Genomic DNA, 64,067 nt, shown 5'->3' on the forward strand with positions numbered 1-64,067 from the left:
CTGCCTCCTCCATCCTTTGGGAATGCTCCCGGTCTCAGGACTACCCCCTATGGGCCTCGCTCCGCAAGCAACAGCGGCAGCAACCAGCCTGCGAGTGGGTTCTGCAAATGCCAAGCGGAAGTGCCCTAGACTGCTACTAGCTTTGGGTTTGCACTGCCAGGCTCGGCTGCAGCATGACAAGGATGCTCTAGGTTACTGCTCATCTTAGGTGCATCAACAGCCCTTGGTGGTGGGGCTCAGCGTAGTGCTCCAATTCCAGAGGTAGGGAAGAAGCAAGATAAATGATGCAACCCCCAGGCAGACCATCTGGTCGTAGCTATTAAAGGGAAGGTTTGCAGTAGCTAAAGCAGAGAAGAGGAGTGAGGAGGGCCTAGTGCCAGCCCTGTTGCTGACTCACCATGTTAGCATTTGGCAGAGTGCAGCCAGGGTAACTCGGTTTCCCCATCTGCAGGAGGATAGTACTTACCTACCCGCAAGGTGGTGGGATGGCTACTTATAAGCGCTGCTTTGAGGTCTTTGACTGGAAGCTTCTAGAGAAGAGGGTGGAAGGGTCCAAGGTCAATGAAAACCACTAAAAATTAACATTAATTTATTAGAATAGTCATGAAAAAAGATCTTCTTTACAGGTGTTTTATACAAGAGAGAATTTTCATTGCTTAATTATTCCTTCCGGAGGCAGAGCACTGCACATGCCCCCAGAGACAGGCACATTCCTGTGGACTCCCTGCCTCTGGGCGCTCCGAAGCCATGAGCTGCAGAGACCCCTGCGTCAGAGAGATATTGCACGTCAGAGGAAAACCGCGCCGCCCGCCCGCCCCCTAACCCCGGCCCTGCGAACGGGCTGGGTGAGCAGGCGTGCGGGAGGCTCGCTCTTTGGATGGCGGAATGGATTCACAGATGGAGCAGGCTGGGTTGAGGCATGCGCCCCAGCCAGGCCCACCAAGTCACTGGACACACACACAGCATTTACTAAAGGCAGACAGGCTAGGAGGATGCTGTTTGCGCAGGCAGACACCGTGTGACTAAAAGGCACGGCGCAGGGCACAGAGCAGAGCGCTCCAACTGGGCTGTCTAAGTGCTGCTGGAGGAAGACAGGCACCAGAAGGGCTCGCTAGGTGGCAGGTGCCCTTAAAGCCAAACTTGCGGCACGCCCTGGAGTGCCCTCGACAGGAGGGGAAGCACCCACGGGGTCTCAAGAACTGAAGACTTTCTGCCTGCTCCAGAATGGACAGCCTGGGCCCTCGTCCCCTCCCCCATGCCTGCCTCCCCCTGGCCCCAGTTTTACATACACGGCCCCAAAGCAGTAGCTGTTCTATGTGACAGCCCCTTGACGGGCAGCCCCAAGGATACCTCCGGCCACTAACAACCTAGGAGCCCCTCTCTGAATACAAAGGAGGGGAGCAAAGCTTTGCAGCCCAGGAAAACTAGACCCAGACTCCCAGGACAGGGGGAGCGTCGCAATAGCCAGTTCCAGATTCTCCCACCCAGCATGGGAGGAAAGCGGCCCACCAGCAGCACAGGGGTGGGGATGGCACCGTCCAGGGGGTAGTTTGGAGCAGGAAGCTGTACTACATGCCAGGAAGCAATCAGAGATGCCCATGAACAAGTCCATCAGTGTGGGAGGAGGACTACCAGCTCTGGGAACACTCTACAGACCCCAACCCCTGGAGCCTGTTCGGTTGTGAGGCCATGGCCCCGTTTCCCTGGACTTTCCCCTTTGGCGGAGAGACTTCCCTGCCTGTCAGAGGCCATTAAAGCTTTACATTAAAAAAAGTGCAGTGTGAGGCCAAGGAGGAAGCATCCCCAGCCAGGCAGGGGGAGTGGCTTGGACGTCCCAAGGCCCAAACCAGATTCATTAAGTCACCAGGTAAGAAAATATCCGCAGCAAAAAAAAGAAAAAAAGCGCATTCTCTATGTACAATAAACCCATCCAACCATCTTTGGTTCAGAAACGCTCCTTGCTTTTATACAGAGGGGTGTGTGTGTGGGTGGGTGGACTCCTAGATCATCAGATCAGAAAGTCCCCAACCAAGTGGGGTGGGGGTCAGGGCATTCTACACAGTGACTGTGCCCCGAATAGGGAGGGAGTGCGCAGCACAACGGACTGACCCTGGAGGGGACGATGGATGGGCTGGGGCTCAAGCTCCCCAGCAGTAGATTACTAGCGACAGCTTTTAAGTGAGAGAGAGAACGCAGAGCAAAAGGAGACTTTCAGGGCATGGAACCACAGTGACCCCCTCTAGCTATATGGGGGTTTTACCCACCCCCCATTGAAGAACCTAAAATGCTGCATTCACCCCAACCCTGAACAAATACATTTAAAAATCTGGCTGCCGGGGGGGGAGGGCGACAGCCTGGCAGATGGAGGCACCAGCCAATGCAAGGCGACAGCGGCCACAGCACCGACTGCAGTTCTAAGCCAAGCTGGGCCCCTGCTGAGCTGGGGGAGAGGGTGAGCCGCGCACCCTTGAGGCTGCTGGAAGGAGATGGGCTGTGTGTTAGCACCTGCAGCAGAACAGCAAGGGGTTTCCAGCTCCTCTGCTAAGGGTCACCCTCTGGTTACAACAGCCTCAGCAGCAAGGCAGGCTGCTGCGCTGGCTCTGGGACAGGGACGTGAACTTACAGCGGGTAACCAAGCTGGGCAGAGGCTAAGCCCAGAGTCCTGCTTCCCTCATGCAGACTGTCCGGGGAGTAACCCACAGCCACACATGTTGCAACAATCCCTGAGTTGGTAAAGATTAGGGTTGCATCTGGGGCAGGGTAAACAGCACAGATCTGCCCTTGGGGGAAGTTTCTCCAACAGCTGCGAAGCGCCTGGGTAAGCCAACTCTGCTGGTAAACAGGCTCCTGTCGAGCAGGGCTCCTTTGGGATTCCCCCGCATTCAGCGAGCATCGCGGCACTACCAAGGGAAAGCGGGCCAGGGCAGCGCATGAAAGCTGAAGAACCAGGCTGGAATGCATGGGCTCCCCTCCTCGCTGAAAGTCACTGGGGTCTTCTCCTCCGCTTGGGCAAGGGATTCCTCACCTGCCACAGCCAACGCTCACTCGGCAGCGCTGCCCGGGCAGCAGCCCCATTCCACCCTCCCAAACCCAGAGAGTCGCGCCGGGGAACCAATGGGAAATAAAAATCCGTGTGTGTGCAAGCAGCTCCCCCTGCAGGCCAGATCTGGCAATGCACCCACTGCTACTGCCCTTTGCGGATGAACGGCTCGCCCTCCTCAGGTTCGGGCTGAGGCCCAGGGTCACTCAGGCACCGCATCATTCGCTGGTTGCTGGGGCTGTCGCCGGCCCCTGGGGTGAAGACGTCGTCAGTGCCCGGGGAGGAAGACTCCTTCACGTGCATCACGAGCCCTTCCTCGTCCTCCTCGGGCGAGGGTGGGAGGCGGCTCAGGCCCTTCAGCTCCTCGTTCACCAGGTCGACGGACTCCGGAGACTGGGGTGAGGCCGGGTCGATCGTGATGATAGGTAGGTTCCCCGAGTCCGACTTGGGCTCATACGCCAGCGGGTCTGGAGAGAGGGAGCGGGGCGAACACCGTCACCATCTCAGCACCACACACAGCTGCCCTCAATTCACTCAGAGGGCCAGGTGGAGTTTTCTTAGACCACTCATTAAAAAACAGTGTGAGGGAAGTGGAGTCTAGTGGTTAGGGCAGGGGGGATGAGAGTCAGGACTCCTGGGTTCTATTCCCAGCTCTTGAAGAGAATATGATCTAGTAATCGGGGCTGGGGGGGGACTCAGAGTACAGACTCTTGGGATCTGTTTCTACTGCTGGGAGCGTGAGCAACTGGTTGGTGGGTGGGGTGGAGGGCTGGGGAAATGGGAGTTAGGACTTCTGGGTTCATTCCTGGCGTTTTGAGACTCTGGGCAAGTCACTTGGCCCATTCCTAGCCTCGGTTAACTTGTACGTAAAAAGAGTTCACGATACTACTGACTGACCACACAGGCAAGTCTGAGGCTTCAGTCAAGGTCTGTAAAACGCTTTGAGATGACAGTTTTATACATGGCAATAAATCGTCACAAACCTCATGCCCAGAGCGAGGGCAGAGTTTACTTTCTAAAGAGCGAACACTCAAGGCTTAAAAAAACCAAACGCCGAGGAGACGGGACCCTTTAAGGCAGCCCCACTCACCCGGCTGGCTAGGAAGCCCAGGAGAGAGGACACTGCTAGCTCAGCACAGATGCCGGCTATGTAAAAACAGGGCTTGAGCTGCATGCACCTTTTTGAGTGTCCCAAGAATATTTGCTTTGCCTGGGGCTCGGGACAGCGTATGGGAATCTACAGCGTATGGTCCCTGCCTACAGGGCCCAGTTTGAGCTGCATGCATGACACCTTCCCCGAGCAGGAGGCTCAGCGGCAGACTCAGAGCCTCATCTTCAGGGTGCTGAGCACGCCCGACTCTAACAGAAGTCAGTGGGAGCTCAGCACCCCGGGAACTGGGCCCCGAACAGCTGTGGGTCACCTATGCGGCAGCAACTGGACCTTGCCAGGAACAGCTCGCTCCAGACAGCTGGAAAGGCTGCCCCCTGGTGGCCATGGGTGGGAACGGTCAGCATTTCTGACCATTTCCTCTATACTTAACGTTCTCACTCCAAACGGCAATGTGGGTTTCTTTTCTATTCCCTGGGTGTTTGATTCAGACCTTGCCAATACAGTGTTCCTCAAAGTGTTGGACATGCTTTGGGGGGGAGGAGAAGGGGATGGGGAGGAAGAGGGGGAAACGACACATAGGACTAGCGGGGGGGGGGGGGGCCTGGACTGGTGGGCGTGGCAGTTTCCCCCTGCGCTGTCCTGCTAATGTGGCTAGGCCAAAGCGAGGGGCAGCAGGAGTTCAGCTAGATTTTAGGGGGAGTTTGTCACACTGGGAACTGAGCAAGGCTGGTCTGGAAGCAAGAGGAACAGGAAACTGCAGGGGACTGTGTCATCATGACCAGAGCTGGCCTTTAAAAGGGAAGTGTGAAGAGCAGAAGGGGTCACTATCAGCACAAGTGCAGCAGAACAGTTGCTGTAAGCAACACCCCATCACCAAGTCTCCCGTGTCATCCCAAGCCACCTTTTACCCTCCCCCTCCAGAAGCCCCCACATACCTGAGCCGATGCGTGCCCTGGACATTGTGGGAGAGTCGAGCTTGTGTGCTGGGACTGTCAAGTAATTGTTTATCTGAAATCAGAAGGCAAAGCGGGCATGAGCTCACATTTCTAAAGGGCCAGGACAGGGGTCTTGCTGTGGGCAGCACCCCACTGGGGATGGGGCGAAGAGAAGCAGTGAGGCTCCCAGTGGATCCACAGGAAACAGATGCACCATTCCCAGCTGCAGAGATAGCAGCAGGAGCTCTGGGCCGGCTCAGCTGCTCTGGTGAGGGATGCACCTTAGGAACAGCTGGCGGGGTTACTTAAATGCCCTAAACCCCACCGTTGTCAGGAAGGAGAGCCACGGAGGGTCGCCACATTTCACTGGCTGCCACTTGGGCCCAGCCTGTAACGTCTCCTTCAGCGGTAGTGAGAAATGCTCTGTGCAAATGCCCCCCTGACCCGCCCCAGCAGCCAGCTGTCAGCTCCCGCCTCTCCAGCGCACCTTCTGCTCCAGCTGCCGAGCCTTTTGCCTCCTCAGCAGCATCTGGTTCCAAGCTTCCTCGTAAGGGTCGGCCACCAGCGTGTGCCGGTTGTATGATCGCAACTGAGGAGGAACCCAAAAGGGATCAGGGTAAGAAACATGCAACGCACCCACTCTCGGTCGCAGAGCCCTGGATCCTGCCGTGTGAGAAGCTGAGCATGTTCCCCAGCACAGGGACAGAGCTGTCGGCAGGTTTCCAAGGAACTCCCAGCATGGTATTTCCACACGTCTCTTGAGCTGGCCGCAAAAGTCCACAGATTTCATCACAAAAACCAATGAGACTGGTGCTCCTAGCTCACCGAGGAGCCCCCAAGGAATGACCCCCACTCACCCTCCTGGCTGGCTACAATAGCCCAGCCATGATCAGAGTTCAGCAATGCCTCTCCTACAGCAGCTTCCCTCCTCCACTCCCCTCTGGCTGTGCAAGGCAGCACAGGTGACATTTGCCCCCTACTCCACAGCCGAGAGGCTCTCTCTGGAAGCCCCTGACCCTTCCCACCTGGAGGCCCCAGCTGAGATCAGGTCCCCCTGTGCTGCACCAAAACACAGTTCCTGCCCCCAAGAGCTTACAAGCCAAGGGCAGGATTATTTTCCCTGTTCTACAGCTGGGGAACCAAAGCACAGTGAAATGCCATGACTTGGCCCACATCACAGACGGTGGCAGAGCTGGAGAATTGAACCCAGATCTCCTGGGTCCCAAACCAGGGCCTTAACCACAAGGCCAGCTTTCCTCCCCACACCAAGTCAACCTCCAGCCCAGCTGTGTGGTTCTTCAGGTCAGTGGGGGTCCCACTTCAGCCTCGGTACAGCCTAACTAGGGAAGGGGAGGAAAGGACTGGGAATTGCGAAGGTAGACAATGGGGACGAGGCAGGTAAGTACACTAACGGGTGGGTAGGAAATGCAACACGGGCTCCAGCTGCCCAAGGGGATGGGCTGAGCCGCAAGGGGGCAGCCTGGGGCTAGATTCGGGTCATTACCCTCTGCCTGGTTTTCTGGAGGTTGTTGCGCAGGATTTTCCGGATCTCCTCCTCTTTGTCCTTGGACAGCGCTGGCAGGATGCGCTTCACGGGCAGGGCTTTGGGATTGATGTTCCTGAACAGACAGACAGCAAAGATAAGGGAGGAAGCGAGCCTCAAAGCCGGGCTTTATGGCAGCCGTGCGGGGAGGCACTGGGAAGAGGAGGCTGAGCAGAACGGCGGGAAGGAGGGATTTAGAGCCAGTGGGAGCCGCTGACAGAAGTTAGCTACCCCTGTAAAGCAAACAGCAGGGTGTACTCACTGCATGGAGACCGTGGAGATGGCAGAGGGGATCTTGCCCAACCCTCCACTCTCCACCAGCTCGATGGCTTGTTTCATCTCCATCTTGTGATAGAAGGCAATCAGCTGTGGCTCCTTGGACCGCTCGCCCGCGATCAGGCACTTCTTCATGTACTTCTTGTTGAAGCGATTCAGCCTACCCAGGGTGCGGGGATGGGGAGAGAGAAGGAGATGTGTCAGGAAGTGACTCTAAAGTCCCCCACCCCATTTGATTAGTGTCATGCCCAGCGTCCTTGTGTCTTCCCATAGAACCAGCGAGCCCAGCAGATCAAAAGGGTTCGGTGCTTCTGGGTGCGGAGGAGTCTGGGCCCAGGCGTCAGACACGCTCCCCCCGTGCCCAGGGCCCCAGTATGCCTCAGAGACTGAAGAGCTGCACATGCCCATCAGCTACAGGTGACACCAAGGCCAGAGGGCTACCCAGGACCGGCCAGCGCAGCTCCTGCAGCATTGGCATCGGATCCACTGAGCACAGCAGAGGGTTGCTGGGTCACGCGGCGAAAAAAACAAAGGCACAGATGCACCCTGCTGCCAGTGCTGACCCTCCCGTGCCTGGCAAATCCTTCCCTCACTCGGTAGCGAGTCCCCCATGCTCTCTGGCAACCCCACTACACAGAGCAGGCAGCCAGGAGGTAGAGCCAAAGCTGAATTTCCCATGCAGTTTGGGAACGTGCTCTGGGCTGCAATTGGCTGGGTGGAATCAGAGGGCATCCTGGCTGGTGCGGGGAAGAGGACAAGGGAATACAGGCCTCTGGCACAGCATAGCTCCGTGCGGCTGCACCACCTCCCTGTGCTTCTCACCATGGGTTCCTGGAATGAGGCGGAGCGGGATTTCAGGGCATTGCGGGAACTGGGGGACCTGAGCTTGCTAGGCCGCATCTAAAAAACTCTGGCTTCTTTCCCCAGCTTCCCCCCACCGCCCGCACGCCTGCCGGCGTCGGAAAGCCTGCACACACGGGAGCCGCACTCACTTGTCTTTCCAGTGGTGGTGGCCGTAGTGACCACATATATCCTCGATGCCAGTCAAGAGATGATCCAAGAACTGGAGAGGGCGCAAAGCAAAAGCGTGTGTTCAGCCTCGGGAGTGTGCACCGGCCAGACCTCTCTCCCCACCCCTCCCAGTTAACCCAGGGCTGGTGGGCTGCCATGCTGAACCTTGCTCAACTGAGGCACAGCTCCAGGAGGATCGGCCTCTGGGTGGCAGCACAGACCTATCCTGACTGGCTGCTCGGTTAGAGAATGTGCACTAAAAACCGACAGTCCTTTAACAGCCCCCCTTACTTTGGATACCAGCTCACAGGCAGCGCCTGCTCTGCATGCCAACCTGGGTTACAGCCTCTGGGGCAGGGTAGCAGAAACAGAAGAGGACTAAGGCAGAGAAGCGCAGGAAAGCAGCGCCAGGGAGGGACCCCGGGTTGGGAGAGCCATTACCTGGGTGTGAATCTCTTCATTGATGGAGCGTTTCGTCTCTTGCTTCTTCTTCACAGCCAGCAGATCCACCAGGGGGCGAATGGTCATCCCCTAGGGAGGAGATTATACCCCCGTGAGAACCCTCACCCAGCTGAGAGCGTGAAGCACTGGCATCAACCCTGGTGGTGGCACCATCCTTACCCTGGAGCAAACCCTGCCCTCTGGAGTCAGTCCTGTTACATGACACTATGGACCCAGGCACTCCAGGTCCCTTCTACCTCCTCCAAGGCCTAGGACTGTCACTACTGGAGATAAGAATCAGGCCGTATATTTTCTAGCTGGGTCGTACCCCTCTGTCTGTGAGGTGCAAGCCACCCTCCTGTCCCTTTGTGCCATGGGAATCCCACGGTTGGTCCCCAGGAGGCTGACATTATAGGGGGACCTTTCCTTATAATAGACACCGAAGCACAGAGGTGATGCCAGGCAGCGGCTGGAGTCACTCGGGACTTATCATGACCTTTGAAAGCTGCTGAGAATCACGAAGCTCACAAAGGGACAAATCTTCAGCACACGTGGCGTTTCGCAGCCAGCGATCACGAAGAGCTGGACAAAGGCAGACAAGTGTCACTACCCCATTCTACAGACAGGGCAGCGGAGGCACAGAGAGTGGGAGGGATCTGCCCACAGTCATGGAGTGAGTCAACAGCAGAGTGAGGAACGTCCAGAGTTCCTTGCCAGGGTGGGTCGCTGGGCTGTCCCACAGCTCATCCTTGACAGCAGCCATGGACCCCAACATCTGCTCCTCAGCCAGAAGTGCCAGGGAAACAACATTCCTGACTGACTCCTATCATCACATTGTCAGGGTACCTGGCTATGCACCAAGGCCAGGAAGGGGAGTTCCACCTACCTGCACGAAGACCGTGAAGAAGATGACCGTGATGATGGCTGTGAGGAACATGTCTCTCATGTCAAAGTGCTTGTAATCCAGGAGGTAACCCAGCGAGAAAGCAATGGCCCCTCTCAGGCCACCGTAGGCAATGATGAACTGGTCCTTTGGGGTCAGTTTTACAATGCGGAATTTATTGATGAACCAGGTGAGGCCCAGGACACCTAGAGAGCAAGCAGGGAGGACAGAACAGACCTCCTCCAGGTTACACAAGCAGAGTCACATTCACACACACACGTCCCACCCCGCCGGTCAGCCCCTGACAGATACCAGCCATGTTATTCCATCAGCAGAACCGGTCACATGCAGCACAAACCATTTCCATTGGGGGAAGGGGTGAAACACAGAGCGCTCCAGTGAAAGCAAAAGGCTGACACTGCTAGAACCCCCATGCTCTGTGAGGGTCCCTCTCCCCCATCCCAAATCTTGGCTTGCAACCCCCAAGCTCTAACCATCTTAGTCCCCGGCCTCTAGACGCAGCATATTGTCTGGTACAGCCTGTGCTAGAACCTGTCACGGGTCTGAGCCCAGCCCAGGCTGGCAGTAGCCAGATACCCCCACTTGGAGGCTGCTCAGGGCTTGGGCAGGGCAGGTCTCAGTCCAGTTCCCCATGGACAAGTGTCTACAAAGGAAAATCCCAACTGTCCCTTGCCTGAGGGCTGGAAGGGGCCACGCAGGCTAAGCAGCCTCCCCCAGGGGGGCTCTGTAGCCCAGGTCAGAGGCAGTGTCAGAGAAGGGAATGGCGATGGGGCGTGCGCTCCTGTTCTGTGGATATGCACAGGCCCCTTTGGGCTCCAGGGGAGTCAATCCAGTGCTCAGTTCACCCAAGGGAGAACACTGGGTGGGATCTTCCTAACAGGGGGAAAGTGGCGTCTAGGGACCAGTCTGGCCCCTAGCCTGGTTCAGCCTGTGACCCGAGGCAGGCTGGAACCCAGCCCTCCAGAGGCGAAGTGCTGGGGCGCGAATGCAGCCTGGCACTGCCAGAAGCCCCAATAAAGGCTCCTCCCAGCCCCCCTCCGCAGTGCTGCATGCTCCCTAGAAACCAGACAACTGCAGCCTTCCAGCAACGTGCTCTACCTAGCGAGGACAAGAATAGCAACAGCCCCTATCTAGGGCTCCGAGAGGAGCCAGCTTCACATGGCAGTACCGCTGCTCTCCAGCTCTGGGGGTTTTGCGTGAGAGCGACCCCACCAGAAGGGGCAGTCCCCAAGGCCCCAGCACCTCACCTAACACCCTGGCGATGAGGCAGAAGATCAGCGTGCTGATGATGAAGGTCCAGTTCCAGTAGTGGTTGCCGGCCACGGTGGAGACCCCCAGGAAGATGAAGATCAGGGTCTCACTGACGCTGCTCCACATCTTCAGGAAGTACTTGATGGTGGTGTGGGACTTGTGGGAGATGTTCGCCTCCACGTAAGGGCGCATGACCACGCCGGAGGCAATGAGCCTGCAGGGAGGAGGAGGAGGAGGGGAGAGGACTTAATACACCCATGGAAACCAGCACCCAGCAGGATTGTCCATCAGCTCCTTGCCCTGGGAGCAGCACTGGCCTCAGCGGCACCTTAGGGCTTCTCTGGCTTATCACAGCTCAGCCAGTCAGCAGAGACCCGATAAGAGAAAGGCAGCGCTGCACAGCCTGAAGGACAAACACCAGTGCAGGTGGGGCCGGAGTCCGGGACCCACCTGCAGCTACTTGGAGCCACCAAGGAAAGCAGGAGAGGAGTTCCCGGGCAGGGCACGGCTCAGGAACTTGACTGGACACAGGCTGGTGCTGGAATTCAGCCCTGCCAGGCAGAGGTGCTTTGTTAGCAGAGTGCCCAGCATGCTGCATCTGGCATGCTGGCCTCTCTGGCAACAAAGCACTGCAGTGACTCACCAGGCCCACAATGCAGCTGATAAGGCTCCATTCACAGCAGGAGTGACAGGCAGGGGAAGGAGGCGGCAAGGCCTCTCTCTAGCCCCAAGGGCAGGGCAGGAGAGGTTGCAGAAGCAGCCTTAGTGTGTGTAACACAACGAGAGCTCAAGCCACCTGCAGTAAAAGCAAACTCTTCAGGTTCTCCAGGATCACTAAAGGTACGGGCTAAGCTGCAATAAAAGACTCACAGCACGGCCACAGCTAGCCCGAGTCAGCTGACTCTCGGGGCACAAGGCTTGGGCTGCAGGGCTATAAAACTGCACCATAGACTTTCAGGCTGCAGCCTGGGCTCTGAGACCCTCCCCGCTGGCAGGATGTCAGGGTCTGGGCTCCAGCCCCAGCTCAAAGGTCTACACTGCTATTTTTAGCCCTACATTCCCAGTCAATTGACCTGGGCTCTGAGATTCGCTGCCGCGGGTTCGCAGTGTAGATGTACTCTAAGGGGCTCAGCATCCGTCCACGGGTAGGAATGGAGCAGCAAAACTGACCATGCCTATTGTTACAGGCCTGCCACAGAGCTAGAGTCGCTGGAGCAAGAGGCTGGGTTCTATTGCTAGCTTTGATTGGTGTGAGCTTGAGAAAGACTTCTCTTATGCCTCAGTTTCCCCATCTAACATGCCTGGAGGCCTTCTGATGACAGTGCTACCTGAGTGCAGAACAAGATTACTGCTGAGAAGGAATTAAGTGGTCCGTCCTCAAGTTCACTCTCCAGGACAGTTTCCACTTCTGGAACTAACATGATGGACATTTGAATTCCTGTCCCCATGCAATTTAAAACCCTGAAAAAGCCTCTGATCCTCTGCAGGGTTTGGCTCTTGCTGGTGACCACCGTAGGCCCGACTGACGAACAGGAAATTCGCACTCGGTTAATCATGGTGATACAGTTCGTAGCAGTCCCTTCCGGCCTTGGAATCGATGGTCACTAGTCTGAGACTTCCCAGAATTACTTCCTGTTTGAACTACAGCAGGCCTTAGAGAAATCCCCAATCTTGAATTAAGAATTGCCAGGAAGGGAGGATCCGTAAATTGCTCTAATGGTTAACCACCCTCACCCTATTTCCAGTTCAGTTCCTCTAGGTCAGGGGCTCTCAAACTTCATTGTACTGCGATCCCCTTTGGACAATAAAAATTACTATCTGACTCCAGGAGGGGAGAGTGAAGCCCAAGTCTGCCTGATTTCCACTGCCCGGGTTGGGGAGCCAAAGCCAGAGCCCCACTGCCCTGGGTGGGGAAGGGGTCAAAGCTGAAGCCCAAGGGCTTTGGCCCAAGCCAGGGGGTCTGTAACCTGAGCCCCATCGCCCAGGGCCGAATCCCTCAGCTTCAGCCCCGAGCCCCAGTAAGTCTAAGTGAGACCTGGCAACCCCATTAAAATGAAGTCCCGATCGCAGTTTGAGGATCGCTGCTGTAGTGCAAACCCCTGATGTAGGTGCATTGCACTGAAATAACACAGGCTTTCCCCAGCTCAGCAAGTCTATGCTAGGGCCCTGCACTAGCAGAATCAACTGGGGCAAGCGCATAGCAGGTATCACTGGGGCCAAGAACATGGCCTGATTCAAAGAGGGACTGGAGGTTTCTGCAGAGAACAAGACGATCTGGAGCTATTGCAGGAAACCCTAGAGCACGCTGTGAGGGATCATAACCTGCTGTGTCAGGTTAACACAAGCTCTAACAGGGGTCAGGAGGAGATTTCCCCAAGGGCAGATTATCCCTTAGCTGCCTACTGCAGGATTTCTTCCACCCTCCTGTGAAGCCGCCATCAGAGAATGGATGCTGGCTTAGATGGATCAGGGGTCTGATCCAGCGTGACCACTGTTACATCCCTAGTTATGTCACTAGGGTGCGTATACACTTAAAACACTCCAGTGGCCCAGCTGCACTGCTCTAGTATTAGACACTACCTACCCCGGCATAGGTCTCTCCCAGCACTGTAAATAACCCACCTCTCTGAGAGGTGGTAGCCTGGTCAAAGGAAGAACCCCACTGTTGACCCAGGGACTTACGGTTGTTGCTCGGGGGGGTGGGGTGGATTTTTCACACCCAAGTGACTTCGTTATGCTGACCTAGTTTTCTAGTGCAGGCCAGGCCAAACGCAGCTCAACCCAGATAACTAAGCCCGGGCAGAGAGCAGATCAGCGCGCTGACCGTGACGGTCCTGCCCAGCCCGTACTCACGCCATGATGCCGGAGAGGTGGAAGAGCTCGGCCGACAGGTACGCCATGTAGCTGTAGAGGAAGACGAAGAGGGGCTCAATGACGCGGATGTGGGAGGTGAAGCGGGAGGTGAAGGCGGCAATGACTCCATAGATCACGCCGACGAAGATGCCGCCCAGGGACACCACAAAGAAGCTGAGGAAGCCCAGGATGATGTCAAGAACGGTCACCTGCTCGAAGTTGGCATACTCTTCGAAGAGGTGGTAGAGCACCTGGAAAGGGAGGGGAGGGCGAGAGAGTTGGGGCGATTTCAAGCAGCCAGCCATGCTCCTGTGAAGCGCAGGGAGGGTGGGCTCTCCCCCTGGGGGGAGCTCTGATCAGAGGCTGCCAACACAAGTTCTGCATCAAAGGGACTAAGCATTAGTCTCTGACATGGCAAGGAAACATAGCGAAGCCCCTGGTTCCATAGCCAGCACCCGCCCTGCTGTGCGCAAACCCTTTGGTAACTGCTGTCCTGGAATATTTGTTCAATCAAATCAAATGCAAAAGCAAGTGGCGCTCGGCTGCGTGCGACACACCAACACCCCTAGGGATGCAGCAGCTGGGAAAGGGTAGGGGGGAAACCAGCCCTACGGGCTCCCTTCCCTTCTGATTCGCTGGTGCTTCCCTTGATCTCAGCACCCTGCCTGCAGGGAGCATGGCTCTCCAAAGCAAGCCTCGTAGCTCTTATTGTTTAAAGAAAAGGAGGACTTGTGGCACCTTAGAGACTAACCAATTTATTTGAGCATAAGCTACAGCTCACTTCATTGTATCCCAGGAGGGCCCAGAGGCGCCAACTGCAACACAGGCCTCCTTGTGTCTGTACAGCTCCTAGCACAGTGAGACAGAGGCCCTGCTCGCAGTCTAAAACGGACAAGACAGATTAAGGGTGGGGTCCCCCCGGGCTATGGAGATTGAAAAGTCAGAAGCTCCTGTGGGCTGCACACTGTAACAGCAAGTGGAAGACCATCAAAATCCAAGAATCCCTGCTCAAGTTCGGCTATCTGGCTGCAGGCACAAGGTTGCCTGGTTAGTTCATTGCACACTGTGGCTGATCCATGAGCCAAACCCAGCATAGCCGAGATGACTTTCAGGGCTACAGGATTCAGCTCCAAGTACTGTGTCAGCCGCAGCAGAGCAATGGGCTAAGCACCGTCAGCTGCAGCATTCGCCCTGGAACAGCACTTTACCACCAGGCCGCCATGCATGCAAAGAGCTGGTGCCTTCCCCACGACCTAGCAAGAGCAGTTAAGAGCCTGTGGGGCAGAGAGTCTTGGGCAGACAGCGGGACAGGCACGACTCCTCTCTCTTTGCTTGCCCATCAGTTTCCTCATCACCCTTGGTAGGCTGTTGAGCAGCCCACGCTCTGAAGCGGACAGAAGGGACATACAGTAAGAGCCATTGTACCCAAAAGGAGCACAGAAGATTACAAGGAAGGGGGAGGCGTTCTGCTGTCTGTAGCACTAACCTCTAGACACCGAGGCAAGCCAACGCCTGCACTCTCACAGCCAGCCCTTGGACTGGGATTTCCCTTGGAAACACCCAGGCCCAGAGCCCTACTTCATTCCTGGGACGCTGCTTTTGCTTCCCTGCCGCAGGCTTGTGGGGAAGCGTCCGCATCTCGCCAGAAGAGACTATTGCCCCGAAGATTACAGTAAAGGCCAGTCTCTTCCTCTTCAGGGCTCTATCTACACAACCCCCTCAGGGCCAGGGTGTAGCTTAGCCCCACGGGACCTTAACCCTGCCCCCAAGAGCCTTCCATCACAGTCACCCATCTATAGCCAACCTCCTTGCTCAGTGCTCTAGAGCAGCCCAGGGGCCAGGCTAACGCAGATCCCTTTTCTTTCATTTCACACCTGGGACACAGGTGTGGGGCAATCATGCTGATAGCCAGGGTGGGTACAGCATCAGTCAGGATGTAGACCCCAGCTTCCACTTAGCTAGAGCATCCTGATAATTCTTTCCTTTCTATTGCTCGGCGACGCTCCTCCGCCAGTTTCCATGGCACTGGGCTGCAGTTTTACAGCCTCTTCTCCTGAAAGGTCGAGCTGTTTATTCAGAACTGGGCTCTTAAAACAACTTTCTGGAGGGAAGGCTTCTTAAGCGCAATGATTGCAGCAGCCGAACAGGTCCCCCTGGGAGGGACTGGTTCTGCCCTGCATAAACTGGGGATGGAAGAGAGCCATGATCCCGCCCTCCAGTCAGTCAGCCGCACCTGGGCACCCAACAAAGGGATAAACCTGTTAGACAAGTTGCTATCTGCAGAGCTGGAGGCCCTTCCCCAATACAGGAAGGGCCAGAAATCTCATACGCCCAGCCTAGCCCAGGGTGGGTCAGCAAACCCCACTCCTTTCCCGCGCCTGCCCACCTGCTGCAGGGCCGGCTGCAAGAGAACAAAGGCAATGACCAGCACTGCAAAAACACAGCAACCCAGGCCCAGCAGACAGTTGGCCCGTGATCCCTTTACTGCCCCAGGTCCAGACTTTGCCCAGGCTGCAGGGAAGGGCAGGGCAGATAGGCTCCCTGGGTGTGTGCACATGGCAAGCGGCAGGCAGGCAGAGCTATGGAAGCTCGTAAGGGGCCATGCACACGGTTCTGTATAAAACTAAATGTTGAAAGTGAAAGTGAAGCCTCCTTTAACAGGCCTAACCGCTGGCTCATCCTGAGAGACCCCCAGAAAGGATGCAAATGCAGTCTCTTGCAAATGCAGAGTTAAGCGGTTGCTAGAATGCTCTTGCAATCGGAAGGCAAGAGTCTCCCCAGACTCACATCCCTGGTCCAGAGGCCACGGCAGACCTCACGTTCTGACGGATGCACAGGCCATGACTGGTGCCACGCTTCCTCCACACAACCGAAGGCCCCTGAAATGTTCTTTGCACGCCACACCTAACGCAAGGCGGGAGCGTGCGTGGGTGGTGCATCGAGGGCTTTCTGTTGCCAAGAGCAAGAGCAGACCCAGATTTCTAGGGCTCAGCAATGCAGCACATTCTCAGCTTATTTACAGAACCATGTCCCATGCCCAAGCAGCAGCTGAGCCCAGCTTATCCCCTGGAACTGAACAACTCAGAGACACTGATTTCGCTCCAGGATTAGCACCCATGTTGCCACAGACATGGGTATGCTGACCGGAGGCAGATCTCCACAGCCAGGAGCTCTGACACCGGTTCTCTAGTGATGGCAGGTGTCAGAACTGGCTCCGACCCTGGTTTCAGAATATCCTGTTTGAAGGGACTCGGAGATACCTTAGTTCTCCAGCCTGGCCAGTCCCCTGAATGATCCTCGCAGACCACTTTTTATGGCTAGCCCCCAAGGACGGACGGTCTGGTCCCAGAAACGCTTCGGAGCCGAATGCCAAGTCCCAGGTGAGCTTTGATGCCTATACATGTAGCAAACTGCTGAATGGTTTCCAAATATTTACCCCCTTCGGTCAGTGTTAAACATCCCCACACCCTTCCCTTCTCTCCCATGATCAACCGGCACTAAGATCTTCTGCCGCTCGACTCCTGTTCCCACCAGCAAGCCCAGCCTATCCCCTGGGGCAAGGAGTACACAGGCAATCTGCTGGGGAGCTCGGGCTAGATGGGTGAGACCCGAGCACATAGAATAAACCTGCACCAGCTAAGCTGGGCCTCTGAGCCCACGCACAGCCCAGCCCTGGGAGAGGTTTTCCCAGGGCTGCCTATCCAGGCAGCAGCACACAGCAAAGCAGGTCACCCCTTGACCTTGTGGGAGAGTTTAGCCAGGCTTGCAGTTTGGCCCTTATCAGCAGAGTTTTCTAGAGACATTAAAATAAATCTTCCAGCACTGTGTGGGAGGGAGGAATTTGAGGCTTGGCTGAGTGCTCTAAACCAGGCATGTCCTCTCTCAAGTTTAAACCAATACAAAAAGCCCACCAATCCCAGGCAGTGTGGACCTATCCAGATGAAGAGGTCAGAGCAGGCTACAGGATGGGGATAGGAAAGGAGAGAAGACGCTGCTGCCCTGGGCAGTGAAAGGCTCACATCAGGCCCTGCTCAGACTGGGGTCCAGGGAGGAACTGTACAACTTTATGCAAAGAAACAGGAGTTAAAAATAGTCAAGCAAACTCCAGCTTGAGGAACCTTTGGGGTAGGGTGGGAGACAGTGTAGCTGGGTTGCTTCATTACCAAGTGACAGCGTGTGTATCAGAGGTGGTTTCCGGTCTGGCTCCTCTCCAGCCCAGCTGCAGCCCGCAGAGAGGGATAGATGCATCACTTCCACCATACAGCGGAAGATCCCAGCAACCCAGCTGCCCCCATCCGCTGCCCACTCACCCCGACCAGAGCGCATCAGCGCTGCCAGGAATCAGTGCAGAGGTGTGTGTAATGGGAGCGGAAGTTGTGGGGGACACTACTATTAATGATTGCTATTATCACAGCACCAAGGAGCCCCAGCTGTGGGTCAGGGCCATGCTGGGTTAGGCACTTTATGCATACAGCCCTACCAGTGGAGACCCGAATTCTACTCCTGCCCCGACACTGACCTCAGGCAACTCACTTACCCAGTCCCCTCCGCACCCGACATGCTTTACCCGAGATCTCCAGATAAGCCCTATGGATGGGCTAATAGTATCATCACCCACATGTAACTCAGGCTATGTCTACACCAGATTTGCAGCACACAGCAGTGAGGACCTGGTGGCACAGACTGCACAAGCTCACTTGACACCCTCCCCTCCCCGTATGCACTCACTTGTGCAGCCTGCACAGAAGTTTGCACCACCACATCCTCACTGCTCACTAGCTAGCTAGAGCACAGCAAGCTTCAGCACCTCTACACAAGCTGCAAGACACACCCCAGGCTAACCCCCCCCCCATCCACTTCCAAGCCAGAGTCTAAGGGGAGATCTAAGTTAGTGCAAGTCATATGCCAGGGTTTAGCAAGCAAAGCATCTAATCCAGTGGTTCCCAAACTTTAACAACCTGTGAACCCCTTTCACTAAAATGTCAAGTCTCACGAATCCTCTCCTAAAAATGAGTATTTCCAGGGATTTTCTCCTTTACCAGAGTATAAATTATAAAAAACAGTGATCTTGGAAATATAAAATTTGTTTTTATGACATGCTTATTACACACTATTTATTATTATCATTACAGTATTTTTATTACATTATGAAAATGGCAAAACTCTTCCACAATCTCACTTTCATAGCTTGTATGACTTGGAATAAGCCTGTTAGAAGACAAGGCTCTTATGTTTCATCCAGGAATATCAGATGTGAAACAGCATGAAGGTATTTAAGAAGCCAAATCAAAGAGTTCCTCCAACAGAAGCATTCGGGTCTTGAGCAGTCCGACGCACATTAAAACAAAGCTTAAACTTGTTCTTCATAATAATTTTAAAAATACCACCAGCTGCCTATTTAATTTTAAAAACAGCAAAAAATATCCCCCTCCCTTTCCATTTCTTATAAGGAGTCTTGAAATTTAAAATCTCCTCAGTGTGATAGATATGCTTGCTTTGATCTGCTTAGCTCTTGGAAGTCCAGGGGCCCTGGGCTGCTGGCCCCAGGCTGTCCAGGGTCCCTAGGGACAGCTCTGTTTGCCATTCCCCCCCCCCAGAACCCCCTGTAACATTTTGCGAACCCCAGTTTAGAAACCACTGATCTAATCCAATCATATCCACGCTGCCCTCCAGTCTAGACTCTGCTGCCCTCGAGGGAGCTCTGCCACCAGAGCAAACCCAGGGCCTTACAAGCAGCTTGACACGTGCTTCACTCACCACAGTGACGGCGTCATTCAGCAAGGATTCCCCAAACACCAGGATGTGCAGGAGCTCATTGATGTGGATCTCCTCAAAGACAGCCAGCACCGCCACCGGGTCCACTGCCGAGATGATGCTGCCGAAGAGCAGGTTGGCCAGCAGGCCGATGTGACCCAGGCCAGTGCCGCTGATCTGGCACACAGCATACATCAGCCCGCCCAGGAAAAAGGCGTTCCAGAGCGTCCCCACCACTGCAAAGATCAAGATGGTCCCCAGGTTCTCCGTGAACTGGCGCAGGGGCAGGAAGTAGCCGGCATCCAAGATGATGGGCGGGAGGAGGAAGAGGAAGAAGATGTCCGACTTCAGGATTGGGGGACTCTCCCCGACCCCCTTGATGAGTCCCCCAACCAGCAGCCCCACCACGATGAGGAGGCAGCTCTCCGGCACGATGCTGGACACAGAGGGAATCACATGGAAACCTAGGTGAGAGAAGACAGTTGCAGCCATGTTACAACAGGCAGCCCGCCCCTATGGCAGTGAGCATCAAACAATTGAGACATGTGTTTGCTGATTAAAGGAAGGGTGGTCTTGTGGCTAAGGCACTGGCTTGGGACCCAGGAGACCTGAAGTCTATTCCCTACTCTGCCACCGATTCAGACACCTCGGGCATGTCACTTCATCTCTGTGCCTCAGCTGTAAAATGGGGATATTAGCACTGCCGTACCTTAGAGCTGCAGACAAATGTACGTGAGCGGCTCAGATAGGAGGGTGATGGACTAAGATGACCCGGCAGATCTTTGTTGTTCATTTCCAGGCCAGGGAACAGAAGAAGCTATGAACTTCCACGGGCAGTAGCAGCTGTTAATGGCGTGGCTTTACGGCCACCCCAGCGCTGCCCCACACTCCACCACTGCTAGTCTGAAGGGCTCAAGCTGCTGACTGCTACAGCTCTGCTCATCAGACCTACAAAGCTTATACCCAAATATGCCCCTGGTGGAGAGTACGCTGCCCACACAATGCTGCTACGAAGGACACTAGGCCAGCACAAGTTGGCTTTTGCAACACACCCTTAATACCCCTGGCTGCCAGTCTCCTACTCAAGGAGCCCAGCACCTCTAGCACGGACACTGGCCACTGACTCAGAGGCAGATCCACCGCTCTTTTGAGGCCAGTCAGAGCAGCTCCTTAGCCTTCCCTCTGCAGCAGAAACTAGCTGAAACAGCCAGCTCCTTCCACCATAGAGATGGGAAGGTCGCTCGACATGAAGAACTTGGCAACACATCCTCATGGACCAGGGTTACTCCTTTGTTTTGGGAGCTGAGTCGGGGACTTGTTTTTAACTTGCGAACTCATCCTCACCTTGGGGCATAGGGGAAGAAGGGCAGGATGCGAGCTCACTATATGCCTAGACCCAGCACACCCTTCTGCGGGTGTAGGAATCATTACACCAGATCCAACCAGTGCTCCAGAGACGGTGTTTTATAATCCTATTTTAAACCATCATTTCAACCAAGTTTCCAGATACTGATGCAATTCCCTAGGTTTTACCCAGTGCTTTATTTTTAAGACGCGAGGCACATATGCTACCCTCCAGTTTCCTGGAACAGGGGCGGATTTTAAATGAGAAATCCCATCCTTTTGTTAGCAGCTTGGCCATTTCATTCTTCCGAGCTCGTGGCTGTACCATCTGTTCTTGGTGACGTGGCAAACAGGAAGCTTTCCCCAGTGAAGGAAGGGGTCTAAGTTATCAATCGTTGAACCTAGATTTTCTACATGGATTGAAAGCTCTTTGGGACAGGGGACATCTTTTTGTTGTATGTTTGTACAGAGCCTAGCACAATGGGGTCCTGGCCCATGCACTACAAATAAATATATAAGAAGTTGCAGCTCTTACACGGCTGCAAAGATAACTTTCCAAATGAGAACCAGCATAATGCTTTCCTCTTGAATCTGCAGAGACACAGCCCCAGTGCTTCTGGTACTGCCCATGGTTTCACCTTGCGGTTGCTTGAGGAAAGCTAACAAGGCTCTGGTCAGTTCTGTTATATTCAGAGGGCTTATCATGGGGGGAGGATGACCCCCCTTCACCCCCTTTCTTCTCCCCACACCTCATCACCTAAAGTTTCAAGAAAAAAAAATAGCACGCCCTGCAGGATGCAGGAGCCTTTCGGGCTAAAGGGCCCCAGAGGGGTGGGGGAGAAAAAGAGGACACATTGTCCCCTCTGGGGGCCAAAATGGGGAACCTACAGGTGGCTACAGAGAGGGACTTGAAATTTATCCACCCCCTACCTGTCAGAGACAGATATGAGAGCCGGAGCCTTGGGACAGACTCCTGTCATGGATCTCAGGACCCTTCTCCTCTCCAGGAGCAGGTTTAGTTCTCTGGCTAGCAGACATCTGATAGGCTTTTCAAAGTAATAATTAAGGTAGCAGAGAGAGACTAGTAACATTTTTAACACCTGCCTAAGGGAGGGAAACAAAACCCAACCCAGCTTCATCTCTGCAGGTGCCCTAGCTGCAAGGTGAACTAGCAAGCCAGGCACAGGGAAGAGGACATCTGCAGCTTGTGGATCAGGCAGACGGGGCTTCCTGCCTTCCAAGCCAACCGTGCAACGCAAGCATCTTGCGGCGTGCGCAAACGCAGATCTGGATGGCAAGTGCCTAGTTCACCTGGGAATGCGGAGCTGACACAGCCTCTGCTCCGCAGTAACATCCCGCTGCTGTCACCCGATTTTGGTGCTGGGACGGCTAAGGCACAAATTCGAACACACGGCTGACGGTCAAGCAGTGAGTCAGCAGTTTGCTCTGATCACTAGACTGAATCATGTACCCCCAGGTTAATAGGATTTACAATGAACAGGCCTAAAGGACGGAAATAGATTTAGAATCATGTTGGCTTCCACCACCTCCAAACTGCTACCTCTGCACAGCGAGGGAGTGGCTGCAGAGCTCCGACATGGGGCAGGGGTTATTTCCATACCCACGACGTGAAACTAGCCAGCCTGGGGTTGGGCTCTGGGCTGAACGAGGGGGTTTGTGATGCTGCAAAGCTCTAACAGCAGAAGGGGCATTTGCAGACAGACAGAGTTACGGCTCAGACAGAGTTACGGCTCAACGAAGGAGGGAAGGAAAAATGCGTAACACTCCGGCTTCCTTTCTCAGGGGGCTCGGCCCAGAACGACCATCGCACCAGTGCCAACTGGCTGCTCCTCGGGGAGGGGCTCCTGCACACCCCCACCTGTTAGAGTGCCTTAGTCGGAGGAAGCAGCCCCAGCGCATTGGCGATATTTTTGGGGGGGTGGGAGGGCGGGGGATGTGAGAGACAGGCATTAGCACCAAGGGACGTTTTTTAAATGGGGGAATTTTCGCGCTGGGAGAAAACGTAGGGTTGACAGCCCCAGAGAACAGAATAGTGAAGGCAAAGGTTGCGGCCGCGCAAACTTCCTGCCCTGCCCATGAGCCTCAAATCTGAAGCACATGCAAGTGTGGAACTGTCCATCCGTGAGGGGGAAGTTCGGTCTATGCAGCCCATTCAGTCCATGGCCTCTGCTGAAGCCAGTGAGGGGACCCAGGGGTGCCAGTTACAGTAAATCTGCGTGAGGTGGATATTTGGCCATTGTCTCATTCATGTCACACAGGCCAGACAGTCATCTGGTCACTACAGCCCTGGCTTTTAACCAGAGACCTGGAGGACAGAGGCTCTTAACCCCATTGCTAGTCCCCTGATCCATGCGGTTACCTCTGGCACCAGCTGCCAAGAAGGCACATCCAGTGGAATTACTGTTAGCCAGCTGCAATTAATCACCATGCACCAGGCCTGCCATTGTCACATACAATCTAAGAGTCTGAAGGGGACGGAAGGTGGTGGAGGATCTGGAGAGGAGGAAAAAGCATCCCCTGCCTTTCGCGTCTGCTAGCGGGCAACCGAGGGAGGAGTGGGGGGAATCATTCAGCTCTTATATTAGGCACACTGAGGCAGTAAAATATGGCAGAAATGCAACCATGAAGACTAAACTGGCTTCAGCCTCCCACCCTAGGAAACAGGCCCCTCCCAAGGTGATGCGCTATTGGAATTTGTCTACACAGTAGTAAAAGACCCACAAAATTGCGGTGCAAACATTTGGGCTCAGGCTGGAGCTGGGGCTCCGAGACCCCATAAGGGGTGAAGGGTCTCAGAGCCTGGGCTCCAGCAGAAGCCCACATGTCTGCACTGCTATTTTTAAAGCTGCAGCCTGAGTCCCCCAAGCCCAAGTTAGCTGACCCAGGCTCTGAGACTTGCAGCCCAGACACACCCTCAGGAACTGACTGGAGCTGCGGATGATCGGACCTTTGCAAACCAGGCTCTGGGGCTTGAAGGCTAAAATCCCAACCTGGTTTCTGCCTTGCACAAAAAGCAGGGGTAGCAGTGGAGTATAGCCGGGTCCCTGACCCGGCTAGTTACAGGACACACGGCTTTTGGCGCTTCCGTTGCCACTACCAGACACAGCCACATCTCTCACTTACCCGAAGTCGTGTCGCTCTTTAATACACGTGTCTGTTTCCCAGGAGAGGCGTTAAAGCAGAGGATTGAAAAGGTTTGTATTTCCACTGCATAGGATATTAGTGTTCCTCAACCTTTTTGATACCAGGGACCAGCTTGCTGCCTTCCTAAACCGTGTCAGGAAAATCTCAGGGAGCAGCAAGGAGGCTCCCATGGACTGGCACCGGTCCACAGACCTTCGTTGAGAAACTCTGATCCAATGCACATCAGCCCTAGCCAGATCATGGCTTAAGCTACAGGCATTGCAAGAAATCCACAGTGAGTCAGTCAGGTGTCACTTGCTAAATATGTTCAAGGATTGAATAATATCCTCTCCCCCCAGCAATTCAGTGTCTCTCACTTTGTCCCTTTCGCTCTCAGGATTCCATTAATCTGGAGCATCCATGTGCCAGTGCCAATTAAACATCTACAGCCTTTCTGTGAAGCCCTAAAAATAAACTTACATGGGCTGCGCATTAATTAGGCCTTTGATCTCGCTGAATTTCAACACACTCACTCCCCACCTTCTTCTCTTCTTAAAGAGCGCATGAAAGCTTACTTCTACCGGGCTACTGCTGTGATCCCATGGAGACAATTACCAGCCTCAGCCCGCCAACGAAGGAAAGCAAGGAGCATTAGACCAGCTCATCGCAGGGAGGAGAGGGGGTAAAAAACAGACAGTAATGGCAGCAGCGTACCCACTGCTGGAATGGAGAGCACACCCACCCTCAGACTGCCCCAGGCCGGATGTGAGAAAGGAGAGACAGGGCAGCGAGTGGGAGAGAACGGCCCTTGCAGTGCAGGCTTGTGGCACACAAGCAAGGCCAAAGTTCTAACACCACCTCACTTCTAACCCCACCTCCGACACCGACTTCCTGTGAGACTCTGGGCAAGTCATGTGTCTGCGTGCCTCGGTTTCCCCATCTGTAAAGCGGGGATAGTATTTACCTGCCTGGACCCTCTGAGTGAAGCTGCGAGGGTTGAGGATTTATTCCAGAGGAACTCTGCAGAGGCAGATTGCTCCTCAAGGGCTAAGCAGCCATATCAGCTGGGGCAAGGCAGCTTTCCGGTACAGTTTACGCCAATAGCATGTGCCAAGCAGCAAGCTCGCCAGAAGAGCTTTGCGAAGCATGCAGGGCCTCGTTCATGCAGTGAAGAGCGCCAAGGTGTTTCTTGGGCAGGAGGCGAAAGGTGACAATTGGCCTTCTGATTATCATCCCATTGGAACAGGATTCCCTGCCTAAGCATCCAATGAAGTGAGCTGTAGCTCACAAAAGCTTATGCTCAAATAAATTTGTTAGTCTCTAAGGTGCCACAAGTCCTCCTTTTCTTTCTGTGGATACAGACTAACACGGCTGCTACTCTGAAGCCTAAGGACTGCCACCCTCTGAAAGGCAGAGGCTAATCCAATATTAAAACGACTAGAGCAGGCTTTATAAAACCTTGCAGCATCCTCACCTCCCAGCTGGGTGGGGATCGTTCAAGAGAAAATTATGTACATCTTTCTCCCATTAAGTGAAGCAGGCACAGGACACCAGAGATAAGGTTCCCCAGCACCCATTCACATCATTTGCTCATTGCTGTTACCAAGGGAACCTCCCCCTGCCTCATTAGAAGCTCTTGTCTTCTCTCAAGCTCTCTGTGTGCTGTACGGCGCAGGTGGGAGTGTGATACATCTGCGACATACAAAGGACAGAATCACTAACTCCAGCTGCTTTGTCCGGCAGAGCTCATTAGAATCATAGAATCTCAGGGTTGGAAGGGACCCCAGAAGGTCATCTAGTCCAACCCCCTGCTCGAAGCAGGACCCATTCCCAGTGAAATCATCCCAGCCAGGGCTTTGTCACGCCTGACCTTAAAAACCAGCAGAGGAGAATGCAGAACCTGCTCTGCTACCAATAGCTTCTGTCCAGAACACAGCCCTGGGCTTCAACGCCAATTCTCTTCCAGCCTCCCAGGACTGAACAACAATTTAGATCTCTGCTCCCTTCAGGGGAACATGAGCAGTCTAGCATTGCATGGATGGCCTGGTAGTTTCCACGTGGGAAAATTACAGAACGCATGGGCTTGCTCAACTGCTGACGGTGTTGCATAAGGGTTATACAAGCTATTTGTCATCTCAGGGCTGAACCCAGCATGGGTTCACTGGGGCACACAGATGCTGTTTTGCTGCTCTCCAATCCTCCTGCGATTTCAAATGGATCGCGTGTTCTTCACTTCCTGCTCTAAACTGTTGTGTTGTGTGCTCTTCAGCCCCTGCTGAAGCCTAGCCCTGTCTGTACAATGCGTGGTCAGTGCTTTGGGACCCTCTGGGATGTAAGCTATGGAAGCACAAAATAGGGTAAGAGAAAGACATGGAACTGGCTGTAAAATGCCACATAACAAATCAAGTCAGGGCTCTATTTATTTTAACAATCCAAATTTAATACCTGGCCCAGGTTAATGCTGATCTCGGGCAAATCTAGATGTATGACGCACATGGATATCAGCATATGGAATTGGGCATATCTAGTTCAGGTAAAATATTAATTATTTGCAGTGCTTAATTTGTAATGAAAGACATGTCAGGGTTCAGGCCTTTTTTTTTCTTTATTTACACTTTCATAACAGAGGTGGCAAGCCCAGCGGTGCTGGGGCTACTAATGGCCAAGCCCTGGCACAAAATTAAGCACTGATTATTTGTATTGTGGTAGTATCTAGGAGCCCCAGTCATGGACCAGGGCCCCATGATGACAGGCACTGTACAAACAGGAAGATGGTCCCAGCCCCAAAAAAGCTGATTCCAGCAGCCTATTTCAAATGAACGAAACTGACATTAGAGACCATTGCTGCTCCTTGGTGTCCTGATTTCAGAAGTAAATCATTTTTTGCTGCAGCACAGGGCAGAAGCCAGTTTTGTTCAATATCTTCATAAATGATCTGGAGGATGATGTGGATTGCACCCTCAGCAAGTTTGCAGATGACACTAAACTGGGAGGAGAGGTAGATATGCTGGAGGGTAGGGATAGGATACAGAGGGACCTAGACAAATTGGAGGATTGGGCCAAAAGAAATCTGATGAGGTTCAACAAGGACAAGTGCAGAGTCCTGCACTTAGGACGGAAGAATCCCATGCACCGCTACTGACTAGGGACCGAATGGCTCGGCAGCAGTTCGGCAGAAAAGGACCTAGGGGTTACAGTGGACGAGAAGATGAATATGAGTCAACAGTGCGCCCTTGTTGGCAAGAAGGCCAATGGCATTTTGGGATGTATACGTAGGGGCATTGCCAGCAGATCAAGGGACATGATCGTTCCCCTCTATTTGACATTGGTGAGGCCTCATCTGGAGTACTGTGTCCAGTTTTGGGCCCCACACTACAAGAAGGATGCGGAAAAATTGGAAAGAGTCCAGCGGAGGGCAATAAAAATGATTAGGGGACTGGAACACATGACTTATGAGGAGAGGCTGAGGGAACTGGGATTGTTTAGTCTGCGGAAGAGAAGAATGAGGGGGGATTTGATAGCTGCTTTCAACTACCTGAAAGGGGGTTCCAAAGAGGATGGATCTAGACTGTTCTCAGTGGTAGCTGATGACACAACAAGGTCTCAAGTTGCAGTGGGGGAGGTTTAGGTTGGATATTAGGAAGGTGGTGGACACTAGGAGGGTGGTGAAGCACTGGAATGGGTTACCTAGGGAGGTGGTGGAATCTCCTTCCTTAGATATTTTTAAGGTCAGGCTTGACAAAGCCCTGGCTGGGATGATTTAGTTGGGGATTGGTCCTGCTTTGAGCAGGGGGTTGGAGTAGATGACTTCCTGAGGTCCCTTCCAACCCTGATATTCTATGATTCTATGATTTATTTTATTTTTGGAAGTCTCCATAGGAAAAATCCCAGATGGGAAGGATCTCCTCAGACAGAGCAGCGTTATTACAAAATGACTCACACAGGATGCCTGAGAAGAGTAAACAGCCTTCATTTGCTAATGAGCTAGGAGCATTAACAGCAAGCCAGCTTACACAGGAGTGCATGAAGCTCATTTAGGCTGCTGGCAGAACGCTGCAGGGGGGGAAAAAATCTCTGGGGCTAATGACTCTTGCTATCAGACACGTCAAATGCCATAAAAACTATCAAATGCAAGAAAGCTGAGTCAACATTAGTGCTGAGAAATCAAACAATCAAGGAAAAGGAAATCCAAAAGATAGAGGTTTCTATTAAAACACTGACTTGGCCATGTCACATCCTGCATGTGTTCCGGCACATATGGGCAAACAGAAGTTAAAGACACATTGAAGGAGGCAGACAGAGAAACCATTACCCAGATGCAATGTGGTCAGGTTACGGTTAAGGCAGACCCTAATTTATTCAAGTTCCCAACCAGAATTCTCAACATTCACTTCAGGGAAAACTGAATGCAGCATAATCTCTTCTTGCCCTTAAATGCCTCACACCTAAAATTTATGATCTTTTAAGCAATTAAGGACACCTCAGAGGCTGGACTGTCGCTGCAAAAAAGGTGTGGATTTTACACTGAGATTGGTAACTCAAGATCATTCTCAATGTAAAACCTTAATGGAGGCAAGGGACAGGTAGTTTTTACCTGTGTGGTTAGTCAAGCTCAACCCTACACATTCCCAACCTGGCACTTGCCTCGATGTAACTAGTCAATGTAATAAACTAGCTGTGCCTTGTCTCCGCTAGGATTTTGCATTGAGATAGATGGGTGTGCTCTTACGCTGAGTTGGCTATGTGTTGCAGTGAAGACATAGCCCACGCTGATGAGTTTCCATAGACGCCCCATGTTCTAAACAGATTTACTGTCAGCCTGCCACTGAAAGGCAAACAGAAGCAGCTCTACTGAGCAAGTCCAAGTACTCAATTTAAAAATGTTTATGACTAAGGCCTTGCACCTACACTTGCTCACATGTGGACAGACTAGCAGTGAGGGATCTTCTGCTCATGCAAAGGCCCACGGGAGAAGCCCACTTGTGTGCTACCTACTGCAGGAGTGGAGCCTAGCTCCCTGGTAAAGCGCTTTGACATCTGAAGATGGAGCGCTGTATAAATATTAATAAAATCACTTTAGCAAGACTGATCTGCTTTTCGACAGAACGGCATGGGGCGTTTTCCCTTTGGCACCGAGAATAAGGTTAAACGAGCCATGTTCAATGGCTGCAGCTAGCAACATCAGCATTATGCAGCTGCTTGATGTCCGCCAATGCCCGCTTTCTTTACTCCCTAATGACTCTGAAAATGGTTATGCTGAGTTTTCCTCAAACTTTCTAATCAGAAGCTACATTCGGGCTGAGTCCAAACCAGGTGACACAAGAGAAGAAATGGGGGGTGAAGAATGAAAAACGGATCTCACGCTTTTTAGTCAGGCTTGCTAACAGTGGACACCATCATAAACTGGCCCCTCACTATAGCAGGAGGTGAGTGATGGTGATGGGAGGTGATCTTTTAACTAGAGCTAACATTTGTACCACTGCAGCTAAGATAAAAGTGCTATTGAGGCTTGGTGGTATTTATTATTGATCAGTAGATCTCTAAGCGCTCCATAATCTTTAACCCTTACAATGCCCTTGTAAAAAGAAAAGGAGGACTTGTGGCACCTTAGAGGCTAACAAATTTATTTGAGCATAAGCTTTCGTGAGCGACAGCTCACTTCATTGGATGCATTTGGTGGAAAATTCGGTGGCAAATACAGACTAACATGGCTGCTACTCTGAATGCCCTTGTAGGACACAGAGGTGCTATTATCCCCATTTTACAGATGGGGAACTTAGGCATAGAGAGACTGAGGCCCATATCCACAAAGGTATTTAAGTTTCCTAACTTCTGAATTCAGTGGAAGACCTTTGTGGCTCTAGGCCTGGGTGACTTGCCCAAGTGTATGATGGAACAGGGAATTGAACCCAGATCTCCCAAGTCTTAGGCCTAACCACTGGGCCAGGCTTCCTTTCTCTAAAGGCAATCTGGTTGTACATAGTTGCCCATGGAGGGGCGGTCTCGAAGGTATTCTTTGTGCACTCTCCTACCCCATCCATGGACAGTGTTTGGATCATTTATTTTTTTCCTTCACCACCCACTGATGCACGAACAGCTTGCCAGCCACAGTCAGACGCAGCATCAGGATTGTGATCTAGCAGGACATGTGCTGTCTCTTGGGGTGCTGACAGCGATAGCCTGGATTATAGCTACTCATCAAATTGAAAAGAATCCATCCAGTGCCATGGAACAGGTCAGATCTGGCAACAGACTGAGCAGGAAGAGGTTGCAAAAGAGGCTGGATGCTAAATATTATGGCTGAAGCAGAAAAAGTTCCAGAATGTACAAGGAGGGGGGAGAAACATTCTTCTTAATCTCTGAGGACAAGACAAGAAGCAATGGGCTTAAATTGCAGCAAGGGCAGTTTAGGTTGGACATTAGGAAAAAATTCCTAATTGTCAGAGTGGTTAAGCACTGGAATAAATTGCCTAGGGAGGTTGTGGAATCTCCATCATTGGGGATTTTTAAGAGCAGGATGGACAAACACCTGTCAGCGATGGTCTAGATAATACTTAGTCCTGCCTTGAGTGCAGGGGACTGGACTAGATGACCTCTCGAGGTCCCTTCCAGTTTTATGATTCTATGAAATACCTAGATTTCCTACCTTAACTTCCAAAGCAACTCTTTTGGTGGAATCCCAGCAGACAGCTCAGTAACAGTAACTGATACTATGTCATTAATTCCAACGTGTTTTACTGCTGATTAGCTATGGTATATCTAGGAATCAGTTCACCCACCATTGAAATGGTACCACCTCTGGGTTGGAAAATAGCAGCTGTGTGACAGCAACACTGCATGGACATTGTAGAGAAATATAGACGGGGGTGTCTATCCTCTCACAGTGCTGTACAAGAACAAGGAGTCCAATGAAATTGAAAAGCAGCAAGTTTTTAACTAATAAAAGCAAAACCTCTGTTTTACATGATGCATAATTACCCTGTGTAACTCTGCCACAAGGTCTAATTGGGATTAACAGTTTGGTAGGTTTTAAAAGAGGATTACTCACAAGTCTATTCTTAAAAACATCCACAACTATGTCAGATAGCATAAAATCACACCGGGCGGGCACTAGTCCCTAACTGCCTGGGGTTCAGAAGAAGTTCCCTCTCATGGCAAGTAACAGAGATTGTGCCTTCTGGGGTTTCTTGCACCTTCCTCTGAAGCATCTGGTATTGGCCACTGTCAGAGACAGGACAGTGTACTAGAGGGACTACAGGTCTGGTTCCTACATACATTTCAGCAGCGAAGAGCACACTGTCCCAGTGAAGCTGCCCAGGAATTTTAGGCAGGCAGAATGCATATGCCAGGGCCCCACAGTCACCATCCCTCCTCTAATGGAAAAGATTAAGAAACGAGGGAGGAAAAAGCACTTCATATATTCTCTCTGCTTTTGTTCAATTCCAAGTCCCATAAAACCAATGTCTTGAAACAAAGAGGGATGGGAGAGGAGCCAGAGAATGCCAACTTCCCATGCTAACATTTGCATTTACATGTGTTGTTGCCCAACTGAACCGGAACAGAGCCGGAGTCAGTCTGCCTCTCTGCATTGGGAAGGATGACTGCAAGCAAGATGTCTCATCCCCAGCATAGGCTGTTGCCCCAGCGCCATGAGGATCCTGCAAATCAGACAGCTTTGATGACTGCCATCCATACCATGGCGCAATGGGGTATCAGTCAGGCACATGGCTTCAGCCCTAGAGTTTCTAAGAGCCTGGACTCTCCAGCCAAGTCCAATGAAGAGTCTCAGATATAACCCGTTAACTACCTTGTAACCCTCCCTTTTCTATCTCAAGCTCCCAAGTGCTCACAGACAACAATGCAGGAGGACAGCAGCACGGGTTTCACTAACAGGACAATGTCCATAATTGGATGTCCTACCATCAGCCACAAAGGAAAGGGAGCATCCCCTACAGCTAAGGGCAAGTTGCTTGAAAGCTCAAGAGCTTCCTTTGATATCATACCTTTGGGAGCATCCTCCGACTACGAGCAAATATTGGGAGCATGGGAGAAGAGGGAGAAAGATCCACAGGTAAATCAGGGCTTGATCCTGCTCCCACTGGAGTTACAGAGGGCTAGAATACTATGTCCATTGCAGCAGAGCAGACCCTCACCTGAGCAGAAGATGAAGGGCCATGGGAATTTTACTCCAGTTTTCTGAACAGAGAGGAGTCTAGGACAGTGGAACTCCAGACTGGAAACCTCACTTCACTAGAACTCTAATTGTGATCCCATGGATGGGGAGCCAGCACCTTTTCACAGTTTAATATCCTCCTCTCCCACACACAGCACCCTGTCTACATTACAGTCAGGCACGTTGGGATTACAGGGCACTGTAACAATGTCCTTTGCCAAAAACTGCAGGGCTTGAGCAGAGAGAGCGCTTCTCAGTAGATCTGTCCACCTATGGTACTTATCTGGCCTCCATTAGCATAGCATCTGAAAGCCTCACACAGTAGGTTTATCCTCCCAACACTCTAGCAATGTGGAGCGAAGTCACAGAGTGTAAACCACTGGATTATCCTCTCTCTCGAAAGGCAACATAGGCTGTAGACAGACTTCCAAAATTTGGAACAATTTCCATTGCCATCTGCAGCCAGTCACCACTAAAATTGTCTGAAACCTGTCATTAAAATTAGGTTCTCTAAACTCAGTGCTCTTAATAACATGCCCCACTATTATTGCAGGGAACACACTTCCATCTCCAGACACATCTTATGAGTTACCGTTCTGCTTTCCCAGAACGGGAGAAACTGAGGCACAGAGAGGGGGGAAGTATCTTGCCCACGACCATACAATGACTCAGGGTCAGAGTGGGGAATAGAACCCAGGAAATCCTGATGCTCAGCCCACCAGCCCATGCTGCTTTTCAGTAGGTCAGATATTTTACAGCAATAGCCCTTTTCAGAGAGGACTGAATACCAAGGACAGGAAGATGTTGCTCTTTTGTGTGACTTCTGGATGACACTAAAACCCCCGGGTCATCAAGTTCCAAACCAAAAGTGGAAGACCTCAAAGAGAGGATCCCCCCTACTCCTCCCAATTATTAACTGTGGTTATTCCTTTGCTGTTATAACTAGGATTGTGCTGCCCTTAGCCCCCTGATGGGAGGATAGTCTGGATGCAGTTTTAAAGGAGAAACGCAGTTCCCTCCTCCAGTCTCTGCTCAGCCAGCTGATGCATACAGCACAGAACGAAGAGCAAAAAGTTAAGTCTGCAGCAAAACTGCAGCTCCTAGAGCAGACCAGCTATTTGCAAGGAAGCGATACTCCCAACAAAACCCTGTGGCTCCCACCTCACCGGAGCTACACCATGGAACTAGACCCATTGCTGTTCCTAACACAGCACAGGGGGGAAGCCACGAACAGCTGGAAAATAGATTAACACAGGAGGGGAGCGGAGCATGCTCAGTTGGGGCTGCCCTTCTGAAGGACACTGCAGATAACTTGCTCCAGCAAGATAGACACACCTCAGGTCTCTGTGCAACCCAAGAGTCTTCGCAACAGGGCTACCTTAACTCTTTAGAGAGAAAAAAAACCAAACAGGAGTACTTGAGGGTGCCACAAGTACTCCTGTTCTTTTTGCAGATACAGACTAACAAGGCTGCTACTCTGAAACATAACGCTTTAAGAGGCTACAGCTGGCAGGTCAACCCCATCCAAAGAGCAGCAGTAAGAGACTATGAACAAGGATGCTGCTCTTTCTAGACTCGACTGAGGGGTTAAGTGCTGAAACGTATATGCATTTCAGCAGCCAGACGGAACACCCTCCCCCAGTGTTATTTACTGCTTTCAGAGGGATTGACAGGTTCTTGCTCCCCTATACAAAAAGGATCAGCGCAGCTGTACAATTGACTGTGTTGACACCAGAGTCACTCTAGGAGGTGGATAAACTGTGATCCAGTCACTAGATGCCTGTGGCTGCTTAACAGGGGAGCAAGCGTGATCCCCTTTTAATACAGTTATCCTAATTTTGGTACTTATATGGCCAGCCCCCGTTGCCACAGTAACTACGTACCTAATCCAGCTGCAGTCCTGCTACATCCACCACCTACGAATCCCAGCGTCCTCTCTCATCCTTCAGTTGGCCCTTTGAAGACCACTGTATTCCACGCCCATTTAAACTCCCCCTACCACTTCTATACCAGCTTAATGAAAGGGGCCTGCTCCCCGATGAACTAACCAGTGCACCTGTTTCCCTGAAGAGCTTGCCAACTAAATTTTTTGCCCAGCATTAGGAAAAGACAATTTCCACCAGACTATGTCCAGCTATGAACTTAAAAAGGCAGAGGATAGAGTGGGGGTGGGGAGTTGCCGCTAGACTGGTACCTTCTTTTTCTGAACGGACTAGGAGAGAACACATGGTTTCTGGGCTAGGCAGGACAGACAAGCACTAAGCTGGGTGACGCCTCTGATTGCACACATTTCTTTACTCCTGTTGAGCAACTTGTCATACAACGGGGGAAGGAATGGTCTTTGGCAGGTAGAGTATGGGTCTGGGAGTCAGGACTCCCCACTGACTGACTGATTCCAAGGGTACAGTGACTTCATTTCTGTTTTCCCATGTATCACCATAAGAATACTGCCACTTCCCAGAGCTGCGAGGCTTAATTAGTGTTTACGAGTGCCTTGAGATCCACTGAAATGCGAGAGATTACTCAATTAAAATCCTGTATATCTGTGCATTTTGGAGTGAGGGTTTGTGGAATAAGCATCTGGGACTAATCTACTAGCTCATGGCTAGCATCCGATCATCATGTGGAGGAGGGAAAGCCGATTCCTAGTTAGCTACTTCCTCAACTACTTCCTCTCCTGGCTAGGTGGAGAGCCGTTCCCTAACCCTGCCCTCCAGTTACTCATTTATCCAGACACTGAGTGAGTTTCCAGGGTCCTCCTTCACTCCGGGGAGAGGATCCTGGAAAAGGTCAGTTGAAAGGCATCCCCTGCCCCCTAGCTAATCTTCCCCAGACACAGGCATGGCTATGAATTCAAAAGTGCTTCCTATGACATTATGGAATGTTATACCCAGGTGCTTTAATAGAGTTCTACCTCAAAAATCCACATCCCTCACAGAGCCCCCAGTAGGCAGGGGGGCAAATGGGACCAACCAGCCCACCGAAATGAAAAATAAAAGCCAAAGGAAGACCTAGGGCTCATGCAACCACAGCAGCACCAGGCAGTCAGCAGTAACCTAGATGCTTTGGGGTAGAGACAGAGATTAGACATGCCCTGAGGAAACTAAACAGCTAGTGGTTTACACCTAACAATAGACCAAAACCAGTGCTCATGTCCACCCTGCAGTTAAGGCCTTAACACTTAAATTATATTTGTTAAACCACATTAGGCCACTCAATCACCTGCCCCATCCCCAAAACTGAGATTTAAAGAGGGATGAGCCCCATACCACATCATCTTGGGAAGCCATCACATACGCGCTTTCCCCCACCTCCAAACTTCTTGGCTTCTCCCCCCACTGCAGCTCTCCTTCCCCAGGGCGATATGAGGGCTGGTGCCAGGCTGTTTGCTCCTCCAAAAACACTGACATTAGTTGAGGGGCAAGAGAAAGTACCAATCAAAGGCTCTGGAGCCAGAATCAACACAAAAAGCCTCGTTGAGGGGGTGGGAGGAGTAGGAAAAGAAAAGAAAAGAAAAAAAAAGTCCTATGGCTCCCTCAGACAGAAGGATGCAATCTCCATCCAAATTTTCCCTAACGCCCTTGGACTTTGACCTAGGCTGCTAAGCAGCAATTTCAGAGTAACAGCCGTGTTAGTCTGTATTCGCAAAAAGAAAAGGAGGACTTGTGGCACCTTAGAGACTAACCAATTTATCTGAGCATAAGCTTTCGTGAGCTACAGCTCACTTCATCAGATGCAAGTGATGCATCCGATGAAGTGAGCTGTAGCTCACTAAAGCTTATGCTCAAATAAATTGGTTAGTCTCTAAGGTGCCACAAGTACTCCTTTTCTTTAAGCAGCAATTGTTATTTCATCCAAATTCAATCAGCTAAATGGTGAACTCACTGAACCGCCGCATGCAGTGGGCCCTTTCAGTAGCTAGGTAAGATCTACTAGCGTCAACATCCTGGTTTGTAGTTTCTAGCCATTTGCAGTCTGCAAATGGTGGGCATTGTATACATCAGCCTCATTTGATGACATTCAGACCAACAGATGATTTGGGTGGGTGAAGGAAAAATACTTGGCGGTAGCCCTGTCTGCAGAATTGCTGCCTGATGAACTTCATTAAACAGCTCTTAACACCGGAATGGGGCACTGGACTAAAGTCTAGGAAAGACACATTGGCCAGTGTAACTTAGATCTGGACTGAGACCTCTAGGAGACAACCTTCCCATTTAGCTCACGTACAGACCTTGGGCTCTCTTTTCTCACACAGAGCCAGATCCCTGGCTGATTTACCCTGGCTGAGCTTTGAGCTCACAACATTGAATACAGAGTGGAAACCCACACAGGCTAACATTAAGTGTCCAGCTGGTTTGCCGTGACCAAAGCTACCAGGCATGTCTTGCCTTTGCACTGAATTCAAAAGAATGTCTCTGGAAGGTACCAACAAAGGAGAATGCAATTGTGTTTTCTGTTTAATAGCTAGGAAGATTTGTTGCCAGCTCCCCAAAGTATGATCTTTTCCTCTCTTTCATTTGGGTCTCTCACCACTCCTTCCTGGAATAAAAAACAAAAAGTCCACAAATGTGCTCACCCAGAGATCCCACCTTAACAATAAAACGTTCCCTTGCTTTTCACACCTTCTTGTATTACTGCAAACAAAGCTGCTAATGGATTAAAGGAAGCTGCATTTCCCATATTAGCAGATTAACAGGTACCTGATACAGTTTAACTTCACACACACTTACATGACAGTCTTACCGCCTACAAGAAACCAAACCCACATGAGAAAGCGACCTGCCCAGACCCAGTCACTTTGCAGAAGATAAAGAATGTTAATCATATCACGCCAGCCCCTCATGCTATGAATGAGTCCAAGCTTTAGACCTACCGCAGAACAGGAGAGAACTCCTGTAGATTACTGTAACCCAGCCACCCAAAGAAATGTACTCCCCACCCCCGAGGCATGTGAAAGGAACAGTTATTCAGAGCTTTTGACGAATTCCAGCTGCCAGAATGAGCAAAGGCCACAGGGACGAGCAATAGCTGGAATAGGCAGATTGTGTCTTTAAACAGTTGAATTTCACTGGGCGCTGAGGAAGGTCAAGCCATCTAGACAGAAGGAAATGGGTACAGGCTGCCGATCTTCCCCTTTCAGAGCAACACAAGCCCCCTAGGAGGAGTGCCAATCTCCTTGCCATTTTTTTTGAGAGCAAAAAGCCTGCGGGACCATGGCTGAGTCAATAAGACAAGAGTCTCTGTTCCAACACATTAAAAGCTGACTCCTCACACTATTATTGAGCCATAGGAAATCACTCCCTGCTACAGCTTCAGGGCAGGGTGCATCTGGTCCACATCTCCATCACAAGGGCCTTGTCTTCACCAAGGAATTTTTGGCTCAGATTTCCTGCCCGTTTTTATCACTGGATGCAGCTCCACCAATGGGAGAACTGGTGTACATAGGGCTCAAAGGCAGCTATTGGGCATTTTAAGCCCCACGTTGTCTACTATCGCTCAGAGTAGCTCTATAGCATACAGCCACTGCCAGATTTGGAGTCCCGTCGATTATATCACTCCCACCAGCAGTTGCGAAGGTGGATAATTTTTAATAGAAAAATTTAGCACAGGACTATGCAAAGCTTAAGAGCCTGGGAAACTGCACCATTTCACCCTGCGAGCTACAACACTGCCAGGTGCCCACAGCGGTGCTCATACCATTTCAGGTAAACTCTGTCCATACGCAGCATCCCAACTGCTCTGCATTGTGTGTACTTATCACACCGTTCCCGGCACAAGACCACTATCCACTGCTTTGTCCAGTTTTCTCCTTGTAAAAGGCAAACTCTCAAGTTTCACACATATCAATTGTATATGTTTAGAAATACATGTGTAGCATTAAGGCTTTTATTTTGCAAGTGAAACATCTACTATGTTCTAGAGCATGCAGCCATGATCAGAGGTCATGGGAGAGGCATTCTGGAACGGTGTTGGGAGGACCAATTGCAGCGATGCAGCTGAACAAAATGTCCAAAGTGACACTGCAATGGTGCAGCAATCCAACAAAGAGTGCAAAGATGAACCTTACTCAGAGCAAATGCAATGTAAACAGGGCTGAGTACAGATGTGAGAGGTGTTATAGGTACTGTAGGTTCTTGTGACACCAATTCTCTAGTGCAACCGAGCCTTTTGAGCTCCCAGCATCAGTTCCAAAATATCTTTATTCCCTGGAGGAACAGGCTCAAATCTCAGCAGAATTGAATCAGTCCATTGTCCTTCTGAGGAAGATACACTGAGATGTAGGCAATTTCTGTGAGCTGTTCTATTAGATGAAATCTTAGGAGTATGTGCTATCTGTGAATACTACAGATCCGCTGGTAGAGGTTTACCCATGCATCCATGACCAAAATCCCCCATCCCATTCTCAATTCAGGATGTTGCATACTGCTTGTCTGCCTGGCAGCAGCCCTCCCACCCCAAAAGCAGCTGAATTTCAATGGCATTGCGTATATTTTGTACAGGACTTTGGGATTCTTTAGGATGAAAACAATGATGTAACCACAGAAAAAATGTACAATTAAACAAGGTACTCTGATCTTTTCCTTAAAAGGCTGTGAGATTAAGGCATTTTAAAAGCCGCTAGAAGGCTGGAGAAGCTTTGGTGCTGAACAGAACGTCTATGAGCCCAGGAATCATTCATTTAGCGTTTGGCCTCAGAGTTTGGGTGGGAGGCTCCATTTCATCTGTGGTAACAGAGCTGAGGACTTGGCTACACTTGCGAGGAAGAGTGCATCGAAGCAGCCTCAGGCACCCTAGCTCACTACCCATCCACACTGGCAAGGCACACAGAGCGCTCTGACTCCACGGCAAGAGTGCTCCTGGTGCTCCACCTCGGCGAGAAGATTAACACTTGGTGCCCCTTGGCTGAAACGCCCGGGTGTCAATGTGAATGAGGTGTTGCATTACTGCGCTCTGATCAGCCTCCAGAAATGTCCCATAATCCCCTTAAGTCAAGTGGCCACTCTTCTCATTGTTTTGGAATCGCTGCAGGAATGCAGATATGTCCTTTGAAAGCTCCGTTTCTGACAGCCCGCTGCTTATCTGCTCTGAGACAGAGCAACCATTACTGTGGAATGCTGAGGGGGGGTGGGAGAGAGGGGGTCTGCTGCTGTCTGAACTTACAAGACAGCATGCTGACATGCTCTCAACCCCCCAAAAACCCACTCTCTCTCCTCCCACATACATACAAAACACACTCCCTGTCACACTTCACCCCCCACCCCCATTTGAAAAGCACGTTGCAGCCGCTTGCATGCTGGGATAGCTACCACAATGCACTGCTCTCTCTGGCCATTCCAACAGCTGCTAATATGGCCAAGCCAGTGTGCTTGTAGCTGTCAGTGTGGACAGATTGCAGCGCTTTCCCTACTGCACTCTGCGAAGGCTGGTTTAACTCAAAGCCCTCTACATCTGCAAGTGTAGCCATGCTGTAAGTCTCAACACGGACGGAGACTAGAGGCTGACAGAAGAATGCTGCAGACAAGGTCAGTCAACCAGCCAAGAAAGAAATCCCTACCAGCAACAGATAGATGCTGTGATAAATGAAACTGGGCTGGGGTAGCTCCCTTTTATGGACACCCACCCAGCCAGCAGCTATAAAATCCCTCTTAGTAGCTGTTCTCCAATTGCTCTACCTATAAAGGGTCACTGCTATTCATAGGTAAAAGGAAGTGAGAGGGCACCTGCCCAAAAGAGCCAATGGGAAGGCTAGAACTTTTTAAAATTGAAACAAGACTCCCCTTTTGTCTGTCTGTAGTTCTCCTGGGGAGAGGCGGACAGGGCAGCAACTATGCTGTAAGAGTTTGGGCCAGGTATGAAGAAATCATCAGTATCATACCTAGAAACTACTCATTTAAAACCCCAGATATGTAAGTAGATCAGGAAATGTCTGGGAACACGTGATTAGGTTTATTCCTTTTATTTCGTTAGGGCTTGTGGATTCCTCTGTTCTAACGCCAGGTGCTTTTGTTTTGCTTGTAACCTTTAAACTGGACCTCAAGAAAGCTATTCTTGGTGCTTAATCCTTGTAGTTGCTCTTTTAAAGCAATAGCCTGAGTTCCCAGATATATTTTCTCCCTTTTTTTGGTCAATAAAATTTACCTTTAAGAACAGAATTGGATTTTTGTGTCTTAAGAAGTTTGTGCACATGTTGTTTAATTAGCTGGTGGCAACAGCTGATTCCCCCCCGCCCCGCCCCCTTCTCTGCTCTTCCCCAGAGGAGGGGTGGGGGTGGCTGAAAGGGCTTGAGGAAGGAATTCCCAAGTGCTCCTTCCTGGACTCTCAAGGGGTTCTGCACTTGGGTGGTGGCAGCATCTACCCATCCAAGGTCAGAGAAAAGCTGTAACCTTGGGAGTTTAATACAAGCCTGGAGTGTCCAGTATTAATTTTTAGAATCCTTGCAGGCCCCCACCTTCTGCACTCGAAGTGCCAGAGTGGGGAATCAGCCCTGACAGATGCCCTGGAAGGCAGTCCTGCTGGGGTGGATGGAACAAAAAAAGTTAGTGTACATAAGCTTCTTTTAGTATAGGCCAGAGAGATTGATTTCTTAGAATTCAGGCCAGAGAGGCCTTCTGCTGAACAGCCACATGCCCAAGAGCCCCCTCAAATGGAAAGCCAGAAGCTGGGGAGGGCGGAGGGGGGGAACCAGTGTTTAATTTGTAACTTGTCATCAGTCACTTGCAACACACATGGTGGCTGTGACCTTTTCCAACAGCGGGATATGCTAGGACGAGAGGGCCAAGTCGACTATTCCCACGCTCCATCCATTACACCTAACACTATAAACTCTAGCTCCATATGTTTAAAGCCTCACATGTGAAGTGTATACACTTTCTTGATCTCTAGAACTGGCAAAAGTCAAACCAAGAGTGATTTGCTTTCCAGCTGTCTCCAGTAACCCCTAGGGTGCAGCTATCCCTCCAGCTGAAGGGACAGTAAAAGGCACTCAGGTACCATGGTGATGGGTGCAGTACAAGTGCCTAGATACTGTAGATAGATACTGTATTTCTGTTTCTAAAGCCACCAAAGGATTAACTGGCTGTTGTGCCCAGATGAGATGGAACAATACTTGGCAGCTTTCCAGGATCCAACCACAACATACAGCAACCTTCATCCGAAGAAGCAAGATGGTCTTGCAGTTAAAGCACAGGACTCGGAGACAGGAGTTCTGGGTTCTTATTCCAGCTATGCCACCTGGTTTGAGACTCTTTGTGTCTCATCCTGAAATAGGGCTAATACCTGCCCATCTTCAAGGATGTTGCATGGCTGAAGTTTTTGTTGTTTGTCAAGGACATTGAGATCCTCAGACAGAAGGTGCTGAAGACAGACAAAGGGATCTCAGTGGTTAACAAATGTTAATTAAGTCTAACACCAACTATATCCATCTCCATCAATGGGGAAATTGAGGCACAGTGACTTACGCAGTGTCATGCAGGAGGTCAAAGGCAAGGACAGAAACAGAATCCAAGAGTTAGGATTTTTAGTCTGCTGTTCTAGCTACTCAGCAACGGTAAGGGTATTGGAGAAAAGGATCTGCTATTAGAGACCAGCAAGTTCAGTGCAATAATGGAACGTTGAGTGTCCAAGCTCCTCACTTCCTTTCCTCCATCAAATCTTACATCTAGTGACTACTAAGTCAAAAAGCACCACACAAACAGATTTCCTGTTTAAAACTAAAGAGTGAGGGAGTTCTTCGGATTGATTGCTGTCCCTGCCATCCAGCCCTCTATAAAGCATTGGCCCTGAAGTCAGATAACTGCAGAGTATAGCAGACAATTAAAAAACAAACTAAACAAAAACCATTTCCACCCACACTGGAAACCAGACAGCAAATCTTACTTGTGGTTTGTTCTTACAAGCCTGCAAATTTCTAGGCCAGCACTAAACAGGCACCTAAGTTTCCACCAATTAACTTTATTATCCTGACATAGGCAGCTGCTCATCCAGACCAGCTAATGTCTCTAAACAGTCCAGGGACAGTCTGACTGCTTCCTTGGTCCCCTGCCTCCAAAGTAATGAATGAATTTGGACGGATCAGTTACTCAAACACTTCTCCAAGAGCTGCAGAGGTGAGCAGCTCACAGAACCACATTTGGTGCACCGTCTCCTGCAGGAGACCATAAAGAGCCTGACTTGTTTACTTACCAACTCAGCTACACACAGTTTTTAAGAGGGTCTGAAGTTATTTTAGCTTAAATCGATGTGTAATAGATTTCAGCTAACCCAAGTCCACACCGGGGGAGGGAAGACACGGGCGGGGGGGGGGGGACGACTGAACCTCATTGCTCCATCCTCTACCAGAGCAGGGTTTAGATCAGGCCTACGTCATTGCTCTTCTAGCCACATAAAACCATTTTAGAAGTGGCTTCAGAGAGCAAACATGCTGTTTGTCTCCTTGGCGAGGAGGAAGGCTCATTATTGGGGCCTTCCTTACTTCCTCCCAGACCTGGTTTAACATTAAATCCTCCCTAAATTAACTGCTTATGATTTGGCAAATAAGCTATAGTACAAACCAAGACCACCCGCTCCTTTCACCCGCTCGCTTACCCCTTCTTGGGGCAAGGAAACGGACTCTGGAGGGGGCTGATAAAGCAGAGGGATGAAAGAGATAAACATAAGCCGCGTGCGTGGAGAAGATTAAACTCATGACCCGGTCATCTGACACAGAGATGTACACAGAGCAGACAGTCAGCACTTATGCCTTGAGTCACAGAAACAGCCACTCTGACCCTAACTGAGAAACTAGGGCCTTCTGAACTAGCTGGACAGCTGCAATTAGCCATTAGCCAGCCTACAGTGCTCGAACTCCACGAGATGATAGTACACTACCACCGTCAGTGCAGCTGGGATATTCACCACCCCCACGTATGCAAGGCCAGCCCTGGTCACTATTTGAATAGCACCTTTGTCTCAACAGCACTGATTTAGCGAGTTGAACAAGTCAGGCAGTACACAGAGTCCAGGATCAGCTTACAGAGGAGACAACATTTCCGTGAGTTACCCTAGATCACCATCAAATAATCTGCCAACAGGAGACTCCACAAGACATTTCTGTTCATTTTTCAGGGCAGGGAGAACTAAAGCAACACGAAGCGTTTACACACATCTCCTCTTCAGAGCACTTGACAGACTCTGAAACCTGTCATTAACAAATCAATTTTATTTGAGCATAAGCTTTCGTTAGCTACAGCTAGCTCACGAAAGCTTATGCTCAAATAAATTGGTTAGTCTCTAAGGTGCCACAAGTCCTCCTTTTCTTTTTGCGAATACAGACTAACATGGCTGCTACTCTGAAACCTGCCATTAACAAATCAGTTACTCCCCTGTGGAGTAGATATTCATTCCCTTTTTACAGATGGGGAAATGAAACAGCGAGGTTAAGTGACTCACCCAGGGCCACAGAGTGAGCTGGCATTGGAACCAGCATTAGAAATCAGCAGTTCTTGGCCCCAATCCTATGTTTACATAATACCTCACCTTCAACCAGAAGAAAAGCCAACCTCTGGAGGGAAAAAGATACTAGGCAGTTTCCACTTGCCAATATGGAACTAAAACCCTACCGTGACAGTCTCAATTGTCACCCAGAGATGTGCCCTGGCCAGACAGGGAGAAGAACATTTCCATCTAATTTGGAGAGGATCACAGCTGTTGGTGGGGTGGGAAATGCAGATACTTAATTCTTCAAGACATAAGCCCATTACCAACTGTCTGGTGTTCAGAAGAAACTTCTCCCATAGCCACCTTATCACAGAATGCTCCAAGACAGGGTTTCTTGCACCTTTGTTTGTAGCTTCTAGTTCTTTCCACTGCTGGAGATAGGACACTGGGTTGGACAGAACATAGGAGTCAGACCCAAGCAGGCTCATGTTCCTACAGCAGATATTGTAAAGTCATAGCCCTCACTAAATTATATTTACATTACAGACACAGTCCCCCAAGCCTACTCCCAACACACAAACTGAGATTAGCAAAACTGTTTAAAACCCTAAGGCATGATCTACATACAGTTTTTGCACTGGTCTAACTATGTCAGTTGGGGTACATGATGGTACAGCAAAGGCTTTAGACATGACCCACACATTTTTCCCAGATTTCAACTGTAGCAACACGCGCCAAATGCCACAAATAACCAGGCTAGGAGGGATCATTTAGCATAGTTGGCTGCAGTTTGTGGGAGTTTTATAATAAAAATTGTGCAAGTTATCCAACCTTTATAGATGCATAAGGTCACCACGATGCAGCTTTTAACACAATCATTAAACAGCTATGGAACGCTGGATGCTAAGGCTGATTTTTGACAGTCACCATTCCATACACAGCTACAGAATAAGGTGGTCCAATTATTCCTTCTTTTAAAGGAATTATTACCACTTCCTGGCCTCTTGTCTTTTATTGCACAACACAGGTTACAATCGTGAGAAAGGCCTGCCTGCTGCGCCTTAGTGAAGCCTCCTAAATGGTTAATAGGATCATAAGACTTGCATCAGTCATATTAATAGGCCATAAATAAACTCACCAAGTCAAAGAGCACAACTGCTCGTCTCAGATTAGAAAGACATATTTACCAAGTCCTGAGGGAGAGTGGGAGGGTGTGGACAACAAAGCTTCTAGGGAAATAGTCCATTGGTCTCCCCACCACCCTGCACTATTACCCTCTGAGTAGGAATGGTGGGAATCACAATGGAAATATTCCTGTAGCTTCCCAGACCAAAAACCAAATAGCACAATTGGCAATGCATGTTGGTCCTTGGCTTTCTGGGAGACGAGAGACACTTGGTACATTCCACATCAGCATCTAACATCACTTGCCGTTTCTTGAGCCATTTACAGTAATGGCGACAGAGGCAGTTTTGCAGGCTATACCTACAGAAATCCCTAACACACTATACTCCCACGGGGGGGGGCGCGGGGGGGGGAGGAGGGGTATATGGGACCTTGCAGTGGTCAGTCTTTAGAGCTGTATTCAGACACAGAATTAACCGTTATCATGCAGACAAATATTGTCTCATTCTTTCCTTGTACTCCCCCACCCCCATCAGGCTGTCTGTACCCCTCTGTTGTTTCTTGTCTTATACTTAGATGGTAAGTTGTTTGGGTTAGGGACTGTCTGTTTGTTCTGTGTTTGTACAGTGCCTAGCACAACAGGGTTCTGGCCCATGACTGGGGGCTCCTAGGAGCTATGATACAGAACCAGCCCCCTGGAGTCATCCCCAGCAGCACACACTGGAGGGAATGTCTATACTGCAATCACAGGGTACGACTGCAGCTCTAATGGACATACCCAAGCTGGCCTGGGTCCTGGAACAATGATGCTGCAGCTGCATGAGCTGTACAAACCTGCCGGGAACCCTGGACGATTTCTTGCAGGGCTAGGCTGCGCTGATGCTTGCGCTGACGTGTCTTCACTGGTTTTGGACCTGAGCCAGCTAGATTAACTTGGGTATGTTGGCTCAAGGTGCGTTCATTCACACGTCATGATTGCGGTACACATATCCTAGGAGAGAGCCAGTTCAGTTTCACACACAGGTGACCTGCAGAATCACTACTGGCTCCATTCATTTAGTCTTTGGGTTATGCAAAAAAGAATTAAAGTTTCAAACCCAAAGGAATTCAGATTGCAATGGAAAGAGGCCTCCCAAAGAGAAAGACCTTCATTTCCTTTTTTTATATTTGCGTAAGAGTATGCCAGTGAGGTTTGTGCTGCTGGAACCTCATGCATCAGGCTCATAAACTGCCACTTCACTTGGGTCTGCCGCTAAGATTTAGTATGGCAGAAAAGTGACTGCCAATTTGGGAATATTTCTGAGACTGGAAAAAAAAATCCCACTGCAGATTAGCAGAAAGGATTTTTCTCTAGCAAACATGTCCCTCGTGGGCTTGGTAAAGCTAGCGAAATTATTTTTTTCCACCATTAAAGGGAATACAAGAGCTGTCCCCAGGAGCTTATTGTACTGCAACTTTCACCGCCTACCTGGTGACACAGAAGACTGGATGCTGTGATGCCTGAGAGTCACTCCTAATTGAGGGAAATGCATTTGTTTTCTTCTAGTTATGAATAATACTTTGCATTTGTTGGACTTTCCACCTGAGGATCTCAAAGCACTTTACAAATATCAATTGCCGCAAAGGCCCTGTAAATAATATATCCATCTTACAGAGGGGGAAAATGGAGGCACTACATGGGTTTCCTCAGTAGCCAGACCAAGACTGTGGAATGAACTCCCATAGGAACTAAGTACCATCACAAACCTTACCATCCTCTCTGCTCTAAGTGCAAGGTGCATTTATTTGACCATGCCTTCTCTAACATATAGCTCTGTGTGGTTATACACATGAGTGATGCTAGTCACAGGGGTTACTACAGTACTGAAAGGCATTCGCATGCCAGCATGAACACAGTACAGCACACGGTCGTGTAGGCAAGGAGGATAAGCAACATGCCTAATGTACCACAGCAGGGTGCAGACCACATACTGGGCTTCCAAAGTCAGTCAACAGTCAAGACCTCCCTGCTCCTTTAAGGGGTGTTTTCCTCACTTTGGTGTACCTAAAGTGGGCTTGTTGGGAGCCTTTCCCTATGATCCCTTTGAAATCAACAGAAGCAGATTCAGGCCCTAAAATGGGGGTGGCCAACCTGAGCCTGAGAAAGAGCCAGAATCTACCAACGTACATTGCCAAAGATCCACAGTAATAAGTCAACAGCCCCCCATTAGCTCCCCCACAGGGCCTCCCACCCACTAGTGGCCCCGCCCACCAGTGCCTCCCCCTCCCTTCCCACTGCGATCAGCTGTTTTGCTGTGTGCAGGAGGCTCTGGTGGGAAGTGGGGAGGAGCAAGGGTGCTGGAAGGAGTGGGGGCCTGGGGCAGAGCCAGGGGTGGAGCAGTGAGCGCCCCCGGCACATTGGAAAGTTGGCACCTGTAGCTCCAGCCCCGGAGTCGGTGTCTATGCAAAGAGCTGCATATTAACTTCTGAAGAGCCACATGCAGCTCCAGAGCCCCAGGTTGGCCACCCCTGCCCTAAGAGATAAGAAACAAGTGCTTAAGGCCTTTTCATAGGGACCGGTTGGAGAAGGGAAGTACTTCCTTAACTAGTGCTACATAAAGTAGACTCAGTAAGGCTGCATTCTCACAGTATATTCCTGATGGATTTCAGTTTTTATTTGAACAAATTAAGCCTCGGGGAGTGAAAGAATCCAATGTTTACAACACTGGTGCAGTAATTCATTCCTCATTATCGTTTGCTTCTAACGTTTCCTCCCTCAGTACCCACAATCCATTCACCGAGCCACTGGACCAGCTACATTCACAAGATTCAGAACTTACCACATTACCGAAAGCATTCTGGGGGCACTCTCCTATGGAGAAGTCTATAGCTTCACACCAGCAAGGGATGTGTTTGAGGGGGGAATGGGTTACAGTAAGGCAAGCCTATTTTTCAACACAGTAACAAAACACTTGCTGAATTTCTGTTTTGCTTAAATGAAAAAAGTGGGTCCTCTGAAAGAAGGTTATTTCTTCAGCATCCAAGATCTCTACCTACTTACAATCCAATGAGAACAGCATTACCTCCCTCAGTACTGGTGCCAATAGATAACTGGTATTTCCCCTCTGCTCCATTCTCCACTTAATTTGGCCTTCATACCCTGACCCACCATGTTTAGAGATGCTATCTGGAGTGTACCTACCAGCACTCAAACAGTGGTTAACTTGCTAGGGAATGCTAGCGCAAGTGCCTTTGATGATCACAGTTGTGGCAGTAGGGCAGAAGATCTCAGATTCATAGTTTTTAAAGCCAGAAGAGAATTATAGTCATCTTGGTTGGCCTCCTGCATAATGCAGGCCAAAGAACCCCATCCAATAATTTCTGCTTCAAACCTGTCACTTCTGTTTGAGCAATAGCATATCTAAAGATATCTAGTCTTGGTTTAAACACTGCAAGTGACTGAGAATCTGCCATGTCCCAAGGTAAGTTGGTCCAACAGTTAATTACCTTTATTGTGACCCTAGTAACCACAACCCTGAATCATTTACGGCTTTATAGGTTAATACCAACACCTTGAATTCCACCCAGAAACGTACTGGGAGGGAGTGTAGATCCTTGGGCAGTTTTGTGACTTGCCCTCAACCTGTTCATTAAGAGGAAGCTTCAGGCTAGGACATTCCACACTAGCTTCAGTTTCTGAGTGGTCTTGAGGTGTAGCCTGATAAGGATTGTATTTTAGCAGACACTAGGGCTCCCTGAGGAGTGCTCTCCAGGGGGGTACAGGATACATTTACACACTTGCTCATGTTCTTCCCACTCTGTAAACAACCCATATTTCATGTGAGGAATTTTTCACCGCTCACACCCTAATTGCATTAGTACTTTCTTCAGTTCCCTCAAGGAAACTGTTTGGATCGTTCTTCTGTCCAGGCTCCAGCAGCACACAGACAAGCAAAAGAAAAAAGGCCATGGCCAATCTCCTTTTCAAACCTCAGTCACGCTGGCAAACTGTATGAAAAGGCAGGAAAGAAATAGCTGTGTGCATTAGGATCACTCACAGATAAGGAAGCGAGAAAGACCAACACGGTTGCTTCTGAAAAGAGTGTTTATTATAATTAAGAATAATTTGCACTTCTATAGCACCAGCCAGACAAGAACCTCAGAATTAATTTACTCATGTTCATGAATCAAGCCTCAATACCCAGGCAGAAAATGTATTATCCTGATTGTCCAGATGGGGAAACAGGGAATCAGCCAAGCTGGCACAGAACGCAGCTCTCCTGATCCCCAGTCTGTGCTTTACCCACGAGACCAGGATGAGACCCCCAGGCTCCAACAATCTGCCGAGGATGCACAAGGAATCTCAAAGTGAACCTGGTTTGGGTCTTTCTAACCAAAGGGGCCCCATGGCAAACGTGGTAGTTCTAAAACTAAGCAAGGGCCAATTTATGGAGTCCAGCCCCTTCTGACATGTACCTGTCCCGGTTTCAATGGGGCCAGATCCCCAGCTAGTGTAAATCAGCCTTGCTCCATTGGAGTCAATGGGGACAAACTCCCCTGCCACCAAGAGCCTCACTAGACAAACAGTGGGGCCCTGCAAGGGCAAGAGCAAACAAAAATGGTGGAGAGGGATAAACATACAATTAAGTAGGTATCACTGTCTCCAACTACTTTTCTCTCAAGTTTCTGGCCAGTCGGCGAGTCCCTTATAGGCATCATGGCAGCAGTTGGCTTGCTGTTCACTGGTCACATTTCCTGCCTCCTTTCTGGATACTCTTATTGGTTCAGCCAATACAACAACATGAGCAATTTGTGCTTCAGTTCTTTTATTGCTCACCATTCCACTGACAAGCAAACCAGCTCTGCTTCCAACCTGGTCAGAAGCTTGTGGTGACATTCAGAGCAGCTCCCTAAATTCTTCTAGGAAGAGTAATTCTTCTAGGAATAAGACTGATACCTTCTTAAAGAAACCTGTGTTACTGTCATGATGAGGAGAGCTCGTCTGAAGACAGAAAACTGGTCACTAGATGCATTTCTTGGATCTTTGGTTTCAGAGTCCAGTAACAGTGAAAGCTCCCCACGCCTGCACGGCATAAGCTCTGCCATGCCTCAGAATGTCCCGGGTCTCCTCCCACCTGTGAGTAGGTGGCTTCTGGCATGCCTGCCCTCAGGCCCAGAATACCTTCCCCACTCCTACGCACTATGCAGCCTCATTCTTCTCTTGATTCATGTCTTTCAGCCAAACTTCTCCCACACTGGTTTCTACTCCAGCCTCTTATGCCATGGTAGGTATCTGTACCACACTCCCCACTGTGGTATCTCATCCTCAAACCTTAGACACTGAAAAATCCTAAGATACAATAAATACCAATACACACGTCTTGTTGGGTCCTCTTCTCATAATGTGTGGGCTTTTCAAAAGTGCTCAAGTCCCATTTCCAGAAGCGGCTTAGGTATGTGGAACCAAAGGGTAAAATTGTTAAGAGCACCTATGTGACTTAGGAGCCTTAGAATCATGGACAGTGGGAGATTTAGGTACTTTTGAAAAGCCCATCCATTGCAAAAATATACCGGTCTTGTTGGTTGCTCTAACAAAAATATCCTGTGATCTTTTACCCTATCCCCCTCTAACTCCACTTGTGTTTTGTCACTTTGTTGTCCTTTTCCTAGCTCAAATTGCAAGTTCTTTGGGGCAGGAACCTCCTTCCTTTTTATTCATTGTTACAGTGTCATAGGTGTGCATGTGGCACTTTGAAAAGGAATTAAAAAGAGCACTGAATATTTGGCTGCAGGAATCAGATGCCATTGCAGGAAGCGGTCTGCTGAAGTTAGTGACATTTCTGAGACAGTAACATAGGATTACTGAAATAGATCTCGTCCTGCATATTGTAAATGGGCCAAGAAGCCTAGCCTAACAGACATCAGAAACGTCTTTAATTCCACTACAGCACACTGACTATTATCCATAACACGGGGTCTATAGGTCTACATGGAACAGGAGGAAAGCCTGCAAAGTGTTATTTTTCCAAATAATAGATGCTCAGCTCAGATCACTTTACAGCTAATTTAACGTAGCTAACAATTACATGGATATTTTTTAAGTATTGGTTGATGTCTGCTGCTCTGAAGAGACAGGCTGGTGTAGCGGTTGTTGTGGACCAGACAACCCTGACCCAGACGTTCAGAAAGACCAAGTGCTGTGAAGAAAAACCAGCGATGACTCAGTAATTATAACAGGCTCCAACCAAACAGGAGGGCTGCATCAGCTAGTGATTTAAGGTCTCACATGCTAGAGGGAGAAAGACAAGGTGGAAGAGCATACCCAACAACAGGTACTGCCTCCCAGGGACTCTCAGCATGGAGGAGACATCTAAGCATCACCCCACAGAGTACAGCTTGACTGTCATTGAGCTACGTCTTAGAAGAGGCGCGAAAGGCCGTAACTCCTGCTGCCCTCTAGACCTGCAAGGTGACTTGGACAAAGATGCTCCCAGGAGCAGGATCAAAAGTTTTGTAAGCTCACATCCAAAGCCTTCTTCAGTGCAACATGGAAGGCTTAGAGAGAAAGGATCTGACATGCTGCCACACCTTGAACCCGGACAATTCCCAACACAGGGCAGTAATATTTTGCACTTCTATAAAACAGAACGGGGGTCTCCAAGTGCTTGATTGACACAGTTAAACCTCAACACTCCTGCAACGTATTTTTACTGCTCAGGTGGGGAAAGTGTGGCACACAGGTGAAGTGACTTACCCACGGCCAAACAGCAAATCTGTGGTAGAGGAAAAGCCTGACTGCCAGTCTCTGGGCTATTCTGCTATAGACTGGCACTGAAAAGAGACGCCATGACACTATTACTGCAATTCGTTAGTAAGTCTTTATTTGCATTCCTTGCGCATTCTTTCCATTTCAGTGGAAATGGGAGATATTTATTTATGTCTGAACTACATGCCTGTCTCCTGGGGCATTGGCGCTGAAGGTCAGCTCCCTCTCTCTAACCTTGAGTTCTGAAGTCACAGGCGGTTCTAGTACTACCAACTGATGCTGCACTAAGAGAACATTAGCTAACAGCATTGTAAGCAGGCAGGGGGTAAAGAAAGACCTAGGAGAAACGTGAAAGAAAATGAAAGGGTGAGTGGGAGAGAAGGTGAATCAACAGCACAAGAATCCATTTTTGTCTTCAGTGAGGCCATGTGAGCAACAGTTTTAAAATTTCTACCCCAAATGCCCTACCAGATACTCAGTGCGAAAGCCAGGGGAAATCATCTGTGCCTGCTTCACACAGATGGAGGATTCTTTACACGGCAGAATTGCTGGTTAGAAGCTTTGCTACCCCCATCTCCTCCTGAGTGGGTGGTGATCAAAGGCCATCTACACAACTGAACTCGCCACATGGCAAATGATGTTACAATAATTCAGTTTCCACTAATACAACTAATTCCATATAACCAAGCTCCCAAATGAAGATAACGGGTGTAACGCTTCCAAAATCTATTATGGTTAAACCATGGTATGGTTCCATCTAGACAAGTGAAGAGAAACTGTTACAACACATTTCCCGCATGTTCAATGGGACCTAAAAGGTGTTTCAACTTACATCCCCACAGCCTATTCCGGTGCATTTCACTGAGCATTCTATCTTAAAATGCCTCTTAATTAATAAATAAGTCAGCATCAGTCCTAGCCTCAGGTGCTCCATGGCTGGTGGAGATCACGGCCACAAGCGTGTTTGTGTTACACTAGCACTCATTTCTAGTGCCGGTTACATTCTCACAAGCTGGCAGGTAACTGAAATTTGCAAGATAGCTGCTCTTTGAAGCACGGCACAAGAAGAGCACGCCAAGGTCAGCCAATGTGCATGGGCCTGAGATTCCAAGGAATCGGTTGCCTCAAGACTGGGCTGGTAGGCCAAGCAACTAGGACGCTGAGGCTCCTGCAATGCTGGCTCGGCACAGATTAAACCACCATACAAAGATTCCCCAAGGGACTCCTTTAAGAGAGGAGTTTTTAAAATCAGGAAGGGGGGGGGGGGGAGATTGAGGAATGTGACAGAATAGCTGAGGTCTGTTGACCGTGATAACGGCCCATTAATTTTTACCCCAAGCTCTTCAGCTTCTTTCCCACTGGCAGCCCGTCCATATTGCCGCCAGTTATAGATATCCAGAACAGCACTTCACAGGATTTTAATCCTGTCCCCCGGAGCTCTGCAATAGCCCAGGCATGATTATTCAGACTAGCTGTTCAATCACCAACTCCCTGCCTCAGTTGAGAGGCAGCCTGGTCCAATGGACTAAACCCAGAACTAGAAAACAGAAGCTCCTGAGTTGTAATCCCAGCTCCCGGAGCGTCTCCCTGTGTGGTTGTGGGCAAGTCACAAACTCTCTGCACCGGTTTCTCTATCTGTAAAATAGCAGGAATATTTTTACCCACCACCCAGGGCTCTCACAGGTATAAGTCAAAGTTTGCAAAGGGCTTTGAAAATAAAGAGAACTATATACAGCGCTAAGCATTATTGCTATTAGCTATTCCGATCCTGCCCTCACTTCATATTAGGCTCTGTGGGGAAAGCAAGCATGAAAGGTTTGGAGGATAAATCCTTGGTCTGGTTAATCAAACCTGGAACTCCCAAGTCCTGTCATTTTAGATTCCACTGCATTGATTTGTATCAGCCCCCACAATTACAGATTTGCCTATCTGTCTGAAGACTGAATTACACAGCCAGAACACCATGAGCTATAGGGGTGGCACAAGGAGTGAAGAGTAAGCTACTGCCAGTAAGCATGCTCCTCCCAGAAGCAGGGACATGTTCCCTAACAGAAGGGTTCTCAACCTTTTACTTTCTGAGGCGCCCTCCAAACGTGCCCACCAAAAACTCCACAGCCAAAAACTCCAAAAACTCCACAGCCCACCTGTGCCACAGCAACTATAAAAGTCAGGACCAGAGTTAGGGGGTAGCAAGCAGGGCAATGCCCAGGGCTCCATGCCACAGGGGGCACTGTGAAGCTAAGTTTCTCAGAGCCTCAGGCTTCAGCTCCATGCAGTGGGACTTTAGCTTTCTGCCCTGGGCCCCAGCAAGTCTAGCACTGGTTCTGCTTGGTGGACGCCCTGAAACCTGCTCGCGGCCTCCCAGGGGGCCCCAGATGCCAGGTTGCTCTAACAGGTACAACCACAGCAATGATCTTAGCAACTCATTCATTTGGAAGACATTGGATTATATGGTTAAACCACTAGTTTAAGGGATGAAAACGGGAACTATGAGCTAAGACCCAGAAACACACTAAGACAGTTATCTGACCCAGCATCAAAAGCCTTGGAAATAAGGAAGAGGAAGGGGATGGAAGAGGATGTTCTATCTTTGCTCTACAGCTAGAATTCCTAACAGGAGTGAGGTAACCTAGGCTGCGGTATATGCTGTCCCCCCAGCACTCCACAGTACACCTCAGTTACCTGCAATGGGTTCTCAGACACCCTTGAAAAGCTGCAAGACTGGTTCTCCTCCTAAAACATGTACCCCAGACTCTCACAATCCCTTCGATGTGTGAGAAGCGACAGGCTCTGCTACTGACTAAAAACATCCTTAAAACAGCACAAACAGCCCTAACCCACAATGTAGAGTTCTGCAGAAACTGCCCTGTCGCAGCCTCTGCATAGCCACTACAGATCACTCGGACAAATGAAGATGCTCACAAAAGAAGGCAGCCAGCAAACCTACTGGAAATTAGAAATTTCCTAACCCCATTTCCCACCCTCAGCACATCATATTTCCTTACAGGGTATTTCTGCTGCCTGTCCTGGTGCTTTTCACCTGCGAACACCAGTTTCACATCTTGCACACCAACCACAAAGCATGCCTCGAGATACACTAACAGGACTGAAACCGGGTTGTGTGTGGCTAAAGGCCAGAATAAACAGCAACCTCCCCTGCCCCGGCTTCTACCAGCACATACAGGTTTCTGATTTCCCCACCCAATAGAGCATCAGAGGGGTAGCCGTGTTTGTTCTTGTGGATACAGACTACGAGGAGTACGGTGACACCTTAAAGACTAACAGATTTATTTGGGCATAAGCTTCCGTGGGTAAAAAACCCACTTCTTCAGATGCAACTGAAGTGGGTATTTTACCCATGAAAGCTTATCCCCAAATAAATCTATTAGCCTTTAAGGTGCCACCGGACTCCTCGTTATTCCACCCAACAGAGGTAAGGAAGACTGTAAATGCAGTGTAGTAACTGAAATCAGTTACTACACGTTACTTAACATATGGAACACGTGCCAGCTGAGAGGGGACTATGGCTACGAAGAGAAAAGCAACGGTATTGCTTATTTGTCTGGCACCTTCTTCTAAGGATATTTAAGAGCACTTAAAAAGACTTGCCCAGCTTGTGTCAGAGTTAGGGGTGAAGACAGAAGCCAGGAGTCCCGATTCAATACCTGCTCTAACCACTCTGTCTTCTGGGCCTAAAGATTAACACTTATATCCCTAGATTCAAACAAAAAGTTGAGAGGCCCACAGGAAAGTATTAAAAGCTGTTCATGTCTACACAGACACTCCCTTTCCACACCAACTTTGGGGCGGGGGAGGAGAAGACATTTCTATAATCTCAGGCAGCAATCAGCAGTTTGCCCTGAATTATCAGTCCAGTGCTTGGGGTCTGTTACACCAGAACCAGGGCAGATACAGCCAGCCATGAGATTTCCCAGCACAAGCACCAATCTTTCTTTTAGCTCTCAGAGTCTGATAGGAGCCTGGTGTAAGATTCAGCAAGTTACAGAGCACTACAGAAGAGCCTCTAGAGGTGTTAGGTTTTAAATAATTAATGGTAAGAGTCAGGAACAAAATAAAGGAAATGCAGGTCTCCTCCTTCTGCCCATGACCATCCAAAACAGGAACAGGCAGACGCTTCATCTGCACTCTTGGCATGAAGACAGAATATAAACAGACATCACAAGTTGGAGAGCGGCCAGTTTGACCTCTACACTGAGAGTCAAAAGCCAGCTTTGAAATCTAGGCATGCAATAGGACCAAGTGTGCTCACATCACATTCTGGAGAATTCAACTGGTATTAATCCTGCTGCAGAAGTTCTGAGAGATTTTCCGTCAGAACCTCAGTACCTCAGACCCGGTTTGGGATACTCATCTCTCCAGGGTATCTAGGTACTTATACGCCCCAACTTTTAGAGTACCTCACAATCATTAATATATTTATCTCACAACACACCTGAGAGAGGGGAAGTGCAATTATCCCTATCGTACAGGTGGGGAACTGAGGCACCGAGAAACTAAGTGCCTAGCTCAAGATCTCACAGGCGGTCTGTGGTAGGACAAGGAACTAAACCCAGGTCTCCCAAGTTGCAGGCTAGCGCCCTAACCACTGGACCATCCTTCCTCAATAGGGAGGTTCAGCTGTAAAAGGAAACAGAAGTGATCCATCTGAATTTCTTTGTAACAGAATGGTCAACAGTTGCTACTTCTATACCATATTTCATTCACGGATCTCTGAGACCTTTACCAATAAATCTTACAAGACCCCTATGAAGCAAGTTTTATATCCATTTTACAGAGTGGAAAGCATAGAAAGGTTGAGCAATTTCCCCGAAATCACAGGGATACTCATCAGGAAGAGAACTCAGGAGTCCCAACTCCTAAGCCTGCAAGTTTGGGCACTGTATACATACCCTCCACCCACACCGCATGCAGAGAAGTGGTGCCAACATACCCAGTTTCATGAGGCATGCCAGCAGTATCCAGAGCGAGATCTCAAACGGTATCCGCACATGGGTGTAGTCAATGCCCAGGACAGGGAAGGCTTTCCGGTACTTGGCGTGCCCAGTGCTGGTGTGGTTGGTCAGAGGGCGAATCTCCTGGGAGACATCCAGAGGGGCTGCAGTGAAGTCCCCAGGTTCACTTCCACTGATAACTGCTGGGTAGTGGTGGGGTGGCTCAGAGGCCAGCATCGGATTAGGCTGCAAGCCATGGCTGTGAAGCAAGGGCAGCAGCCCTAGGAGGGCTGCCACAATGAACAAAAAGGGCAAAGCGCGGAGGGAAGGGGCACCACGGGAGCCTTTCGCCTGCATCTTTCCCTTGCCCTCCAAGAGAGCCCGGCTATTTCAGAGGAAGTCTGCCCCCGAGGGCTTCATGGGGGGTGCAAAGGGGCCGCTGCAGAGGACAAGCAAGCGCGAGGGGAGGGAAGGGGAGGAGGGGACAGAGCCACCAACAGCCCGCTCCAGTCTTCCCCTGGAAAGTGGATTTAAAAAAATAAAACAACTCCCGAGACCAGAACCGGGCCGGACGCTGGCCCGGGGAGCGGCAGAGCCTGCAGGCAGGAAAGCCGAGCCCCGCAGAACCCAGCGCAGTGCGAGACACCCTCCCCCGAGCTGCGGGAGGGCACAGCAGCAGCCCCCGGGGACAGACGGGCCGGCGGAGGGAAGGGGCAGAAGCCGCGGGGGCCGCCCGCTGCAGAGACGACGGGAGCAGCCCGCGCCCCGGAGAAGCCGGTTCCTCTCTGCCGGAGAAGAGCTCGCCCAGGTCCCTCCCTCCGGCGGGGGAAGGCCGGCTGCCTGGCGGCCCGCCCTGGGGCTCCCCGCCGCTGCGGGTAGAGGGGACCGGAGGGACGGGGGGTGTTGCAGGGAGTCCCCGCAGCGCAGCCCGGCTCCTCCCGCCTCGGACCCGGAGCTCCCGCCCGCCGGCCGGCTCCCAGCCTTATACCGCCGAGCCCAGGACGCGGGGAGAGGCCGAGGCGCAGCCGCAGCCACAGCAGCACCCGCCGGCCGGGAGCAGCAGTGCACAGGGTCCCGCTGCCGCCGGCCCCAAGGCAGGGAGAGAGGGCGGGCCCGGCCCGGCCCGGCCCTAGTCCTGCCCACGGGACTCATGGGGCAGCCCCAGCATCCAGGGGAGCCGCTCCTCCTGCAAGTGGGCCCAGCCCCCTAAAGTCGCCACAATCCCAGATATAGAAATGCGGCCACCTCTGGGGAGTAGGTATCAGCCCCTTAGCAAAAAGAAAAGGAGCACTTGTGGCACCTTAGAGACTAACCAATTTAGCAGGAGCAGCAATGGAAGAGGTGGGGGAGTTGGTAGCCAAGGGCAGTGGGACAAAATCCAGCTCTTAAGAAAAGTGCCGTGGGATCTTTAATGGAGCAGGAGAAGGAGAACAGTGCCATGGTGATGGGCCCCTAAATACAGAGAGAGAGAGAGAATGACCACACATAAAACATACAGGAATTTAGAGGTGGTCTCATTCAAACAACTTCTGCGCTCAGCAAACTCCCTAGAATTCAAGCTCCAGCCTGTACAGTCTATAAAATAAACACAGCAAGGAAATTCATGCAACAAAGCATACCAAGGAACACTGGACATTGTGAAAGCAAACCAGCAAAGCCAACTAAGAGAAAGTATAGCCTGTTTTAATTTACTTTTTATGCATGTGTACAAGTAGAAAGGAGAGTACTACCAAGGATACAGCCAATGTACCAGACCTAACCAAACCTTAAGACCTACACAGCCTCCTGGGACTAGATTAAAGGTTAAAGGTTACCTTGTTGAAGGTATTTAGGTGCCTAAAGACAAAGATAGGTGCATCATAGGATTTGAAAAAGTACCCCTCATCCCCAGCCCCACCCCAGAGCCCACACCCCTGCCAGAACCTTCACCCCCCCACACACAACCCAACCCTCTGCCCTAGCCCCTACCTCCAAGCCCCCTCCCGCACTCCAAACCCCCCACCACACATCACCTCCACATTGATGCACATAGCAAATTTCATTTTGCACATGGACATAAAAAATTAGAGGGAACACTTGTGGTGGGTATCATAGGCTGGGGGAGGCTGAGCCTCCCCAGACAGCGAGGCACGGCCCAGTCCACATTCCGCCCCTAATCCCCCTCCTGGCCCAACTCTGCTGCGGCCCCCAGCTTGGGCTGGGGCTGCGCTGCCCACCTGGCACTGGGGCGGGGCTGGTGGCCTTAGGCAGAAGGGGTGGGGCTGGGGCTAGCCTACCCAAGCCAACCAGTCACACACCACCCATGCTGACTCCCATTGGAGTTAGACAACTAGGTGCTTTTGTAAACTCCCACTAGGTGTCTATTTGTATCATTAGGCACCTAATACCTTTAAAAAAATGTGGTTCTTGGCTGTTAAATCCAATCAAAGTGCCACCAGAAAAGCAGACCTGTAAAATAAAACCATGGCAGTAACATGGAAGGCTTTGTAGTGAAGCAGGTGATTTTGGGGAGTCAGCTGACATGAACTCTGTTCCTGGCTCTACCACCCGTCCCTGGGCACAACACACAGGGCCTGTTCCATTGAAATCAATGGGAATTTTGCATTGTTTTAGTGGCAAAACTATATACCCATTTATCTGCCAAATGTAAAATGGGGAGGATAATATGTCCCTACCTCACAGGGGTGTGATGAGGATAAATTCATGAATGTTTGTGAGGCACTCAGGTACCATGGGGATAACTCGAACTCTCAGCTTGCAACACTCCCACTGAAGCGAACCAGAGTCCCATGCATAGCAGACTCAGGACCTTGGATTTCACTGGAGTGGGTCTTTGTTTTAAATAGGCATCGTCTCCCAGGATGCTGTGCTGCAGTTTAGATAGACAGAAGAGGAGAGTTGAATACCGGACTACAGGAACTGCAGGTTGAGTATCTATCACTGAAGGATACATTGCTCAATAGATCCTTACTCCAGAGTAGGGGAGCTAACGGTCTGGCAGTTACCCAAGAGAACCAACGAAGAATAAACCTGACTAATCTATGACTAGAAAGAAGAGAACATTCAAATGAATCACAAGTCTGAACAGGAACAGCCAAATGTGTTAACGTCTCACTTCTGCTTAGATACATTCTGGACAAGCAAATTCATCAGCAAGGAAGTCCTGGGCTTTACATTTAGCTATAGGAAGAGCTTTGTCACATGCTCCTGAGTAGGGGCCTATTCCTGAACTATTAACCATGATGAAAGTTTTGCCATTGGTTACAGAAGGAGCAGAAACAATCCTCCTCCTACAGAAATCAATGGGAAAACTCCCATTAACTTTAAAAGGAGTTACAATTCCTAGGATCATGCAGGTAAAGAGACACTTGTCCAGGGCACTCACCTGGGCTGGTTCTCTTCTGGAAATGGAAAGATTTGACCTAGTTACTCTGGGCACTATCTCCACAAGGGTGCCAGGCTTTATCTAGATCACTCAGTAATTGTGTAAGTAGGTGCAAATTCCCTAGACTCTGAGAATAGGATGTTTGTCAATTAGGACATGGGCTCCAAATTAATTTTTTGCTATTTTGGTCAGACATTTCACAATCAGCTTGACTGAAAGTAACCATAGCTGGGCAATATCTCCTGGAGTCTATCCACTATGCTGAAGAATCCCGCTTTCTAAAATAGTTGTAACTTAGTGCGAATTCCAGAGATTTATAATGATGTTCCCTGCTACCCACAATCCCTCTGACAGAGATCATGAGGAACTGGGTTAAGTCTATGTAGAGTTCTATTGCCCATACAACCTCTGATAATCTGAACACCGGGCTACCCCTACAGTGCAGAAACATACTCTTCCATTCATCAAGGCATAGCAACTGTCTCAGTGCAGATTACTAGTTATTCATGACTCACATTTTATGGGGGGAGTCAAACTACCCACTGGAGATACCCTCTATGGATTTTAGAACATGCATTTACCTTCACACCAGGAGGAAGCCTAATTAATTCAGTTTAAGCTTCTTGATCTGCAAGAATAAAGAAATGCAACTGTATGGAGCAAGCAAACAGGCCTTTAAAAGTATCCAGTCAAGCAAATAACATCAGTCATAACACACTAGATCTTATTCTGCTGTATTCTTGAAAAAAGAAGCTAGTGCCATGAACATAGTCACCTCTACTGTATATCTAAGTTGACCACTGTCTTCCCTAGATTCTGGAAATGCTTTGTTTCTCTTTGTGCCTCTTTCTTCTCTTTGAGCAGCCCGTAATGAAGCTAGGGCCTGTCATCCTTCCAACTTCCTTTTCAGAAAGTAAAGAAAAGACCCTCCCACAGCATCCCAAACAAAGATGCACTTAATATTCCACAATCTAGAACTCATGGGAACAGCCAATAGCCTTACGTTATGCAAGTTCCAAAAGCCCTTTCTCAGTTATATTTGCACATTGTTCATGCAGAATTCAGCTCCACTGGAGCCATACTGGAGGAATTTGCAAAATAACTTGCCTTTCTATGGCATCCTTGATCAGAGGATCTACAAGTGCTTCACAAACATTAATTAATGAAGAGGTAAGCATTATTTATAGCCATTGCACAGATGGGGTAAATGGGAGACTACGTTGTCCTAAATCACATGAGACAGTGACAGATCTGAACACAGAAACCAGAAATCCTGACTACCTAGCCCCTATGCACTGGCCATTAGACCACACAGCTATTAAGGACAGGTTTCAAAGAGTAGCAGCTGTGCTAGTCTGTATCTGCACAAAGAAAAGGAATACTTGTGGCACCTTAGAGACTAACAAATTTATTTGAGGTTTCAGAGTAGCAGCCGTGAGCATAAGCTTGGTAAGGTGAGCTATTACCCGCAGGAGAGCCAGGGCGGGGGGGGGGGACGGGACACCTTTTGTAGTGATAATCAAGGTGGGCCATTTCCAGCAGTTGACAAGAACGTCTGAGGAACAGTGGGGGTGGGGATGGGGGAGGCGGGGAATAAACATGGGGAAATAGTTTTACTTTGTGTCATGACCCATCCACTTCCAGTCTTTATTCAAGCCTCAAGCCGTCAGGAACAGTATCCCTGATAATATCACGGCAAACCTGGTGGCTGAACTTTGTGACTTTGTCCTCACCCATACCTATTTCACATTTGGGGACAAATGTATACCTTCAAATCAGCGGCACTGCTATGGGTACCCGCATGGCTCCACAGTATGCCAACATTTTTATGGCTGACTTAGAACAACACTTCCTTAGCTCTTGTTCCCTAACGTCCCTACTCTACTTGCACTACATTGATGACATCTTCATCATCTGGACCCATGGAAAAGAAGCCCTTGAGGAATTCCACCATGATTTCAACAATTTCCATCCCACCATCAACCTCAGCCTGGACTAGTCCACACGAGATCCACTTCCTGGACACTATGGTGCTAATAAGCGATGGTCACATAACCACCACCCTATACTGGAATGCCTCTATGCCTACCTACTATGCCTCCAGCTTTCATCCAGACCACACCACATGATCCATTGTCCACAGCCAAGCTCTATGATACAACTGCATTTGCTCCAACCCCTCAGACAAACACCTACAAGATCTCTACCAAGCAATCTTACAACTACAATACCCACCTGCTGAAGTGAAGAAACAAATTGACAGAGCCAGAAGAGTACCCAGAAGTTACCTACTACAGGACAGGCCCAACAAAGAAAACAACAGAACGCCACCAGCCATCACCTTCAGCCTCCAACTAAAACCTCTCCAGCGCATGATCAAGGATCTACAACCTATTCTGAAGGACGACTCATCACTCTCACAGATCTTGGGAGACAGGCCAGTCCTTGCTTACAGACAGCCCCCCAACCTGAAGCAAATACTCACCAGCAACCACACAACAGAACCACTAACCCAGGAACCTATCCTTGCAACAAAGCCCATTGCCAACTGTGTCCACATATCTAGTCAGGGGACACCATCATAGGGCCTAATCACATCAGCCACACTATCAGAGGCTCGTTCACCTGCACATCTACCAATGTGATATATGCCATCATGTGCCAGCAGTGCCCCTCTGCCATGTACATTGGCCAAACTGGACAGTCTCTACATAGAAGAATAAATGGACACAAATCAGACGTCCAGAATTATAACATTAAAAAAACAGTCGGAGAACACTTCAATCTCTTTGGTCGCTCGATTACAGACCTAAAAGTGGCAATTCTTCAGCAAAAAAACTTCAAAAACAGACTCCAAGAAGAGACTGCTGAATTGGAATTAATTTGCAAACTGGATACAATTAATTTAGGCTTGAATAAAGACTGGGAGTGGATGGGTCGTTACACAAAATAAAACTATTTCCCCATGTTTATTCCCTCCTCCCCCCCGTTCCTCAGAACGTTCTTGTCAACTGCTGGAAATGGCAGCATTACTGATTATCACTACAAAAGGTTCCCCGCCCGTGCCCCCCCCCCGGCTCTCCTGCTGGTAATTGGTCACCTTACCTGATCACTCTCGTTATAGTGGGTATGGTAACACCCATTGTTTCATGTTCTCTATGTATATAAATCTCCCCACTGTATTTTCCACTGAACGCATCCAGTGAAGTGACCTGTAGCTCATGAAAGCTCATGCTCAAATAAATTCATTAGTCTCTAAGGTGCCACAAGTACTCCTTTTCTTTTTACAGCTATTAATGTTTTTGTACCTCTACTACAGTCTATCCCTATATATCTGATCCATTTATTTCTCGGTTCCTACTGCTTTTTTCATTCATGAAGAATATCCTAGCATGCCTGCCTCTCTGCTTTTAAGACATTTTTTACATCCTCTCCCTGTTTCTCCCAGCTGATCGTAACTTATGATCAGCTGAGCAAAGTAGATGAGATGCAGCCTTCCTTCCCTGCTTGATTCTCTGCCACATCCCCTTGTAAACCAAACCCAAAGAAGTGTGGAATCGTGTGGCTTTTCTCTTCTCAACCTCCGATGTGTGCAGCAAAAAAAATTGGGCAGTAAATAATACTCTATTTAATTTTGCATTTCATTATAATTGGCATGGGCTAACATTTAGCACCTGCGAATGCAGGTTCTATTGCAAGCTCTGCAACCAACTTGCTAGGTGACCTTGTGCAAATCACTTCATCTCTCTCTCTACACTTCAGTTTCTTCTTCTGTATGACAGAGATGGTAATGATACTTGTCTACCTGGCAGAGTGTTGAGGCTTAAATAATTAACACATATAAAAGACTTTGAGATTATCCAATAAAAGGTGTTGTACAGGTGAAAGCATTATTATTTAAGTACAGAGGCTAATTTACAAATGTAAATGAAAAATATAATGAAAATATAAAGCTGATCTTACAAAGCTTATACAATGCATAGAAGCAGTCAGATAAGAGAAGATAAATCTACTTGGTTCTCTCTTACGTAAGAGCCCTAGATACAGGATCACATGGGACCTGTTTTCCTAATAATTCCATAACAGAAGCCCTAATGAGATAATCTCATCTAGTTCATATTATATTTCAAACCCTTGCACATTCAGAATTTCATAAATATAAGTCTTCATATAAGGCATATGTGCAACATCACTTACTTAACACTGCTATAGAGAAGGTAATTTTAAAATTCCCGAATTTCATTGTTTACATTCCCAATTCAAGTTGTGTGTTATTACCCAAAGTTTTTGGCTTTTTATTATTAAAGAAAGAGTGGGAGATAAGGAATTGGGTGTTTATTGAACATTTAATTTAAATGATGTGATAAATGTCTATTTTAATGTGAGTGTTGGAAGAATTATCAGCTCTCCTTTCCTGGCAGTTTTATTCTATTCTTCCTGCACGTTGCTGGATTTTCTGTCTTCAGAAATCTCCTTTTAAGTGAGTTGTGTAAAAGACCATGTATATAACATGTAGAGTCGGCAAGTGGGAATGAGACTACTTCGGTTACATTCCCAGCTTTGCCACCAATTTTCTGTGTGACCTTGAGAAAGTCACAAACTCTCAGGGCCTGACTCTCAGAGCTGCTGAAAACCTGCAGCTCTCCTGACTTTCAGCTGGAGGTG

At 49.8% G+C, this 64,067-nt stretch overlaps 1 protein-coding gene across 2 annotated transcripts; it reads right to left on the reverse strand.

Annotated features, from left to right (window-relative positions):
- Window positions 1–572: 572 nt before the first annotated feature.
- SLC9A1 (solute carrier family 9 member A1) lies at window positions 573–57,081 on the reverse strand. 2 transcript variants are annotated; one of them, XM_073317972.2, is made up of 12 exons: window positions 56,017–57,080; window positions 19,123–19,583; window positions 13,366–13,616; window positions 10,509–10,726; window positions 9,244–9,446; window positions 8,358–8,447; window positions 7,898–7,968; window positions 6,892–7,065; window positions 6,591–6,705; window positions 5,574–5,675; window positions 5,087–5,159; window positions 573–3,507 (listed from the first exon to the last, which is right to left on the reverse strand). In XM_073317972.2, exons 1-12 carry the CDS (start codon window positions 56,372–56,374, stop codon window positions 3,185–3,187), a joined length of 2,439 nt encoding a protein of 812 aa, XP_073174073.1. In that variant the 5' UTR covers window positions 56,375–57,080; the 3' UTR covers window positions 573–3,184. The 2 variants fall into 2 exon arrangements, with proteins under 2 accessions (XP_073174073.1, XP_073174074.1); XM_073317973.1 differs by lacking the exon at window positions 7,898–7,968 and having other exon boundaries at window positions 3,400–3,507; window positions 56,017–57,081.
- Between the last annotated feature and the right edge of the window lie 6,986 nt (window positions 57,082–64,067).

The sequence above is a fragment of the Lepidochelys kempii genome, chromosome 19 (genome assembly GCF_965140285.1).
Source record: "Lepidochelys kempii isolate rLepKem1 chromosome 19, rLepKem1.hap1, whole genome shotgun sequence".
Classification (NCBI taxonomy): Eukaryota; Metazoa; Chordata; order Testudines; family Cheloniidae; genus Lepidochelys; species Lepidochelys kempii.

Bases quoted from the DNA above. Each gene is read 5' to 3' on its own strand.
- SLC9A1 (XM_073317972.2), bottom strand. From the start codon at position 56,374: ATGCAGGCGAAAGGCTCCCGTGGTGCCCCTTCCCTCCGCGCTTTGCCC. The intron at 19,584-56,016 runs GTATGTTGGCAC...TCTCTCACCTAG, and splicing joins GGCATGCCTCATGAAACTGG to GTTTCCATGTGATTCCCTCT. The intron at 5,160-5,573 runs GTGCGCTGGAGA...TTCTGATTTCAG, and splicing joins CTCGGCAGCTGGAGCAGAAG to ATAAACAATTACTTGACAGT.